The following is a 69967-nucleotide window of genomic DNA, read 5'->3' on the forward strand; positions in this document are numbered from 1 at the left end:
AGAGAGAAAATGAGACAGGCCTCTGAAGAAAAATGACTGCGATTTCCCAAAACTGGTGGAAGATACCAACCCACAGATTATAGAAATCCAGACTTCCAAGCAAGAAACAAAACAAAAAGAAGAAAAAATATCCCACTTAGACTTATGATAGCGAAATTGCAGAACAGCGAAAGATGGAGAGCTGAGGACGGAGAAATCCGCAGGGGCCAAGTGAAAACAACGTTTACACCTCGGACTTAACGATAAAAGCGAACTCGTACTTGCACAGTCGTTGGCACCTGCCAAACCCCTTACACATATTAGGTGATTTACTCCTCACAGCAAATGTATTAGGTAGATTGTATTACTGCTTTTATTTTACAGATGAGGGAGTTGAGATTTGGTTATTTGCCCAGAGGGGCACACTTTATCGATGTAGCGATAGGATTTTGAACAAAGTAGTTCTCGCTCCAGTTTTGTGCCCTTAACCACACACATACTTGTTTTTCCAAAGGGCAATGGGAAAATGGCAAGCCACTGAAAGGCTTTAAACTGGGGAGTGATAACATTTGTTTCTGGAAGATCCTGGCACCACTGTGGATAGTGGATTAAATGGGGCTAAAGGTGGAAAAGAAGCTGTTGGAATAATGTAGCCCCAAACAGGTTGGGCCTGAATGAACTAGTGAGGTGGCAGAAGGCGCAGGCACAAGCAAATGGATTCGCGAGCTCTTCCGGAGTCGAGTCCATAGGGCTTGACCTGGGATCGCGTTTTACTCTGGGTGCAGAGTGAGGAAAACCGGGTTTCTGACGCAGGCAATTCGGTGGATAGTGAAAGTCATTCACTGAAGTGGACTGAGGCGGGGCGCACAGGAGACTCGGAGGCCTGAGGACGAGCTAGGCTTTGGACACGGTGGATTTGTGGCGTCTGTAAAGCCGGCGGCCAGCCGAGGGGCAGGAAACGGCGGAAACGGCAGAAAGCAGAAGCCGCGTCTCTGGAGCTCTCCGAGAAGGACCTTCGAGAGCCCCAGCCTTAGCGAAGCTCCGCGCGGCGCTGCACGCGTCTCCGGAAGCCGCGCGCGCAGGCGCAGAGCGGGGGGCGCCCCCTGGCGGCGCAGGGACCGCCCCCAACCTCGCGCCGCCGCCGCCCGCCTCAGCCCAACATGGCGATGCACAACAAGGCGGCGCCGCCGCAGATCCCGGACACCCGGCGGGAGCTGGCGGAGCTCGTGAAGCGGAAGCAGGAGCTGGCGGTGAGGGGCTAGGACAGGGGTTGCACGGCATGGGGCTCCGCGCCCGCCCCGCCTCCAGGCCCCAAGCCCGGCCGCGCCAGGCCGTTTGTTACTCCGGGGGCGAGGCGCGGCGGGCCGGGTGCTCGGCGGCCTGAGGCCGGGTGCGCATTCTGCGGCCCACCGGCGGTTCAGCTTCCCGGCTGTGCGAATCCGGAGCCGGGAGAGAGCCAGGAGCGCGGGAGGGGGAGGGGCAGCGGCAGCCGCAGGAGGGGGCGTGGAGGGAGGACGGTGCCGGGGCTCGGGGAGAGGGCGCTAGGAAGGGCGAGCGTCCGTGAGCCGCGGGGGTGGGCGAGGCGGGCTAATGCGTGATCTTTGCGGGGCGGGGGGTGGAGAAGGAGGCTAGTGTGGGAGGGGGACCCAGTCACCCCGTCTGGACTTTGGAGGCTGGTGGGGAGCGTGCGTGTTCTTTTTGGTACTAGGAGTAGATCCGTTGAATGGAGATTTTTCATAGACAGGGTTGTGATGTGTTTGGGAACATCTAGACGGTGACAGGCGAGGGAGAAGAACACATTCCGGAGAATTCGGAATTGTGACAGGCACCCAAGGCCCAATGCACTCTGGTGGCTAAGCTCTTCCTGCCCCCGCGTCTCGGCTTGGGCGCCCGGGAGGCCCCTCTCACCTGAAGCTGCCCTTCCAGTTTCCATAGCAACTGGCAGCCCGGTGCCGGCGGCCTCTGTGAGCCTGCGGGGAGGGGAGCGAGTTGACGCTGAAAGGCCTGCTTACCCTTCCCTCTCCTAGTAGCGATACCTTTTGTGCGTGGGAGTGGACATCGCCCAAGTTCTGTGTTAGCCTGGGTTCTTGACTCCTGGTTTCCGTGAATCCTCTAAAGTATATGCAGAATTTCGCGTGTGTGTGTATTTTTCTGGAGACATGCTTTATACATTCAGGGGTCCATCACCCCCAAAGGTCTAGACTGTCTTAGTTCTAAACGGCCTGCTCCTACCCATATCATCCATCTCTCCACAGGGTGGTTTAGTGTGGGCAAGCTTGCGTTTACGAGTCTAATATCAGGATTTCATTTTGGTCAGACTTAAATGTTTGCATTTAAAAGGTATTATTCATGTCCTTGTTTTTCATCTCTCAGGAAACATTGGCAAACTTGGAGCGACAGATCTATGCTTTTGAGGGAAGCTACCTGGAAGACACTCAGATGTATGGCAATATTATTCGTGGCTGGGATCGGTATCTGACCAACCAAAAGTGAGTGTCGAAAGCCTGTAGTGTTCCTATTGTGCCTTAGGAACGTTTGTTTGTGGGACTGTATGCTCTTAGTGGCAACTTTGCTGGAGGCAGTAGTAAAGCAGTGGTGTGATCTGGACTTGAACTCTTGGACTCTGGCTCAGGCACTGCCTCACCGAATAATCTTAGACAAGGCTCACATCTGTAAAACAGTGAAAGTTGGGCCTATGACACAGGGTTGTGTGAGGCTTAAATACAGCATATGACAGTATCTTTATACAATAGCACTCTATTAAATTTTTTACACATTTTAATCAGTCATGAGTTCTACCCTCACAGTATTTTTCTTTTGTTTTTTTCTTTTTCTTCCTGAGTAGCTGGGATTACAGGCACATGCCACCATGCCTGGCTGATTTTTTTATTTTTGGTAGAGACGAGGTTTCTCCATGTTGGCCTGGCTGGTCTCGAACTCCTGACCTCAGGTGATCTGCTGCCTCGGCCTCCCAAAGTGCTGGGATTACAGATGTGAGCCACCACGCCTGGCCACTTTTCTTTTTTCTAAGAGACAGGGTTTCACGCTGTTGTCGAGGCTGGAGTGCAGTAGCACGATCTTAGCTCACTGCAGCCTCAAACTCCTCAGCCTCCCAATTAGCTGGGACTACAGGCACACGATACTGCACCTGACTAATTACAAACTTTTTTTCTGTAGAAGTGGGATCTCACTTTGTTGCTCAGGCAGGCCTGGAACTCCTGGTTTCAAGCAGTCCTCCTGCCTCAGCTTCTCAAAGTGTTGGAATTAAAGGGGTGAGCCACCACACCCAACTGACCCTCACAATTTTTGCCATACCTGTGTGCCAGCTATACCACTGCTTACTTAGTAATATTATTTTTTAAAAATTTCTAAACTTTTGGAAAATCTTCAAATTATAGGAAAATGGGAAGAATAGTATATGAACACTTGATACCCTCCTACTTATATTCACAAATTGTTAATGTGTTGTGACATTTGCTTTCTCTTACTCTCTATAATATATATTAATATAAGCACACATCTGTATTTACATTTCACGTTTTTAAACTGTGAAATAATTATAGATTCATAGGGAGTTGGCAGAATGGTCTCTTGTACCCTTCATCTGGTTTTCCCCAATGGTTGTGTTTTATGTAGCTGTAATACAGTATCAAAGCCAGAAAATTGACATTGGTACAATGTATATATATGGTTCGATGTCACTTTATCTTGTGTGTAGATTCATGTAACCACAATGAAGTTACTGAACTATTCCATTACCACAAAGATCTTCCTCATGCCACTCCTTTGTAGTTATATCTCCCAGTCCCCCTACCTTTTTTCCTACTTAACGGTTTGAAAGTTAGATGCAGATAGATGACACTTTGCACCTAAATGTGTCAGTAATTACCTCCTGAGTATAGGGCCATTTCTCCTACCTAACCAGTTATTATACCTAGAAAATCAATACTACATTAATAATATCTAATACATAGTCTTTATTAAAATTTCCTCAATTGTCCCCAAAAATTCTTTGCTAATTTGTTTCGATCCAGGATTCAGTAAGCATTCATGCGTGCATTTGGCTATTATGTCTTAAGATTGAGGAGAGTCACCCTTTTGGTGGTGGTTTTGGTGGTATTCATGACATTGCCTTGTAGAATGTTGCAGTTTCCTGAGATTTTCTGAGGGCAAAACTCCTGACTGATTAAAAGGATTCTGAAAGATCCTTTAAACATTTTTGCAAAAATGTTACATAGGCAATTGGTGTATCCTTTGTTATCTATCTCTAGGTTATCAGGAGGCACATAATGTCACATTGTCCTATTATTTGTTGCTGCTAAGTTTGATCATATGATTTATCTGCTATAAAAGTTCATTTTTTCCCATTGTGATTAACAAGTAATTTTGGATGTTATGCTTTGAGACATTATGAATACACTACTCCCTCTAAATTTGTATTCAGTTGTTTAGTATACACCGTTGATTCTTATCTGAATCCGTTAGTACACTGGAAGTTGTAAAATGGTGATTCTCTAATTTTATTATTCCCTTTATATTTATTACTGGCATTCTGAAAAAGAGTCTTCCTTTTTTGACTTCTGTTTCTTTCATTCTCCCACATTTGTCCCAACTGTGGTCAGAGGGAGCCTCCTCAGGCTGGCTTGTTTGTCGTTTCAACATGACCCTATTACTTTTGGAGCACTCCATTGCTTTCTGGCCTAAGAGATGTCCCATACTTACCTTGTGCATTTTTTGTCCCAGACCTGGTATCAGCCATTCCTCTAAGGAACCCTGGTTCTTTCTTTAAATTTGAGAATTAAGTTTATTTAAGAGACACTTCATATCACTAATCTGTTCTCGACTTTTTAAATAATAAGCATTAAAATAAATATATATTGGCTGGGCATGGTGGCTCACGCCTGTAATCCCAGCACTTTGGGAGGCCGAGGCGAGTGGATCACCTGAGGTTGGGAGTTCAAGACTAGCCTGACCAACATGGAGAAACTGTCTCTACTAAAAATACAAAATTAGCCGGGCGTGGTGGTGCATGCCTGTAATCCCAACTACTTGGGAGGCTGAGACAGGAGAATCGCTTGAACTAGGGAAGCAGAGGTTGCAGTGAGCCGAGCTCGCGCCATTGCAGTCCAGCCGGGGCAACAAGAGTGAAACTCTGTCTCAAAAAAATATATAAATAAATAAATAAGGTAAAATAGATACGTATTAAAATGAAAGTGTGGCCAGGCACAGTGGCTCACATCTGTAATCCCAGCACTTTGGAAGGCCAAGGTGAGTGTATCACCTGAGGTCTGGAGTTTGAGACCAGCCTGGCCAATATGGTGAAACCCTGTCTCTACTAAAAATACAAAAATTAGCTGGGCATGGTGGGGTGCGCCTGTAGTCCCAGCTACTTCAGAGGCTGAGGCAGGAGAATCACTTGAACGCAGAAGGTGGAGATTGCAGTGACCCTGGATCGCGCCACTGCACTCCAGTCTGGGAGACAGAGTGAGACTCTCAAAAAAAAAAAATGGCTAGGTGCAGTGGCTCACGCCTGTAATCCCTGCACTTTGGTAGGCTGAGGTGGGCAGATCATGAGGTCAGGAGTTCGAGACCAGCCTGGCCAACTTGGTGAAATCCCGTCTCTACTGAAGATACAAAAAAAGAATTAGCTGGATGTGATGGCACGTGCCTGTAATCCCAGGCTACTCTGGAGGCTGAGGCAGGAGAATCGCTTGAACCTGGGAGGCAGAGGTTGCGGCAAGCCGAGATTGCCCATTGTACTGCAGCCTGGGTGACAGGGTGAGACTGTCTCAAAAAAAAAAAAAAAAAAAAAATGTCTGGGCGCGGTGGCTCATGCCTGTAATCCCAGCATTTAAGGAGGCCGATGTGGGTAGATCACCTGAGGTCAGGAGTTTGAGACCAGCCTGGCCAACATGGCAAAACCCCGTCTCTACTAAAAATACAAAAATTTGCCAGGCATGGTGGCGGGCACCTGTAATCCTGGCTACTTGGGAGGCTGAGGCAGGAGAATCGCTTCAACCCGGGGGGCAGAGGTTGCAATGAGCTGAGATTCTGCCATTGCACTCCAGCGTGGGTGACAGAGCAAGACTCCATCTCAATAAATAAATAAATAAGTAAATAAATAAATACATAAATTTAAAAAAATGAACATGTGAAGCAACTAAATCTCATGTCCCACAGTGGGGCATGTACCATATATTGGAAAACGTTGCTTTCTATGTTCAGCATAAAGGTCGTTTGGGCCAGTCTGAGTGATATGGAAGCTTCCTGCATGGAACATGAGTCCTGGGGCATCCCCAGCTTGAGCCATAGACATAGCTTGGTGCTCATAATGAGTTTCTTCTGTGTGTTTTAGAAACTCCAATAGCAAAAATGATCGAAGGAACCGGAAGTTTAAGGAAGCTGAGCGGCTCTTCAGTAAATCCTCAGTTACTTCAGCAGCTGTAAGTAGTGGTGGTGGGGGAATCTTTCTTTGGCCTGTTGTTGGGGAATGTGTTTTTTCTTTCCTCTGGGAGTGCTCTTCTGAGGTCTGTGGTCACTTTTCTAGTAACTGGTGGCTTTTCTTTTAGGCAGTAAGTGCATTGGCAGGAGTTCAGGACCAGCTCATTGAAAAGAGTAAGTTTATGTTTTTATGTTTCTCATCAATTTATTTTTAAGCTACCATCACCCTTATACTTAATTCATCCAGTTGTGTATCTGAGGACTGCATTTCTTATGCTCTTCCCTTTTCCCTCTTCTTCCTAGCAGTTTTGAAACTTTTAAGGTATCCTTAATCATGTTTTTCTCCACTCCCCTACCCAGACAAGGTCTCACTATAGCCCAAGCTGGAGTACAGTGGCATGATCATAGTTCACTGCAGCCTCAAACTCCTAGGCTCAAACAGTCCTCGTGCCTCGGCCTCCCAAGTAGCTAGGACCACAGGCATCCGTCACCACACCTGGCTAATTTTTAAATTTTTTAAAGAGACAGAGTCTCACTATGTTGCCCAGGCTAGTCTATAATTTCTGGCATCAAATAATCCTCCCACTTCAGCCTCCCAAAGTGTTGGGAGTAGAGGTGTGAGCTACCATGTGTGAACAATCATATTTTTTCCTTTTGAGGAAGACATTAGTGTACTCTTCTTGCCTCTTCTGTCACATGAAGATTGGCTTTAGCATCTCAAAGAGACAAAGATGTATTTTCATTACTGATAAATCTTATAAATTCTTAGGGAATTAAAGTTAAAACAATAACTTTTATGGAAAATTTCAAATATATCTTATAAATCCCCATGTACCCAATTTAATAATTCTTAGAAAATGTTCGTCTTGGCCCAGTGCAGTGGCTCACACCTGTAATCCCAGCACTTTGGAATGGAGAGGTGGGAGGATCGCTTGAGCCCACAAGTTCAAGACCAGCCTAGTCAACAAAGCAAGACTCTGTCTCTACAAAAAATTAAAAAATTAGCCAGGCTTGGTGGCATATGCCTGTAGTCCCAGCTATTAGAGAGGCTGAGGTGAGAGGATCGCTTTAGCCCAGAAAGTTGAGGCTGCAGTGAGCCATGATCATGTCACTGCTCCAGCCTGGGTGACAAAGTGAGACCATGCCAAAAAAAAAAAAAAAGAAATGCTCATCCTGTAAATAGGATGTACCTGGATGTTCTTAAATATAAAATGGAAAATAGTGGTATTTACTCTGTAAACAAATTATATCTTACTTTTTTATACATAAGCCATACAGTCTAAGTTCCAGGGATGGGTTATAGATTTGTGCATTTATCTTTCTGAGTCAGACTCAGTGTAACCGTATTGGATGTTCTCTCTGTGTATTTCATCACCTTGAAATACGACCTCTTGGTATTACTATGTACTTCTTTCAGAAGGTATATCTTGTTGTATCTAGTTCTTTTGTTTGCATTGGTGCAATGATATGAGGAAAAGGGATTTTATTAGTTTGGGAATTAGAAGTATTTAATTATTATCTCTATGTACAGATTTCTAAATTTGTTTCTCTGCCCTTAACCTCTTTCCTGGCTTTACTCCTGTATTTCCTTTTTTTTTTTTTTTGAGATGGAGTCTCACTCTGTTGCCCAGGCTGGAGTGCAGTGGCACGATCTTGACTCACTGCAACCTCCGCTTCCTAGGGGCCTCCCAAAGTGCTGGGATTACAGGCATGAGCCACTGCACCCGGCCTGAATCCTGCATTTCCTTCTAGACATTTCCACTCACAATCACTCAGACATTTGATCTAAAACAGAATTGTTCTGTTTCCTTCAGAATTTGTCTTCACAGATTTTTTGTGATGGTACTTCACTTCTCCCTTATTCAGAACTCTGTAGACGTCTTCGACTCCTTTCTGCCAGCCTCATCAATTATACCAAGTCCTTTTGATTTTTCTTTTACTATGACTCTCCACTAAATCTTTTTTTTTTTAAATCTTACTTCTTTTTAATTAATGCCGCTCTAGAATGTAGAGCTAAACTGGTTAAGGAACACCCTGGACCTCACTCCTGTGAGTTGAAATGGAATGATATCTTAGTTTAGTTTTCTTTTTTTTTTTTTTGAGACAGAGTTTTGCTCTTGTCACCCAGGCTGGAGTGCAATGGCGTGATATCGGCTCACTGCCACCTCCGCCTCCCAAGTTCAAGCAATTCTCCTGCCTCAGCCTCCCAAGTAGCTGGGATTACAGGTGTGCATCGCCACGCCCAGCTAATTTTTGTATTATTGGTAGAGATGGTGTCTCACCATGTTGGCCAGGCTGATCTTGAACTCCTGACCTCAGGTGATCCATCTGCCTTTGCCTCCCAAAGTGCTGGGATTACAGGCGTGAGTCACCGGGCTTTTGCCTCCCAAAGTGCTGGGATTACAGGCGTGAGCCACCGGGCCTGGCCCTGACTTAGTTTTCACATGAGCCTGTAATCTTGCCCTGGCTTAGCTGATCATTCAGTATATGGCTGATGGCTGTTTACCTGTCTACCTGCAAGAATAAGCTACACCCAGGTACTTGTCAGGGAAAGACTCAAAAGTTACTGCTTTCAGAAGCTTGACTAAGACAAACACTTATGTATTAAAGATTTTTGGCTGAGTGCAATGTCTGGCTCATACTTTTGGGAAGCCAATAGTCCCAGCTACTCAGGAGGCTGAGATGGGAGGATTGCTTGAGCCCAGGAGTTCAAGGCTGTAGTGAGCCATGACACTCCAGCCTGAGTGACAGAGTGAGACCTTGTCAAAACAAAACAAAACAAAAACCTGAAAGGGCTGGCGAGATGGCTCACACTTACAATTCCAGCACTTTGGGAGGCCGAGGTGAGAGGATCTCTTGAGCCCAGGAGTTCAAGACCAGACTAGGGAACATAGTGGATCCTATCTCTACCAAAAACAAAACAAAACAAAATTAGCTGGATGTGGTGGCACACACCTGTAGTCCCAGTGATTCAGAAGGCTGAGGGAGAAGGATCACTTGAACCCAGGAGGTCAAGGCTGCAGTGATTGTGCCACTGCTCTGTACTCTAGCCTGGATGACAGTAAGACCCTATCTCAAAAAAATAAAAATTAAAAAAATTATAGTCCAATTTATATATTTGTTTTTGTTAGATTTGCTTTTGTGGTCATATCTGAGAAACCATTGCCTAACCCAGTGGCATCTCAGTTTTTTTTTTTGAGACGGAGTCTTGCTCTATTGCCCAGGCTGGAGTGCAGTGGCACCATCTCGGCTCACCACAACCTCCACCTCCTGGGTTCAAGCGATTCTCTTGCCTCAGCCTCTCGAATAGCTGGGACGACAGGCGCGCACCACCATGCCCAGCTAATTTTTGTATTTTTAGTAGAGAATGGGTTTCACTCTGTTAGCCAGGCTGGTCTTGAACTCCTGACCTCGTGATCCGCCCACCTCGGCCTCTCAAAGTGCTGGGATTACAGGCGTGAGCCACTGCGCGCGGCCTGGCATCTAAGATTTTTAGTTTTAGCTCTTACATTTATGTCTGTGATCCATTTTGAGTTAATTTTTGTGGATGGTGTGAGATGAGGGTACAGCTTCATTGCTTTGCATGTGAATATCTAGTTGTTCCAGCACCATTTGTTGAAAAGACTTTCTTTCTTCATTGAATTGTCTTGTCATCCTTGTTGAAATCAATTGACTGTAAATATAAGGATTCATCCTGGGACTCTGAATTCTAGTCCCTTGATTTATATGTTGATACCAGTACCACACAGTGTTGATTACTGTAGCTTTGTGTAGCATGTTATTTTTTTAGTGTGAAATCAGTTTTCTTGAACATCAGAAGGGCAGTATTGGCCAGTATACTTTTTGTATAATAGCTTCATAGCTCTAGGCAGGGAGTCCAATCTTTTGGTTTCTCTGGGCCACATTGGAAGAATTTTCTAGGGCCACACATAAAATATACTAACACTATAGCTGATGAGCTAAGAAGAAAAAATCACAACAAAATCTCACAGTGTTTTAAGAAAGTTTACAAATTTGTGTTGGGCCACATTCAAAGCCATCCTGGGCTGCATGCGGCCCATGGGCCTTGGGTGGGACATGCTTGCTCTAGAGTTTCCTTTTCTGTTGCTTTCCTAAAATGTGTTCAAAAATAGGGTTTCATGTTTTCTGAGATTTGGCTATTTCTCTCTTCTGCTTTTTTGGAACTGTCTCTTTCCTTTACTTGTTGTACCCATATGCTACTCAATTTAAATTCTCTTCCTAGCAGATTATAATATAAAGACCATAGAAAGAAGAAAACTGGGCCAGATGCGGTGGCTTACGCCTATAATCTCAGAACTTGGGGAGCCCAAGGTGGGCGGATCACCTGAGGTCAGGAGTTTGAGACTAGCCTGGCCAAAGTGGCAAAACCCCGTCTTTACTAAAAATACAAAAATGAGCTGGGCATGGTGGTGGGTACCTGTAATCCCAGCTACTCGGGAGGCTGAGGCAGGGGAACCGTTTGAACCGGGGAAGTGGATATGGCAGTGAGCCGAGATCGTGCCACTGCACTCTAGCCTGGGCACGACACAGTGAGACTCTGTCTCAACAAAAAAGAAAACTGGTCCCTTGGTTCTGCTACCACATGACCTTTTTTGACAAGTTTTAGAAATAGATAATGTGTGTGTGTATATATGTGTGTGTGTGTGTATATATATTTTTTATTTATTTATTTTTTTGAGACGGAGTCTTGCTCTTGTTGCCCAGGCTGGAGTGCAGTGGCGCCATCTTAGCTCACTGCAACCTCCACCTCCCGAGTTCAAGTGATTCTTCTGTCTCAGCCTCCCGAGTAGCTGGGATTACAGGTGCTCACCACCATGCCCGGCTAATTTTTTGTATTTTTAGTAGAGGCGGGGTTTCACCATGTTGGCCAGGCTGGTCTCCAACTCCTGATCTCAGATGATCCACCTGCGTCGGCTTTCCAGCGTGCTGGGATTACAGACATGAGCCACTGTGCTCGGCCAGATAATGTATATATTTAGGATCCTTCAACAGTTAAGTGAAAGTCTTCCCTCACTCATCCTTACCTATTAAGAGTTTAAAGAAATTCCTTTCAGGAAAAATAAGTATATATATAAAGGAAATACAAATATAACTGTATTAATCTGTTTTCACACTGCTATAAAGAAATATCTGAGACTGGGTAATTTATAAAGGAAAGATGTTTAATTGACTCACAGTTCTACATGGCTGGGGAGGCCTCAGGAAACTTACAGTCATGGAGGAAGGTGAAGGGGAAGCAAGCACCTTCTTCACGAGGCAGTAGGAGAGAGAACACGCGTGAAGGAAGAACTTCTAAATACTTTTAAAACCGTCAGTTCTTGTGAGAACTCCCTCACTATCACAGGAATAGCATGGGGAAAACCACCCCCATGATACAGTCACCTCCCACCAGCTGTCTCCCTCAACATGTGGGGATTACAATTCAAGTTGAGATTTAGGTAGGGACACAGAGCCAAACCATACCAATAACTATATTCTTTTTTTTTTTTTGAGATGGAGTCTCGCTCTGTCACCTAGAGCGACATTGCAGTGGCACAATCTCGGCTCATGCAATCTCCACTTCCGGGTTCAAGCAATTCTCCCTGCCTCAGCCTCCCGAATAGCTGGGATTACAGGCGCCTGCCGCCACACCTGGTTAATTTTTGTGTTAGTAGAGATGAGGTTTTGCCATGCTGACCAGGCTGGTCTTGAACTCCTGACCTCAGGTGATCCACCCACCTCAGCCTCCCAAAGTGCTGGGATTACAGGCATGAGCCACTGTGTGCAGCCTTTTTTTTTTTTTTTTTTTTTTTGAGAGTCTTGCTCTGTTGCTGAGGCTAGAGTGCATTGCAGTGGTAAGATCATAGCTCACTGCAGCCTCAAACTCATGGGCTGAAGTGATCCTCCCACCTCAGCCTCCTGAACAGCTGAGACTACAGGCATGTGCCACCATGTCTGGCTAATTTTTGTTTTTATAGAGATGAGGGTCTGGCTGTGTTATCCAAGCTGGTCTTGAACATTTGGCCTCAAGCCATCCTCCTGCCTCAGCCTCCCAGAGCACTGGGATTACAGGCATGAGATACTGTGCCTGATCTATAGTCTTAAAAATATATATGTTTATACAAGTTGTTATTGAGCTTGCTTTTATTTATTTAAGGTAATCTACAATGATGTTTTAAAATTGAGAATATGTGTCAGCTGAAGATTATTACTGCATTTTAAAAGTATTCTTAGCAGAATGCGTGGCTCATGCCTATAATCTCAGCAGTTTGGGAGGTTGAAGCAGGAGGACTGCTTGAGCCCAGGAGTTTGAGACCAGCCTGGACAACATAGTAAGACCTCATCTTTAAAAAAAAAATATCCAAGTGTGGTGGCATGTGCCGGTAGTTCCAGCTACTGGGGAGGCTGAGATGAGAGGATAATTTGAACCCAGGAGTTTGAGGCTGCCATGAGCTGTGATCACACCAGTTCACACCAGTGCACTCTAGCCTGGGTGACAGAGTGAGATCTTGTCTCAAAATAAAATGAAATAAAATAAAACTTACCAGGCTGGGTGCGGTGGCTCATGCCTGTAATCTCAGCACTTTGGAAGGCTGAGGCAGGTGGATCTCTTGAGCCTAGGAGTTCAAGACCAGCCTGGGCAACATGGCAAAACCACATCTCTACAAAAAATAGAAAAATTAGCAGGGCTTATGCTTATGGGCACCTGCAGTCCCAGCTACTTGGGAGGCTGAGGTGTAAGGATCATCTGAGCCCAGGAACTCAAGGCTGTTGTGAACAGAGATTCTGCCACTGCACTCCAGCCTAGGTGACAGAGTGAAACCTTGTCCAAAAAAACAAAAAAAAGACTTATCAGGTTCAAGTTCAACAGAGCTTAAAGGTTAAACAAACAAAAAAACAAGAAAAAACAAAATGGAAAACTTATCAGAGTAATTCAGGAATGGGCTGTCTTCTCCCTCTTTGGCCCCCCCGTTTTTTTTTGTACAGTCACTGTAGATTTTTTTTGTACATCACTGTAGATTACATTAAATAAAAGCAAGCTCAATAACAACTTGTATAAACATATATATTTTTAAGACTATAGATCAGGCACAGTATCTCATGCCTGTGATCCCATTGCTCTGGGAGGCTGAGGCAGGAGGATGGCTTGAGGCCAAGTGTTCAAGACCAGCTTGGACAACACAGCCAAACCCTCATCTCTATAAAAACAAAAACTGCCCTTAGAGCTGTTGTCTCTGGTTACATTGTTTCACATTACATGCTTTTTCAGGACCTCTGGTCACTTTGATCCTTTGTGTGTATCTTCTCTGTCAACATGTATCTTCTCTGTCAATTAGAGGATAGGGAATGGTTTTTTTCTACATGTTAGTGTTCATGTTGATGGACAGATTGCCTGAGGAGTAGATGATGCATTTGGAAACTTGTGTTTTATTTCCTTCAGGGGAGCCAGGAAGTGGGACGGAAAGTGACACTTCTCCAGACTTCCACAATCAGGAAAATGAGCCCAGCCAGGAGGACCCTGAGGATCTGGATGGATCTGTGCAGGGAGTGAAACCTCAGAAAGCTGCTTCCTCTACTTCCTCAGGGAGTCACCACAGCAGCCATAAAAAGCGAAAGAATAAAAACCGGCACAGGTCAGTGGCGGGGATCCCACCCCCCGCAGCTCCCATGACCATTGCTGTGAAGGGAATTGCGTAGAATAAAAACTCTTTAGGATTGCTGCAGACTCTTTCTGTTGCTGATGGCAAGAAAGTCCTTAGGTCCAAGTGGACGGGCTAATTTGCTCAAAGGGAGGAATTGGTGGGCATTAGAGTAACCCTCAAGGAAGACTCCAGGACATTCTTCTCACTGTTTCTAGTGTAGAATAGTTTTATTCCATAAAAACCTTGTTTCATATGGTGAATATGGAATACTTTCAGAAGAGGAAAAGGAGAAATAGAAATGGAATCTGTGTAATAGTATTTGAAAAATGCCACTAGTACTTATTGGGAAGCTGTAAAGTGGGATAAAGTCTTCTGCTGGTAATTCTGATCTTTGCCTACTCTTATTTCTTTGTGGATGGAGAGAACTGATTTGACATGCCTTTTTTTCTCTTTAAATACAAGTTTTTTTTATTGCTTGTGATTTTTCTGTTTCTGTATTTCTCAGCAATATGCTGACTTCAGATACTGGAGGACCAGTATAAAGCCTGTAAAATATGAGAGTGTCTTCATAGGTAACGTGTAACTTTGGTGCACCATGTTTTTTGCAGTACGTAATGAGATAGGAATGACGTCAGTGGACAGAGAGGCCAGGTGTCACCCAGAGAGGGTTTCAGCATTCACTCTGCCTGGGGTTTGTATGATCATGCTGGGGCTTGTTAACTCAGATAATTGGAAATTATGCAGCTTGACCTAAAGAGTATAATGTCCGGTTTCTAGAGTAAGGAGTTTTGCTGGCCTCAAGCCTTCCAGGAGAAATGGAGACCCTATACATACCTGTTTCCATGCCTCCTAGAAGTTCCGAAGCCAGGGTAAGATTCCTTGTTCTAGAAACTGTTCATTCATTCTACTTCTCCTGGAAGACTGCGTGCTGACCAGGTGAAAGGGGGCAATGCAAGGGGTGGGTGGCATTCCCTGTTCTCCAGTTTGCTTTTGGATTTGGTTTACACGTCTGTAGGGTATTCCTTCATGCACCCAAGGTGTTAAACTTGTTAGCTTCATGGATGTGACAGTGCCTGGGGATAATGTAGAATTAACTCTACCTGATTTGAACCTCCTTGATTGGCGTCAGCTGGTTCTTCCATTATTTTAAGAGTTTTTCTTGTTGATGGTAATGGTGTTTTCTAGACTGCAGAAATAGTATTTCCTTCAAATAATGACTGAGGACTGCTGCTTAACATTTTTCTGCAAACCAGAAGTCACCATCCTAATCGCATAACTGTAGTAAGAAATAGCAAAAATTGCGTGTCTATCTCTTTATATGTTTTTGAAAGGCTATAGGTTTATTTGACCAACTGTAGTAAGACTGGTGCTAGCTTATCACGAATAACAGAGAAATATATTCTTAAAAATTTTTTTAATTGTCAAGATAATTAAATGTCATGCTCTATATTGCTTTTATTAAATTTGCTCCATTGTCTTTTTTCTTTATTTTTTATTTTTTTGAGATGGAGTCTTGCTCTGTCACCCAGGCTGGAGTGCAGTGGCACGATCTCGGCCCCTGCAGCCTCTGCTTCCTGGGTTCAAACGATTCTCCTGCCTCAGCCTCCTGAGTAGCTGGGATTACAGGCGTGCACCACTGTGCCCAGCTAATTTTTGTATTTTTAGTAGAGACACGTTTCACTGTGTTGGTGTGAACTCCTGGCCTCAGATGATCCACCTGCCTCGGCCTCCCAAAGTGCTGGGATTACTGGCATGAGCCACTGTGCCTGGCCTAGTGTCATTTGAAAGTAGTGATTATTTTCTTATTTCATAGTGTCTAGAGTAGGGAGGAAACTCTTTGAAAGTTCCTGGGACTTTTTCCCATTACTGATTAATACTCTCTAGATAGCTGTTTATCTTCATTTCCACTAATGATGGAAATGAAGTTCTTCATTTCCACTAATGATGTTATTAGCTGATGACTGATAAAAAGGAGTTAAAGAGGAGCTAAATTTCATTTTCTTTTTGCAGGTTTCTAGCACATTCCCATAGGAACAATACTTCCTATCCTAGGAGCTATCTCCTTCCAGAAAAATAGTAGTAGTTGTAAAGATCTTCGATATTAGTTACTGCTTCACAAATAGTGTTTTCTGTTTGGAAAGCAGAATCCTGCTTTTTATTGCTGTCCTTTTGTCTTCCCTCTGATTTAATATCTGGCTGATCTCCCTTGGCCTTAGGCACTCATCTGCCCCAAGAAAGGAGAGTGAAGCTGATTTGCTTCCTTTCTAGGGAAGCAAAATTCAGTGTGCCTGAATGGCACATGAGTGGTCAGTTAAGGCTCTTGGACTCCTGCCATCTTTAGTCATGAATTGTGTCTGCTCCAAGTCCCTTACCACTGCTGACTGATATCTCGGTAGGGCTGGCAGATTGGGGTGGGGACAGAGCATGGTGTCTATGTACATTGTTAAGTTTGTACCCAGTATAGTACATGTTTATCCTCCAGTGTGCCATACCCCATATAGTGAGATGAGTCAGTAATAAATTATTTCAGCAAATGTTTGAGTACTTACTGTGTGCCAGACACTGTTTAGTGGTGAGCAAAGCAAAGTGGAAATAAATATGGCACTTAAGCAAAAGGAAATAACTTTTGAATTTGCCCTCTTCAGGAATATGAAATTTTTTTTTTTCCTTGAAACAAGGCCTTGCTGGATTGCCCAGGCTGGAGTGCAGTGGGGAGATCATGGGTCACTGCAGCTTTGACCTCCCGGGCTCAAGCAATCCTCCCACCTCAGCCTCCTAAGTAGCTCGGAGTACGGGCATGTGTCACCATGCCTAGCTAGTTTCTGTATTGTTTTGTAGAGATGGGGTTTTGCCATGTTGCACAGGCTGGTCTTGAACTCCTAGGCTTGATCCTCCTGCCTCGGCCTCCCAAAGTGCTGGGATTACAGGCATGAACCACATCACACCCCACCAGAATATAAAAATTTATCCAATAATTTTTAGCATCCATAAGTGATCACATTGTTCTGAATTCTTATATTTTACATGATACCTGAACAGTATGTCATTCCTGGTATCTTTAAAGAAAAAGTTGAAATAATACCATATAGTGGCCAGGTGCTGTGGCTCATACCTGTAATTCCAGCACTTTGGGAGGCTGAGGTGGAGGGATCACTTGAGGCTAGGAGTTCGAGACCAGCCTGGGGCAACGTGGCGAGACTCCTGTCTCTACAAAAAACACAGTAATTAACTGGGCGTGATGGCATGCCTGTAGTCTCAGCTACTTGGAAGGGTGAGGCTGGAGGATTGCTTGAGCCCAGGAGGTTGAAGCTTCAGTGAGCCACTGCACTTCATCCTGGGTGACAGAGGAAGACCCTGTCTCAATAATAATAATAATAATAATAATAATAAGTAACATATAGCTACTCTTATAAGTTTCTGTTACTATAAAAAATTATTTTAGATAGTCTGTAAAGTTTTGATTAACTAGATACAGTCTATTTTGATTTGTGAACAAAGTCAAGTCAGGCTGAAAGTGAAATATTTGATAGTTCCTAGTTTCATACACCTACTGTATACTCTCCCAAATGTCTAAAGTGACACTATTTTGTGAGAGATATTGACATTAAGCTTTCTTCCAGCTTTACTCTTGCAAACATTGTCTAGGAGGAAATGTAGCCATTTGCATATTGTTTTAGCACCTAAATATAGCCATTTGCTTATTGTTTTAGTCTGGAAGGTGTTGGAGCCAGTGAAGGAGCAGGTGTCATGCTCCAGGTTAATGTTTGCTTTGGAGGCCTGCCCAGACCATGGCCTGCTAGCAGTGATGGCACAAAACGGTCTCCTCCTCTGTACTGCTCCCTCCAGATCCCTGAGACTCAGGTGCTTGTGGATGGCAGCTTACCCTTGTTTTAATAAGGGTGCTGCAGACTGGGTGCAGTGGCTCATGCCTGTAATCCCAGCACTTTGGGAGGCCGAGGCAGATGGATCACCTGAGGTCAGGAGTTCGAGACCAGCTTGGCCAATATGGCGAAACCCTGTCTCTACTAAAAATACAAAAATTAGCTGGATGTGGTGGCAGGCGCCTGTAATCCCAGCTGCTAGGGAGGCTGAGACAGGAGAGTCGTTTGAACCCAGGAGGCAGAGGTTACAGTGAGCCGAGATTGCGCCATTGCACTCCAGCCTGGGTGACAAGAGCAAAACTCTGTCTCAAAAAAAAAAAAAAAAAAATACGGGTGGTGCAGACTTTTGTGTTTCTTAATTATAGCCCTGATGTAGACAGTTAATTGCCATCACCTACTTAGGTGGCAGAGCAATACTGTTCTTCATTTTCTAGAACAAGGTTCCACCACTGAAGTTTATTCATTCAACTTTGGGCTTTTAGGATGAATGCTGTAGAAAAGGAGCATGGTGTTCCCTGGACATGTTTAGAACATATAACTTGAGGGAGGCTGAGGCAGGAGAATGGCATGAACCCGGGAGGCAGAGCTTGCAGTGAGCTCGCCACCACTGCACTCCAGCCTGGGTGACAGAGCGAGACTCCGTCTCAAACAAACAAACAAAACCGTATAACTTCAGTAAAAATTTATAAAATGTTTTCCTTTTTTAAAGTTTAGACTGTGTTGTAGTTTTTTATTTTAGTGAAAGTATATTATGCTGAGTTGTTAGCACTGTCTTCAAAGTGCCTTTCATTATATAACTAAACCTTTCTTTCTCTGTTTCTTCTAATGCCCTAATTATATTTTTCAATACAGTTAAATATTTTAAAAGTTCTAACTCTGAATTTGGCAGCTAATAAAAGGGCTCCAGGTGTCTGTAGTTTTCTAATGAAATAACTTTTTCTTTCATAGTCTAGTCTTCTGATATGAAATCCATTGAAGGAAGGGAATCTTCTGACCACAAAATCTTTGGTGCTTTGATGTTTGATACTTTGTTGCTTAAGATTCTTAAAGCTGATTTTGTTTCTACAATTCTTGCTAGGGTGGCTAATCGACTAATTTATTCAATTAGTATATTAATTTCTATTGCTTTCTTCCTTTCAAATGCTGCCCCTCAGCCCGTCTGGCATGTTTGATTATGACTTTGAGTAAGTTTGATTTGAATTAGTATTTGTGCTGTGTTGTTTAGTGTGTAGACACCAGTATGCCTTTTTGAGACCTTTCTAACCCATAGTTTATCTGTTTAATTGTAGGTATGTATATTAGGTTAGGCTGGGAAGTTTTTTTTAAAAACAGAAAAACGTGATGGAGGTAACATTTTATTTAATAACTTAAGCAAAATTAAGTAAACTTCACTTTTATGCATTTTAATTTCTTTTAAAATAGATAACCTTTACTTTAACTCATATTTAAATTGATTTTCTGGCTTTGCTTCATAAGGAGAATAATAGCTTAAGATCTTGATATTTTGCTTTGGAAAGATTTAAAAATTGAAATTCATTTAATTTATTTTGTGTTTCATGTTCAGAAATACAAACTCCTAGTCTCTTTCCTGTTGTTAATCACCATGTGTCTCAGTAATTTTCGGTGATACAGTTACAGAACTAACACATTAACATAGAGCATGCCCTCTTAATTCAATCTCTTTAACATGTAGTTTTGGAATCGTTTTAAAATTATATGGCTTTTGTAGCTGCTGTATACATTTCTTTTTAGAGTCAGCTAAGTTTGCCTTAGGGCAAAAATGTGTGCTCATAATTTTTAATACTTGCTTGATAATATCTGGGTAAACAACTAAATATGACATAGTCTAATGAAGAATGTGGATTTTTCTTAACCAAATAGTCTTTGTTATAGCTTATGCCCTATACAGTAGCTGATTGTGGGACCCATTTTCTGTAAATTAAAATGGAAATATCTTTTATCTTTTCTGTCACAGGATTGATCTGAAGTTAAACAAAAAACCACGAGCTGTAAGTATCAGCCAGACCACTTCAGAGAGGCTGGCAATTTTGTACATTATTAGAAAAATGTATTCATCTTCAGAGCTTGAGTGTTCCTAACCTGGAGTCATAACTCTTGATTTAAAGTCTGGGGTGTCCATCTGGATATACTTCAACTTTTAGGTGTTTTTTTTCTTTTTTGAGAGACAGTTTTTTGCTCTTTTGCCTAGGCTAGAGTGCAGTATCATCACAGTCACAGTTCACTGTGGCCTTGACCTCTTGTGCTTGGCCTCCCGAGTAGCTGGGAATACAGGTACATGCCACCTTGCCTGGCTAATTTTTGTATTTTTTGTAGATATGGGGTTTCACCATGATGTCCAGTCTGGAACTCCTGGACTTAAGCAATCCTCCTACCCCAGCCTCCCAAAGTGTTGGGATTACAGGTGTGAGCCAAAGTGCCTGGCCTATGGTTTTTGTATTTTAAGGAGAGAAATAGGTCACATACTTTATTTATTTATTTATTTATTTATTTTTTTGAGACGGAGTCTTGGTCTGTTGCCCAGGCTGAAGTGCAGTGGTGCAATCTTGGCTCACTGCAACCTCCGCCTCCCAGGTTCAAGTGATTCTCCTGCTTCAGCCTCCTGAGTAGCTGGGATTACAGTGCATGCCACCATGCCCAGCTAGTTTTTGTATTTTAGTAGAGACGGGGTTTCACCATGTTGGTCATGCTGGTCTCAAACTCCTGACCTCATGATCCACCTGCCTCGGCCTCCCAAAGTGCTGGGATTACAGGCGTGAGCCACCGCACATGGCCGGTCACATACATTTTTAATGATGAAAAATTCCCTTTAATTAAATAATAAATTGTTAATACTAGCTCTTTTTTTTTTTGGACTGGTGAGTTCGGGCGCTCTAATAAGACCAAAATTGATGTTTCAATCCCTTTTTGGACTCAGAAGGCAGACCATTTTCAGATGTGAAATATTGTACATTATATTTGGAGTAGAATCTTTTTTTAAATTTTTTTTGTGTGTGTGTGACAGGGTCTGGCTCTGTCGCCCAGGCTAGTGTCACCCAGCCCACACCACCTCAGACTCCTGGGTAGCTGGGACCACAGGCATGAGCCACCACACCTGGCTAATTTTTGTATTTTTTGTAGAGTCATGGTCTTAATTTGTTACCCAGGCTGGTCTCGAGCTCCTGACCTCAAGTGATCTGCCCTCCTGGGCCTCCCAGAGTGCTGAGTGCTGGGATTACAGGCCTGAGCCACCACGCCTGGCCTGAAATACAATCTTTTTTTTTTTTTTTTTTGAGACAGAGTTTCACTCTTGTCACCCAGGCTGGAGTGCAATGGCACGATCTTGGCTCACTGCAACCTCCGCCTTCCAGGTTCAAGCAATTCTCCCACCTCAGCCTCCTGAGTAGCTGGAATTACAGGTGCCCACCACCACGCCTGGCCAATATTTTGTATTTTTAGTAGAGACGGGGTTTCACTATGCTGGCCAGGCTGGTCTCGAATTCCTGACCTCGTGATCCGCCTGCCTCGGCTTCCCAAAGTGCTGGGATTACAGGCGTGAGCCACTGTGCCTGGCCTGAAATATAATCTTTAGCTATAGAGCAATCCCCTAGCAGTGTTTATGAGATTTTTTTTTTTCCCTTAGGGTCAAACAGCTGTTCTGCCGTGAGTAAGTTGGGACTTTTGTTTTTCTCTCTTTAGGACTATTAGAAGACACGTTAGTGCAGAAGCTTCCAGGCTGTAGAGCCCTGCTTCCCTTCTCTGACCTCACAAAGATAAACATCCTTCACCTGAGTTCGTGGCCATCCACCTCTGCTCTCCCAGACCCAGTGCCTGTGACTTTGAGTAGTTTGTTCTAAATGTGGTGACAAACAAGTCATTTCTGTAAGACATTGGGTCTTACTTTATGTCATTTTTAGTAACAGAACTGCGGGAAGACCAAGACAATGTTGTAATCCCTGCAAGTTGCTAACTGTGCGTTTCTCCCTTCTTAGAATGAATGTCTCCCCCAAAACTGGCTGGCACCAGCTTCATCTGTGATACCCATCAAGAAATGTTCTCTGGTTTTGTTTTATGCTGAAAGTAGAACACAAGTCACATTTCAGATGGAGGCTGTAAATATCTGGCATTTTCTTATATTGTTTTATGTTTTCTTGTTTTTCTCTTGTTGTTTTTATCTTATTTTCTTTGGGGTTTTTTTGTAATGCCTTTGTACAGCTCATACTTTCCTGCTGACATATCTGATCATCTCTTTCATGCAGTTGCCAATAACCATAACTGAAAATAATCTGGTTTATCATAAGTAAAATGGGAAACTTGCCTCTGTTTTTTGCAAGGGGAGGTAAAGAGTGTTTAGTAATTACCTATCTTAAATCTTTCCGAGTTGGTAGTAGATTCATGTTCAAGGAACATGAAAAATGGAAAAACATAAGTTTAAATCAATTCTTTTTAAATAACTATTTTTATTCTTTTGTATAAATAAAATTTCACAGGCTTCAAATTCTCATGCTTTACTTTTAAACCCGAGATTGTTTTTTCACTTATTTATTCATATCATGCCTTATGGAAATTTCTTTTTCTGTATTTTCTCTCTTTGCTGGTATTCACCTGATTAAATATTGCTCTAAAAATCACCATGGCATATGGAAAGTCTCAAAATTGTACCAAAAGTGATAACTTATGTCATTCTTAAGTGGAGTGAAAGGATAGCATCAGTGAGAGCCGGTGTTGCCCACCAGGTCTCCCTTTCTTGGAGGGCTTGATGGGGCTGAGGAATTTGTTAGTAATTGTTACCTGCCTCTAGTGCTGTGGTGAATTTGCGACAGGGTCTGGCTGCACATTGGAATCACCTGAGAAGCTTTAAAATACTCATGCCTGGATCCCACCCCTAGGGGTACAGCCTAGTTATTGGGAATTTCTTTAAAAGAGTTCCTGGGATTCTGATAAGAAGCCAGGTTGAGAACCACTACATTAGAAGACTGAATGGTTTAATTTAAATCCTATGTTATGAATTGGTCTAAGGGATATGATTTGGGGTCTGACCTTTCCTTTGACTCTAGTTAGTCATAGTCCTTGACTTATGCCTATATCTTTGTAAGAAATAGTATGTTTCATTTGTGATAGTATTGGTAGGGCTGAATATGGATGGCATCTACTGTAAAACAAGTCTACCTTGTCAGATGTGCAAAAGCTTTCACTCTTGTTCTCAAATAAACTTTTGTGGGTTTTTTTTTTTTTTTTTTTTTGACTCTGGCTATTTAGATGTCTTTGGCTGTGTCTTCGGTAGCAGAACTGCAATGTCAGGATTTTTAAGGAAATAGTTTCTTATATTTAGATTATTACTTAAAAAAAAATCCTAGAAGCATGCTATATTTTTTGTCTGTTGGTCTCCTTTGCTGGGAGGGAGGAGTGGGATGCCTGCGGTTTCCTTCCTGTTGAGGAAAGCACACAGCAGACCTTAAAATATTTTTGACTCTTGGGCCGGGCGCGGTGGCTCACACCTGTAATCCCAGCACTTTGGGAGGCCGAGGTGGGCGGATCACGAGGTCAGGAGATCGAGACCATCCTGGTGAACACGGTGAAACGCCATCTCTACTAAAAATGCAAAAAATTAGCCAAGCATGGTGGTGGGCACCTGTAGTCCCAGCTACTTGGGAGGCTGAGGCAGGAGAATGGCGTGAACCCGGGAGGCGGAGCTTGCAGTGAGCCGAGATAATGCCACTGCACTCCAGCCTGGGCGACAGAGCGAGACTCCATCTCAAAAAAAAAAAAAAAATGTTTTTGACTCTTACAGTTTGAGATCGCTAGAGATGGAATAGTACTGCTCTATTGCGCCATTGCACTCCAGCAGCCTGGGCGACAGAGCGAGACTCCGTCAAAAAAAAAAAAAAAAGAATTGTACTGCTCTTAAAAAGATTATTTACGTATTTATGAAACTGCAATGGGATGTCTAGTTTCCTTCCCTCTGAGGAAAGCACACAGCAGACTTTAAAATATTTTTGACTCTCATAGTTTGACATTGCTGGAGATAGAATAGTACTGCTTTTAAAAATATTATTTATGTATTTATGTATTTTATTTATTCATATATTTATTTATTGACAGGATCTCGCTCTGTCACCCAGGCTGGAGTGCAGTGGCCTGATAAAGCTCAGTGCAGCTTCGAACTTCTGGGGTCAAGCCATCTTCCTGCTTCAGCCTTCCTAGTACCTGGGACTATAGGTGCATGCCACCATTCCCAGCTAATTTAAAACATTTTTATTTTGTAATGATGGGTTCTTGCTATGTTGCCCAGGCTGGTCTCAGACTCCTGGCCTCAAGCAGTCCTCCTGCCTTGGCCTCCCAGAGTGCTGGGATTATAGGTATCAAGCGATTCTCTTGCCTCAGCCTCCCCAGTAGCTGAGACTACAGGCATGCGCCACCATGCACATCTAAGTTTTGTATTTTTAGTGGAGATGGGGTTTTGCCATGATGGGTAGGCTGGTCTCGAACTCCTGACTTTAGGTAATCCACCCACCTCAGCCTCCCAAAGTGCTGGGATTACAGGCGTGAGCACTGGCACCTGGCAATATAGAGTATTCTTGACATCTTGACCTGTGCAGTAAATAAGATAATTAAAATGAGCGATAAATAGTCTAAGCTTGAAAGTTAAAGAGCCTAAGCTTGAAACACTCTGTGACTTAGTTTTTGCATTTATTCTGTCTTCTGTGCACCCCCAGCCTTACTCCAAATTAATGAGGCATTATTTTATTTATTTATTTTTTTAAGACAGAGTCTTGCTCTGTCGTCCAGGCTGGAGTGCAGTGGCACAGTCTTGGCTCACTGCTACTCCGCCTCCAGGGTTCAAGCAATTATTCCGCCTCAGCCTCTCGAGTAGCTGGGACTACAGGCGGGCGCTTCCACGCCCAGCTAATTTTTTTTATTTTTAATAGAGACGGGGTTTCACCATATTGGCCAGGCTGGTCTCGAACTCCTGACTTCGTAATCCACCTGCCTCAGCCTCCCAGAGTGCTGGGATTACAGGCATGAGCCACTGCACCCGGCCTAATGAGGCATTATTGCTTAAAAATTCACATCAAGCTGGGTATGGTGATATGCACCTTTAGTCCCAGCTGCTTCGGAGGCTTAGAGGCAGCAGGATCGCTTGAAGCCAGAAGTTCAAGGCTATAGTATGCTATGATCATTTCTGTGAATGGCCACTGCACTTTAGCCTGAGTAACGTAGCAAGACGTTGTCTCCAACAGAAAATTGACATCTGAAGCCCTGACTACAGGGGCACTATACTGGTTTATGTCAAGTGTGGGGAGAGAGCAGGATTGTGCTTCTTTGTACACATTTGCTTCTCCCAGGATAGTGTCATAGTGCCTAGGAAGGTGATGTGTGTGTCAGATACAATGATAGTGAAAAGAAGGGATTGGAATTTTCATACCTGTGTCAGTCTAAATGAGCATTACCTTGTCTGAATTGTCTAAGTGGTAAGCTTCATGATTTGAAACAGTTTTCACTTTGAAAAACTGCTTCTGTGGATTAAAAGTTGTCACCACTAAAGTGGGCTGTGGTGGAGTCGATGCTGATCCTCACTTAGGGCAGTAGCCTCCAAGGGGAAGAGGGCACACAGGATGGCTGGGTGGGGGTGGGAAGAAAAGATTAGGCTTTTGGTTTATATTCACTTTGAGGCTCAACCTTATTTAGTTTCTCACTTTGAATGTATTTTATATATATACATCAAATATACATCAATATTAGTTCATTAGTACATGTAGGTCATTAATTTATAAATAAAAGGTTGAACTACAAGAAACTGCTGATAATTGTTTTTGATCTGTAAAAATGGCAGTTATTATAGTTTAACAGCATACACATGTTGGAGGTGTATATGCTTCAAGTTTTTACCATTTGTGTACAGAAAATAAACTTTGGAGACCCCTAGCCCCCTCCTCAGCTCCCAACCCCGACCCTGATAACTTATTTCTGTATCCTGGGTGTGGGGATGGGAGGACTTTAAAATATTTAATTAATTTGAATACATGTGTCTTAGTCTGTTTGAGCTGCTGTAACAAAAATATTAACTAAATGGCTTATAAACAACAAACATTTCTTACAGTTCTGGAGACTAGGAAGTCCAAGATCAAGCCACCAGCAACATCCAGTATCTGGTGAAGGCGTGCTTTCTGGTTCACAGATGGTGCCTTCTAGCTGTGTCCTCACATGGTGGAAGGAGAACAAGCTCCCTTAGGCCTCTTTTTAAAAAATTTTTTGAGACGTGATCTCACTTTGTTGCCCAGACTAGGGTGCAGTGGTGCAGTCACAGGTCACTGCAGCCTCAACTTCCCGGGCTCAAGTGACCCTCTCACCTCAGCCTCCCAATTAGCTGGGACGACACGTATGTGCCCCCACACCTGGCTAGTTTTTTTTAATGTTTTGTAGGCAGGGTCTCGGTATGTTGCCAAGTCTGGTTTTGAACTCGGCTCAAGTAACCCTCCTTGCCTCGGCCTCCCAAAGTGCTGGGATTCTGGATGTGAGCCACCATGCCAGGCCTCAGGGCTCTTTTATTTATTTTTATTTTTTTAGAGACAGGGTCTCACTTTGTTGCCCAGTCTGGTCTCAAACTCCTGGGCTCAAGCCATCCTTCTGCCTCAGCCTCCCAAAGTGCTGGGATTGCAGGCGTGAGCCACCACACCTGACTCCTCAGGCCTCTTTTATAAGGACACTAATCCCATTTATGAGCATTCTGTCCTCATAATTTAAGCACCCCAAAGCCACTTCTCTTAATTCCATCACTTTGGGGGCTAGTATTTCAACCTATGAATTTTGGGGGGACATAAACATTCAGACTAGAAACAAGCAAATAGCATGTGCCCAAATGGCACCGAAGTATATTCAGGGTAAAGGAAGTGCTCCTGTCCCTCAACTATCAGTTCCCCTTCCAAGAGGCAACCCCAGAGTTCCATTATGTCCTTCCTGAGGACCTTTGTACGTGTATAAGCAGTATGCACACATGCATGTGTCTATTCACAGAAATGGTAGCGTACTGTGTACACTGTTCTCTCCTTTTTCATCTAGCAGTCTAGCACAGAAAACATTCCATGTGTACAACTGCCTTGTTATTTTTATTGGCTACTTTATATTCCATTGCCTGTTTATACCAAAGTACTTAATCAGTCCTCTGTTGATTGCATTAATATTGTTTCCCATCTTTTGCTGTTTCAGACAGTGTCAGATTAAATAGTCCTAGATGCATCATTTTGCAAGTAAGAGTACTTGTAGGGTAAATTCTCAGCAGTGAGGCCAGGCGTGCTGGCTCATGCCTGTAATCCCAGCACTTTGGGAGGCCAAGGCAGGAGGATGGCGGGAGGCCATGATGGGAGGATCGCTTGAGCCCAGGAGTTCAAGACTAGCCTGGGCAACAAAGTAAGACCCTGTTTTTACAAAAAATAAATTAGCCAGGTGTTGTGGTGTGGGAGAATCGCTTAAGCCCTGGCAGTCGAGGCAGCAGTCAGCTGTGATCATGCCATTGCACTCCAGTCTGGGTGACAGAGTGACTTTGTCTCCAAAAAAAGATTCCTTGAAAAAAACAACAAACATAAAAAAATAGCTGGGCATGTTGGCTCATGACTGTAAAATCCCAGCACCTTGGGAGGCTGTGGCGATTGGATTTGCTTTGAACCCAGGAGTTCAAGACCAGCCTGAGTAACTTGGTGAAACCCGATCTCTACAAAAATACCAAAAAACTACCCAGGAATAGTGGCACATGCCTGTAGTGCCAGCTACTCGGGAGGCTGAGGTGGGGGAATCACCTGAGCTTGGGAAGTCGAGGCTGCAGTGAGCTGTGATTGTGCCACTGCACTCCAGCCCCGAAGATGGAGTAAGGCCCTGTCTCGAAAAAAAAAGAATGTTTATATTTTTTTCTCCTTTCCTTTTTATTCCTTCAGTTCCTGAGAGTTTTTCTTGGGATATTTGTTACCTGGAACAGTTGAAACTTTCTAGAGCTTTAGACTTTGTAGAAGGCATGACAGTGACCTCTGGTGTTTCTTTCCAGGGCGGAGCTGCAAATGCCATTAAGAATTCCCTGTTTTTGCCTTAGCACTTTACTTCCCATGTTATTCTCCTTAAGTTACTGTTTTCAGATCCTGCTGGAAGATCTTTGTCTCTAGGCCCTTCATTTCCAGGCCAGAGCTGGTGGGCAGGCCCCTGCTCCATGGGTAGCAGTACCAGGAAGCGCCGGCAGGTGGCAGGCACGGCCCCACAAGCAGCCCGGGAGCAGCCAGAATTAGAGCCTTTGCACCATTCCCAGTGACTTGACCTCCCAGCAATGTGCCCAACTTAGTGTGGGGTGGGGCACCTGATCCTTTCCTCCCACCTCGTTTTGCTGACATTTCTTAAATGGATGAGCAGTTTAAGATCACCAGCAGCTGCCTTGAGAGGAGCTTAACAAGGCCACACCTCAGGATGACAGCCTGGGGCCTCTTCCCCTTCAGGAACTAGTGGGAAGGATTTACATGCCATGGCCTCGGATGGCTTGGGTTTCCTTAGTTGTAGGGCCCTACTTCCTGCCTCTTTCAGCCAAATCTCCCACACCCTTCCCATGAACTGGGAGGTCCCCAGAACAGGCCCTTGCCACCCTCTACTCCACCCACTCTGCTATGGTCCAAGAAAAAAAAGCCAGAAGTTTGAGAAGCCCTGGGACAAAAGTGCTAGGGTCCTTGGGCTGCCTTCTTTTGGGGAAGCATCTCTAGGGACCAGCTGAGGCTGATTGCACCACTTCCTTCCCTGCAGCTCCTAGATATGTGCCCCCCAAGTCCCGCTTTGTCTGCTGCTCACTCACTCTTGTCTTGGTAGAGTCCTGCCTAGCACCTTCCTCAGGGCTAGGGTCTTTCCCTTCTGTGTACAGAAGACAAATGCTGGCTTTTCCAGGAGGCATGGGGAAGGGAGGGCTGAGAACTTTGCTGGGGGAAGAGGAGGGAAGTGGCAGCTGCAGTGAGGAGTACTGGCCCCTTCCCAGACACCACCTGTCCCCCACTGCAGGAGACTACAACGAGGGGGGTGTGAGCAGCACTGGCGGGGAGGGGGGGATTGGAGAGCTGTTCCCCTGGACCTCTAAAGTTCTGCTCCTAGTTTAGGTCCCCAGGTCTTTAGGGACTCCTGAGTTTCCCCACTCTATAGAGAAGTGGGATGGGGACTGGGCTGGGACATCCAGAGCAGGGATCTTTCGTCCCATTGTGGGCTCGTTTGCTCTCAGCTAGGGAGGCTGGAGGTTTTCTGAGGACAGATTGGCCATAGTCACCCTGGCTTCGCTCCAAGAGGGGTTAACCCATGTGTGCGAGACAGAACTCGCAATAAAACTCAGGGTTCGCCCCCCACTGGTGATAGCCCAAGGGCAAGGTGGGGGGCCTGCGGGGGTGTGGGGGAAGGCAGGTGGGAGGCTGTCCTCTGTGAGCTCCCCAGGATCATTTCCCAATAGTGCCAGAATTTGCATACTTACTGGTTTCCCCATCAGCTTCTGGCTCCTGGAACCAGGAAAACAAGAGGAGGAAAGAGCAACTGGGGCAACTCCCCAGAGTTTGATCTCTTCCAGCATGCAGGAGTCACATTCCATCCCTGTCCCCCTCTCGGAGGGAAGCTGCCTCTGAAGAGGCAGGAAGCTGAGGCTCTGAGAGGGAAGTGGTTTGCCCAGGGCTGCATCGCTAGTGATGGGGGCTTGAATCCAGGGCTCCTCCCTCTCCTTCTTTCACAGGAACTGAGTTATTCTCTCAAATCTAGAAAGAGGCAAGGACCATTGTGTCCCTTTTACAGGTGGGGAGACTGAGGTCCTGTGAGCAAATACCACCTACCTAAGCTGCTTGAATGGGCAGTGGAGCAGGAGGTGATGGGGAGAACTTTGGAGTTAAAGCCCAGTTAGTGGGAAAGAAACAGAAACAGCTGGGGCACTGGGCCTGGTAGCCTTGGAGTCACTCTGCCTGGCAGACTGAGAAAGAGGCCTGGAGGGACATCTAAGCCTGCCTGGAAAGCACCGGATGCAAGCTCAGGCCAGCGGGGCATGGAACTGACCAGTCCTCCCTAGATCCCAGCCCCTCAGGCACCTGCCACATGGGCTCTGCCGCCCTTGCCAGTGCCTATCAGTGAACCAGCAGGGCCAGACTCGGCCTCCAGACACAGCACAGCCAGGCAGGATCTGCTGCCCACTGCCCATCCCTCCCCACACACAGCAGAAGCAGCAAATGGCTTAGGGTTCAGCTCTGGTCAAGAAGCAAGTAAGCAAGTAAGCAAGTATGAACTCCCAAGGCTATGGCCAGCTGGCAGCTGGGATGGGAAGAGGGGTGAGAACACTCCCTATTTCTTCCAGGCAGCCTCAAGGCTCCACTGTGGTGTGCAGAGACAGGGGGGGCTTGGCAGGTGGGGTTGCTGGGCATCTGCTGCTGACCAGGTGGGTAGGGTGGTCCTTTCAGCTGCCATGCTGGAGGGATTCCTTTTTTTTTTTTTTTTTGAGACAGGGTCTCACTTTGTCACCCAGGCTGGAGCACAATGGTGCAATCATGGCTTACTGCAGTCTCTACCTCCTGAGGTTCAGGTGATCCTCCCACCGTAGCCCAAGTAGCTGGGACTACAGGTGTATGCCATCACACCCAGCCAATTTTGTATTTTTTGTAGAGAGAGGCTTTCCCTATGTTGGCCAGGCTGGTCTCGAACTCCTGGGCTCAAGCAATCCGCCCACCTTGGCCTTCCAAGTGTTAGGATTACAGGCATGAGCCAGCATGCCTGGCCTGGAAGGATTCCTATGTGGATGTTGAAACCTAGGAGAGTTGTGAGGTGTGGGGCTGAGGGTACCTTCACCTCCCCCATCCCTGCAGGGCCCTGAGTTGCTGCAAACTAGTGTCCAGGCCCACCCCTCCTGTCCCCCCTGGTTTGGGGACCAGAACCAGGACTCAAGGCCCTGCCCCAGTCTGTCCTTCCTCTGTGGGACCTTGGGCAAGTCATTCAGCATTGCCAAGTGGCTGATAATGAACTGGACAGTCTGGTATTTTAGCTTCCTGTCCCACAAAAACAAACAGAAGCCCAAGTATATTGTAAATAAGATTTCTTTTTGCAGATAAAACTGAACTCCAAAGCCTTTTACACTTTTGCTGCCTAAGTGCCCCCTCCAGCCCCCTGCCTGCTCGTGCGTCCATGGGCACCTCTGAACAAGGCCCAGACCAAGGCCTCGGGAAAGATGCCCCATCCCCAAGGGGCTATGCATTCCTGGTGAATGTTAGAAATCTTCCTTCCAGAGAAGGGTCAGGGAGCTGGTGTGGAGGGGCTTCCTCCTGGGGTGAAGGAGGTCGGGGTACATACCTGCTGGCCTTTCCTCACCCAGAGGCCAGCCCAATGCCCTGAGCATAACAAAGACAGACAATCACCTCTTGAAAGGGCTCACAATGATTGTACTTTATTGATGTGTTACAGGAGGTAAGGACTTTCTGCTTAAAATATTTAAAATTTACATGTGCACACAAACATACACAGGTTCCCCCACCCGTGGGGAAGAGCGAGATGACTCTGAATAAAGGATGGAGGAGAAGAAGAGGGTGTAGACAGAGGGCTCTTGACCCCTACAGGGGCAGCAGGATAAGGAACAGAGTGGGGCAGAAGGTGGGTTATTAAGAAGCATCTTGCTTACTGACATGAAGCCACGTGCCCAGCGAGAGCACAGATGAGGCCTCATTGGCGTAGAGGAGGCCCTTGGAGGGCAGGCACACGGTGCCCAACTAGCCAGCCAAGGCCAACGTCCCAGGGGTAGGGCGGAAGTGGGGTGGCGTGCACAGGGCACCCAGCCCAGGCCTCTGCTGCCCCCACCTCCCTCCCCACCCTCTGAGAGAAAAGACGGTTTGGGCCTCAGCCACCGACTGACGCCGTTACCGGCAGCGTCTCCTTAAACTACAGAGATACAATGTGTATCAACAGGGTGATCGCTTCTGACCCACTGAGGCAGACAGCTAGAGGTGCTGCATGGGCCAGAACCAATCCTACAGTATCTTTGGTTTGTGGGTTTCCTTCCCGACTTGAATCCTCCCTCTGTCCAGCCTCCGGGGTGGGCCTCAGGGCTGGGAATGGGCTGCTCGATGGCCCAAGGCCCAGCCTGATGGCCCTTGGAGGCTGGGGGTGCTGCCCTTGCCAGCCGCAGGCAGCTTACTCACTGGGGTGCTGGGACTTGTAGGAGAGGATCTCGGCAGCCAGCTGCTGGGGGTCCAGGAGCTGCGGGAAGCGCCCCATCACAGCCTCCACCAGGTGCGGGGGAAACACACCACACAGCTTGGTATACACGCTGGCCTGCTCCTTGGCCAGGCTGCCTGCCCTGCCCCACGGGCTCCTGCCAGCCCCTGGGCTCTGCACTGGGGGCTCCTGAAGGACTGGTGTGGGTGGGGGCAGTGGGTACGGTTCAGACCAGTACTCTCGAGGTGGAAAGGCAGGGGGCGGGGGTGGGTAGTCGGCAGGGACACTGAAGTGGCCAGCACCCATGGCCCGGCCAAAGGCAGAGAAGGCCGCAGTGGCTGGGAGCTCAGATCCATAGGGACTGTAGCCCGTGTACGGGGCTCGGGGTGGGCCCGGCTCACCAGGGCCTCCTCCTCGAACCCCCCAAAGTTCTGACATCTGGCTCTCCAGGGAGCCAATGCCCGAGTCCAGGCAATCCTGGGAGATGTACGGGAGTGAGTCCAGGGTCTGCGGGAGCCAGTCTGTGGGCCCGAAGCTGCTGCCACTGCCCCCGCTAGGTGCGAGGCTCCTTCCTGATGGGGCATAGGTCTGTGTTAGACCCTCTTGGCGGGACCCTGGGGATGCCTGGGCCCCCAGCTTCTTCCCATCCAGGCTGCACTGCTCACTCTCTGTTAGCAGAGAGCTGGACTGGGATGAAGGTGAAGGCCGCCGGCCACTTTTGTCCTTGCTTGGGGCCCTGGGGGGTGAGAGGAGAGCATTGGCACGGAGCTCATCTGCCACAGAGCGCTGGGGGCAGCTTGGCCGCTCTGGGTGGAAGAATCGGCACTTGATCCCATAGGTGCATTTCCTCCCTGGAAGAGGAATCAAGAGGGACTCTAAGCAGGGGCACTTCAGAACCAGGGGTGGCACAGGAAACGGGGTTGGGTGGTCCAATGGTGGAGGTCCCCAAGAGGAAAACAGGGCACAGGCAGACAGGTGAGAGGAAGGGCAGGAGTGAGGAGGGCCGGGGAGGGCAGGCTGGGTTCCATACCATAGGGACACGGCTGCTTCCTGTGCTCCAAAGTGAGTGGCTTCTTACGCAGGAAGTTGTCCAGGCTGGGCCCGTGCCGGCCCAGTGGGTCATCAGGGGGCATAAACCTGCAGAGGGTGCAAAGAACTCTCTGGATGTGGGAGCCATGCAGGGACTTCTAATTGTTGAGAAGGGGCCAATGGCAAGCCTTGCTGGGAAGAACAGGAGAGTGACATCTAAAACTGGGGCCTGTCCAGGACCCCCCAAAACTGTTCTATGGGTGGGATCATACCAAGGGAGCAGAAAGGGATCCCCGGTCTAGAGGGCCACAGCCCATGGGCACCTTTAGGGGAACTCCCTCTCTGAGGTCGTCGGGGGATGGCAGCCCGCACCCACTGGCCCATGGCCTCTGCTCAAGAGATGCCATGTTGGTTTGTAGAGAGGCCACCTGGAACCATCAACCACATCCCCTCATAAGTGCTACGGCTCTATCTCCCAAATTAGCCACTCTCTCCACCCCACAGCCTGCCTGGTGCCGATCTGATTTCTCCTATGTGGTGAGCTATCTGTCTCACTCTCAAAGCTGCCTGGAGCCAAGACCGCAACCTCTCATGGCCACAGGGCCCCGCAGAGCCCAGCCCCCAGCTCCACCCTTGCCAAGGGCATCTCTGGCTTCCCCTGTGGACCCCAAGTCTGTCAGGGCCTCTGGGAGGGAACATACTTGTCATTGACGAAGGAGTACATGAGCAGCCGCTCCTCGATGAAGCGCTTCCACTCCTGCCGCTCGCCTTGGAGGTCGCGGTACGTGTCGTTGGAAACCACTATCCCATCAGACTCGTAGGCCAGCTTCACAATGAATCTGTCGTCATAGCACACCACCCGCTTGCCACCCACGCGTCGTGACGGTGTGAACACCAGGATCTTCTTCTTCTCCAGTTCCCGCAGGATGTGCTGGTCTGGGAGGTGACAGGGGTGCACACAGGTCAGGGCCCAGCGGGACCTACAGCCAGGCCTACAGGGCTCCCTAACCTGCTGGCAGCCACGTGCAGGAGTGGTTAACGCCAAGGTCATGGGGGCAAGAACTAACTCTGCTGAGGCCTCTTCCACGCCGCAGCCCCTCCCTTGGCCTGGCACAGTTTGCTGCCTGAAGACCAAGAACATCTGAGCACAGGTGGCAGGGCCTGCATGGCAGAGGCTCCAAGCACAGAGCTGGCCTTGTTCCTTTTCTCCCTCTGGACATTAGGCCTGTTCAAGCCAGATGTGGTCTTGGCTTTGGCTTTCATCCAGCCTGTTCTGAGGGGTCCGTGAATGAGCCGCAGCTTGCTCTGGGGTGGGAGAAGTATCTTGGCTCTGTCCCTTGCATTGCCAGGACAAGGTCGCTAAATCCCATGGTGGGGAAAGGTCAGGCCACTCACCATGCCCCACCTGGGGAACTGCTGGGACCACAGGGACACAGATGTGTGGTGCAAGTGGAAAGGGCCCCTCTTCCTGGAGCCTACAGTCCCAGACAGGCTGCCCCCAGATCTCAAGACTTCTAGAGAAACTGATTCAGTTTTTACCTCCAAAGGCTGGGGGCTCTTGCAAGAACAGTGGTAACAGCTAACATACACTGAGCATCTACCATGTGCCAGGTACTCTTCTCAGCACTTACCATGTGTTAACTTATATGACCTCATGAGGAAGGCAATGCTGTCAACACCCCCCACCGACACCGACCCCATGTTTCAGATGAGGAGCATGTGGCTCAGAGGAGGGCTAACAGAGGTCCCTGTCCAGGCCAGGGCACCAAGACGGGGCAGAGCCGGGATTCCAACTCTGGCTGTCTCGACTCAGAGCCCACAGGCTTAACCACTATGTGGCACTGCCCTTCTGCCACTGAGGATGTTGAAAGAGCGACCCGCCCACCAGTAGGATGAGGGAGGGGCTCCAGATCTGAGGCAGAAGACTGGACAAGGTGACCTCCAATGACCACCATTCAGAGCAGGTTGCTAAGGACAGAAAAAACTGAGAAAAGAAATGCTGGTCCCTGCTTGAGTTCTAGAAGTTGTATGTCACTCCCAGAGGGTCTCTCTTGGGGAGAACCAGGGCTGCTGGGGCAGTAAGACCATCCCACCTCCAGAGGCACCACTCACCTGTGATGGGCACATCGGGCCGAGGCTGCTCCTTCCTCCAGGATGGCACAAACACTGTGATGTCTGTGTGGCCCCGCTCCAGAAACCAGTTCACCGCCAGCAGGATGCCCCGGCAGGAGAAGACCTCCTTGTTCCCATGGCTGGGAGGGAGAGAAGGACAGGGTTAGCCCACACTGATGGCCAGCCTGCCACCCCCTAGGCCTGAGCAGGAGGAGGGAGGTGGTCACGCCCCACCCCTGCCCTGGCTTTGGTGGTGGTGGTGAGCAGTCCCTTCCCCTTTGGAGTCACCAGCCCCTTCCCCTTTCCCCAGGGCTCAGGCCCTGGCCCTCTGCAGGTGGGGCCCAAGGCCAAGGCCTCCATTCCCAGTGCCAGTTCCCACAGCTCCAGGATGGCCAGGCCCCGCTGGGACTTTCCCTGAGGCCCCATCTCCTGAAAGTGAGGAAGCGCCCAGGAAGCTGGCAGCACTGCTCCCCACGGTGGGGGAGGGCCAGGCCACTTGCAACACACCTGGGGGTGGGGGAAAGGTGCCGCGAGACTTCTGGTTCCTGCCCCACCCGGCGAGCTGCCGGGACCACAGGGACAGATGTACACATGCACACTGAGTCACCACCCCTCCCTCGCCTCTTGCAGCGTGGGTGGGGGCGGGGAAGCACCGGCTGGGCTGACCGAGGAGAAACCAGATTGTTCCGGATTAAAGTTCAGTCCTCACACACACCTCAGGGGCTGGGGCCTGAGAAGGGCAAAGGGGAAGGGGCTGGCGACTCCAGCCTTCAGCATGGGACAGAAAGCGCCGGAGTGGAGCAGGCTCCCCAGGAGCCTTTCAGTCTGAAAGTGAAAGGATACTGCTTTTCCTCCCAAGATGGCAATTCTCCCAAATGCCTCTTCACCCCAAGGCAGAAAGACCGTCAGGAAGATGCTAGGGGACTCTTAGCAAGGACAGCTGAGTAAGGCATGGGCCCTGCCTTGGTCTCAGACGAGGCCGCGCCCCACCCACAGGTGGCTGCACCCAGAAGGAAGCCTGGCAGGGCTCCTGGGCTGCCGCAGCTCTCCGTTCCTCTATCGGAAAATGGGCCCAGCAGTCTGCAGCTTCCTTAAGAGGGGTCAGTCAGTGGGACAGCTTTCCTGGTGGCTTCAGGCCAAAGATGGCCTGCAAAGTAGGGGTTCCAACTGGATTTCCTGAGGGATGTGGGACTGGGGCTTGGGGCTCCCAGGTAACACTAGGTGTCATGGAAGAGCTCCTAGGACCAGCAGCCCCACCTCTCACTGCCCCCTCAGTGAACAGCTTAGACTCTCATATTTGGCAAATAAAACAGAATAAATGTTACGCAAAAGAGGCAAGTCCAGGGCCAACCACATCCTGTGGGTGTCTTTAATGGGAGTGGGGGAGGTAAGGGGTGATAGCTGGAGCCCTAAGAGAAGCTAGGGAGGGAGGTGGGGCAGCTGGGGGCCATAGAGGCTGTTTGGGGGCAAGGCTGGGGCACCAGGGTCTGAAGGTCTCTAAATTGTAGGGGAGACAAAGTCCAGCCCAGGGCAGCACTCATCCTCCCTTGGTTCCCGTGCCACATCTGCCAGCCTGCTTATAATAAAAGTTCCCATTTGCTGAGAGCTGTGAACCAGGCCCTGTTCTAAGTGTCTAACACTGAATCATCAGCAAGCTTGTGAGGAGGGCACTATACCATCATCAACCCCTTCCCTGTTTTTCAGATGAAAACTGTGGTCCAGAGAAGGCAGCTTAGTCACCAGGGTCACACAGCAGTTAACGGTGGAACAGCGATGCAGGCCCAGGGCCTATGCTTATCACCACCCTGTATACGTCAATGCTCAGGCAGGTATGAAGGCAGGCACAGACCCTGATCACAGGGAATGAGCAGGGATTCGCAGGCACCGAGCTCCCACTGGCGGCCAGATATATGGCTTCATTCTTACAGGGCTTGCTACCGTGAAGGAAAGGAAGGTTACCTGGCTAGTGGTAAGAGACAGTCAGAACTCGAACCCAGGTCTGGGCCACTCGGTTGCCTTCCTGTCTCTAACAGAAGATCCAGAATTTACTCGGGAGAACAAAGCTCCCAAAATTGAGTTTGAACAAAGTGTGTAAGTGAGAGACAGGTGGCGAACAGGAGAAACAATGCCACTGGCAAACTCCTGCTCTTCCTTCAGAACCCTTGTGAGATGTCACTGCCTCTGAGAAGCCTTCCCTGACCTGCCACGATGGGTCAGGTCCCTGGTCTGTGTCTTCACAATGCCCAGTGCTTCCCCGATCACATCACCCCCCTTCCCTGGGCCTTCTGCCCTGCCTCTCAAAACCATGGCAGCTGGGTCACCCCAGGCCCGGCTCCTTGTCTCAGGTATGCAGTGTGCGCATGTATCCGCCCACCTGCCTCCCTCCGGGCACATGATCCTAGGCTAGTATCTTGGAGCATTGGGAACTAATGGGATGCCAGGGCTCTCAGGGCAGTGCACTGCCTGTAGGCACTGAAAATCTTGGCTGGGGACAAGTCGGTTCTCAGCAGCCCTAGCACCTGAATATTCCCTCAGCAGATGGAAAACTGATCAGTGGGCGCTATCAGAGCCCTCCTCCTGGTAGAGCACATGAGGCCTGGAGTGCCCCCCTACAGCTAGCTTTAGTCTCTTTCACTGCACTGGAGGAAGCGCTGCTGGCACAGGAAAACCAGACATCCCTGCCCCCACTCCAGTTCTCTTTGCCTGTAAGGTCAGGGTCCCCCAACCTGGCTAAGCAGACACTGATAGGATGTGTGTGTAGAAGACTCCAGCTAGGCTGCTCCTGCCCCAGGACAGAAGGCAGGGCTGGGCCAGCCTCCCCAGGTGAAAAGATATGCCTGGGCTGGGCCTGGCGAGTGGAAAAAAATTCCCTTAGAAGGAAACAGAGGTGAATTTCCCCATGATTTGCATATGATGGGGGCTAGCCCGCCTGCCCCTGGGGAGGGGGGGGTGGCCAGGCAGGAACCGAGTAGCAGCTGAGACAGGAAGTTTGAGGCTGGAATTCCCCTCCTGCCACTACCCCAGCTCAGAAACCCCCGAGGTGGGTGCATGGCTCTGCTTCTCAGGAGCAGGCTCCTCTAAGCACCCCTCATCACAGCCCCTCCTCCCATGTCCCTCCTCCTTCTGGATACAAACACATGCTGCACACGGCTGCTCCCAGGGCTCGGCCGCTCCTGGCCCATACCTCCAGAGGAAGGAGTCACACAGATCCAGCCTAGCTCCTAGCCCAGCCACATGAGGCTGGACACTGAGAGAGACCCCCTCTAATCTCGAAGCACGGGCTGTGACCTGCTGCCTCTTGGCATGGAAACTGGATTTTCTCAGCCTCCCACCCAGGCTCAGCCCAAGTCAGAGAGAGAGGAAGACTGGCCTGAAGGTGACAGAAGGAGGGAAAAGGGCTCAGCTGCATGCCTGCTGAGCTGGGCTAGGGCCAGCTGGACAGTGAACTTGTCCCACAGGGGCCACAAATCAGGGAGGGCAGAGGCTGATGTCATGCCAGCCTCGGGCAGCCCACCTAGGAGCTCCCTCAGGGCAGCCAGAAAATCATCCCTTCCCAACCCCGTGTCTGGGGTCTCCCCGTCCATGACAACAGGAACTTTTCCCTGTGAGCCATCCACCCAGCACTGACTCATCAGCCTGCCTTGGAGGGAACTGGGAAAAAAGTGGGGCCAGACGGTGGAGCCTGGATTGATGGGAGAAGTCTGGGTTTCCCAAGGTCAGCAGCAGCCCTGGCTTCCCTCTCTGCCCCTACCCCCCCAGCCCATTCCTGTGCTGGGGGATGGGGGTGGGAGTCACTGGGGGCTGAGTCCTGGCTCTGGCCGCGGGGAACCTCCAGAGACCGGTCCAGCCCAGGCTGCTTCAGCTGAGTCAGTAGGGATCCAAGTTGCAGCTTGCCTGAGGCCAGAGCATCATGTCACCTGCCCACAACCCATGTAAACCTGGACCCAGCCTTGAGGTCGCTCTTGGACAGTCGCTGGACCTGTTTTCGTGGGAGCCCAGGTCTGAGACAAGAAGGCCTCAGAAGCCCAGCCCCTGAAATAATAACAACAACAACTGCTACTACCACTACCTACTACCACTACCTACTACCACTACCTACTAGCACTAGTATGGTTCCTGAACGCTTGCTCCTCTCCAGGATCCGCACACTCCCTCCTCACAACACCCACCTGAGATCAGGTTCCGAGGACTGAGTGAGCAGCTGCCCACGGGCTGGTCCCCTTTACAGCCCTGCCTCACATTACAGGAGAGGAGTGGAGACACAGTGCTGGCCTCAGGGAGGGACCCACAGCGTAAGGTGAGCTCTGTGGACAGAGGGACCTGGGCTGGAACCCTGCCTCTGTCACTTACCAGTAGCGTGACCCTAGCCTCATAAAAGGCTTTCCCTCCCTCTAGAGCAATCCCTAAGAAGGAAGTCACTCCTTCCAGCCCACCAGAGCTGCACAGACAGTCATCCTTCCATGTGTCCTGGCCACAGGAGAGATGCGAACCTCATGTGTCCCGGCCACAGAAGTGACACTTACCTCATGGCCACGTTGCTCCCATCGATGACCACTGGTCTCAGGTCGCTGCCCTCCTTGTCCTCTTCTGAGAGTGGAGGCTCCAGGTTGGGAGCCTTAGGGGTGCCACCACCCCGCGGGACTAGAGGGAGCTGAGGGCAGGGGTCTGGTGAGGCCTGGCGCTCCCGCTCGGTGGCTGTCCCGTGTTTCACCAGCTCGCCCAGCACCGTGTTGGTGTCTGCCTGGATGCCCAGCTTCTGCAGGACGCTGTGGATCTCCGTGGATGAATAGCCCAGCTTCCGGAAAAAGTCCACCTTCATCTGCAATTCCACAGCCGAGGCCTCCTCAGCGGCTGGCTCTTGAGCCGGCCTGGGGGTGCCCTGACGGCTGTGGCTGTCCTCAAATTCCCACAGACTCATGGTGGGGCTGGCTTCCAGGACAGGTTTCTCTCCACAGGGGCCACTCATAGCTCAGACTCCTGGAAGGCACCGCGCCACAGCTCCTACTGAACAACCAACAGGGTTAGGGACGGTGAATAGCGCTCTCTCCCACCTTCCCTCCCATCACCACACCCAGCAGGATGAGGGATTGGTGGCACTACACACTACATCGTGTTATTAGTTCAGGTTGTCCTCTCAAAAGCTCTCCCAGCTAGGCATTCCCATTCCCATTCTATAAAGGGAGAAACTGAGGCACAGACATTAAAAACTTGCTCAAGGTCATCCAGCTGTTAGCTGGTGGCTCGAAGATCGGAACTTAGTCTGAACTAAGACTGGAACTGCCCCAGCTGGAAAGCCTCGAACCCCTACGCCAACCCAGGGGACCCAGAAGGCAGGGACGGGGCTCTCAGATGGAATCCTGGGGCTGGAAGTGCGTTGCGGGGCCCAAGGCTTCCCCACTGGGGCCATCACTTTCGCCCACCCGTCCGGCACTCAGAGCTCAGGCCCAGGCAGCGCAAGGCCCGTGGCCGGACTCCCGGAGCCGGGGAGGGCAAGTTTCCGGGGTGACCCGTGGGGAGAAAAGTTGCTGGAAAACTCTGGTTGGCTGCCGGGAGCTGGTAACGCCGAGGCTGTCCCGGCCCGAGACCCGCGCTCGCTCGGTCCCCGATCCCGATCCGGACCCTGGTGCTCTTCCCCGGCTCTCCCAACTTGGGCTAAGTTGGAGGGGTCCTGAGGCCCGGCGGGCCGGGGAACAGGACCCCGACCCTCCCCTCCCCTCCCCTCCCCTCGGCTCGGCTCGGACCCCGCCGGAGCGCTCCCTGCCGCCTCCCCGCCGAGGCCCGCGCCCTCCCCGCCGCGCCTCACCGCGCCGTGCGCCAGCAGCTGCTGGCGGCGTCTCCATGGGGCCGAATCCCGGGGGCAAGGAAGGCGGCGCCTTTATATGGGGCGGCGCGCGGGCAGGTGGTGGTGAGGCGCTGACGCGGAAGCGGGCAAGGGGCGGGGCCGTCGCGGGAGACCGCCCCGGGGGCGGAGCTTCCGCGCCCCTTCCTGCTCCGCCCCTCGCGTCGCGGCCCCGCCCCCGCGGCCGCCGCGCGCCGGACTGGGCCCACGGGGGTTCAGAGGCCTGGGGATGCCGTCTCAAGGCTGCGGCGGCGACGAGCTCCGAGCGGGACACTGAACGGCCCGTATGCGCAAGATAAGCACGGACTGAACCAGGTACACGCACCTGCCGGGGACGCACTGACCGAGGTGCGGACGGCGGTACCAGGACAGGTAAAGCCGCGAACACTCGGACCTAAGAACTTGACAGGTACACCCTGCCTGATGAAGCTACCTACGGCCAGGTGCGCATCGAGTGAATCAGGTACACGGAGGTTGGTCCACGCACCTTGGAGGGCAGGTCCATGGTTATAGACAGGTACATCCAGACAGGCACTTTTCAGATGGAGTCAGGCCCCCTCAAGACACACTGTGCTTGAAGCCGTCACACAAAGGTGGGCCACCCCCAGGGCCAGGTACACTTTTCCTGAAATCTGTACCTTACTAGGACCGAAAGGCAGGTTCAGTCAGCAGATGCACAATGACCGAGGCAGAAAACCAGGCAAAAGAGGGCCATTTACCCCAATCAACACATGAGTGTCCACACAAGAATACTGTCACCCACACCGCAGAACTCACTGAGCGCCCCCACTGGAGGAGCACCCTTGCTCCATGAAGATGCTTTTAGTTTCCCAAGTCAGACCTGATCCCTCGCATGAGCACAGCACTTTACAGTATCTACTCACGGGCTTACAGACAGAGGTCGTTATGCTGATGTTACCCTTGAGAAATTCTGCAAAGGCTAAACTGCCCCAGCTGGAAAGACTCAAACCAGGATGGAGAGCTCCTATTCCAGTGCTCCTAATATTTGCTATTTTGTGAACCACGGGTAACTGAGGGCAGAGGGGAGCCTGGCTTCCTATGTGTGTGTGTGAGAGAGAGAGAGAGAGAGAAAAAACACAGAGCCCACACGCTGGAGGACAGAGCCGCATGCCACCAGTGCTTACTATGTGCCAGTCCTTTGTTACATTCTCTCTACCTCATCATAGGCATGTAGCCTATAAGTGCTAGTGTTATAATAAATACTTGTTTATTGTGAAAGACACAACTGTACATGTACAGCTTAAAGAATAATTGTAATAATAAAAAAGCCATGTATCCATCACCTAACTTAAAAAATAGACCAGTGCCAGTAACTTGAGGCCCTCTGGGTGCTCCCATCACAGCCTCCTGCCCACATCCTGAAGAACTAGTTTCCTGAACTTTAATTGTGCTAGTCATTCTCTTGCTTTTTCTTGTAGTTTTGCCACCTCTGTATGCATCCCTAAGTGGGATATTGTATAGTTTTGCTATTTTTTACTTTGTGTAAACGGAATCATTCCATAATTATGTGACTTCCTTTTTCATACAGCATTATATTTTTAAAAATCCATTTTGATTGCCTGCATACCTGTAATTTATTTTACTACTGAATAGTGTCCCGTTTTATGAATATACCACTGGTTACTTATTCATTCACCTGTTGTTGGACGTTGTTTCTAGGATTTTTTTTCTATTACAAAGGCTGCTTTGGATATTCTTGTATGTATCTTAATGGAATTGTACAGTGGAGGAAATGGATGTTCAGAGATTCAGAAAGGTGAAGTCACTTGCTCAGGCTCTGGGGGCTGGTGAAGCTGGAACTCACATAGCTCTCTCCAAGGCAGTCCATCTCCCCATCCACACCTGCTTGTTTGGGAGGCCACCAAAGACCCCAGGGAGGCAGATGTGTGCATCTCTATCTGGACCCTGAGGCTGTTCCTCTGGGCTTGCTTGCTCCCACCTAGCGGTGTTCCTGCTTTGGGGTCATCTTTGAAGACCCCAAAGTGTCCCCTTCTCTGTGCCCCCCAGACACAGCAGCTCCAGGGGCTTGGCAACCCAAGGAGAGAGGAAACACAAGGCCCCCTGCTGCATGCCAGCTCACATCCCATGCTGGGCACCTCACATGCTTGCTGTCACTTCAGCTGAGTGCAGTGTCGGCCGCACCCCTAACCTCACAACAGCCCCTTTTACGATGAGAAGAGCTCAGTTATGTTAAGCATTTATTTGCTATAGCAACTACCTTTAAAATAGTAAAAACATTAAGTGATGTGTCCAGGTTAATCATGATAATGACAATACTAATCAATCACAGAGATAATGCCTCCCATTTATAGAGTGCTCACTGGGTGGCAGGCACCAGCCAGCGCCTTGCAGACACTTTCAGGCCTCTGCTCTGCTTCTTCCTTGGTTTGGAGTGCCCACCCAGCTGCTTCCTAGCCAGTTCCATTCATCTTTTGGATGATGTCACCTCCTCTGTGAGGCCGGCCAAGACTCCTTTGATGCTGGTTGTACCCTCCTAAGTGTCCCCACAACACCCTGCCTATGTCCCAACGTGTTAGATTGTCTTTGCCAGCCTGAGACCACCTCTGGAGCTGCAACAAGACCAGATTCTGCTTCTGCTCCCAGACCCTCTGCTGCCCAGCCCTGTGCCAGTAGGAGCCAGCAGGACTAGGCGATGAGTCATGCTGCTCCCTGCCCTCCCAGAGAGAGCCACAGTCTCGCTGTCTTCCGGCTCCTGCTACTTCCCAAGAAGCTGACTCTCTTCTACAGAACCCAGGGCTTCTTCGGGGAACCCCTGCTCCATTTACAGCTGGATTTTGCAAACTTTGGCCCTAATCCCCAGGAGTTCTCTGATGCCGAGCCCACACAAACCCCTCTGCCTCTCGTATGCCTGTCTTGGCAGCTGGGCTGGCTAATTTCCTTCCTGGAGCCTGCCTGGCCTCCCGCCATCTATCTGCCTGTGCCCAGCCAGCCTAGGTGGGTTCTGCAAAGCTTGTGGACTGGTCACTGCCTGAGGGTGGTGGGGGGTTGGGAGATGAGGTTGGAGAGGGAAAGGTCCCAGGAATGACCTTGGCTTTCAGTTGTTTCACTGGGCAGCTCAGCCTGGAGAGGACCTGGGAACTGGGCTACCTCTGTAGAAAGGCTGGGCAGGCTGCCCTCAAGCCTTAACGGAGTGGCTGCTGAGGTGATGTTTAAATTCAACAAGGCCTCCTAGAAGTGAAGAAAGGACCAGATCCCTCCCATGTTTGAGACTCCTGGTATATTTCTTTTTATTTTTTATTTTTGAGACGGAGTCTGGCTCTGTCGCCCAGGCTGGAGTGCAGTGGCGTGATCTCGGCTCACTGCAAGCTCCGCCTCCCGGATTCACGCCATTCTCCTGCCTCAGCCTCCCAAGTAGCTGGGACTACCAGTAGCTGGGACTACAGGCGCCTGCCAACAAGCCTGGATAATTTTTTTTGTATTTTTAGTAGAGACGGGGTTTCACCGTGTTAGCCAGGATGGTCTCGATCTCTTGACCTCGTGATCCGCCCGCCTCTGCCTCCCAAAGTGCTGGGATTACAGGCCAGAGCCACCGCTCCCAGCCAGACTCCTGGTATATTTCAAAAAGACATGTCACAGCAGGGCTACAAAAATCAATGTATATTTTAAACGGTAACTGAACAAATTAACTCTTTTTTTTTAAAATCATGCACTCAAATGCGGTGCAATATATTTGGACTGTTGACAAGATAATTGGAGAACTTGTATTAAAAATACATTATTTCCTTGGAGAGATGGCTGATTTTAGGGCTGGGACAGGGAAAAGATGAGCCGGGAGTGTGTTGTGGTGCCGGGGAGTTAGGAAGTGTTCAAAACACGAAAGGATGGGAGTGCATCAAAGGGATCCAGGAGCCAGAAGAGCTCCCTATGGCCAAAGCTGGAGCAACTGAGCAAGGGAATAAATAATAGGATAATATTGAATTATAACCCAAAATATAAAATAAATATTTATACTGATATAAATAATTTTTTTGTTTTCAGAGCCAGGGTCTTGCTCTGTCACCCAGGCTTGAGTGCAGTGCCGTGATCATAGCTCACTGTAACCTTGAACTTCTGGGCTTAAACGATCCTCCTGCTTCAGCCTCCTGAGTAGCTAGGACTACAGTTGTGCACCACCACGCGTGGCAACTTTTAAAAATTTTTTTGTAGAGATGGGGATCTCGCTATGTTGCCCAAGCTGGTCTTGAACTCCTGGCCTGAAACAGTCCTCCACTTTGGTCCTGCAAAGTGCTGGGATTACAGGCATGAGCCACCATACCCAGCCCTGATGTAAATAAATTGTTCAATCAATAACCTACTGGGGGAGAAGAGGCAAGTCTTCCTTACAGAAGAATTTCCAATAATGAATGCAGATTCTTTCTCCTCTAGGAGGTGGAGCTTAATTATTCCTTTCCCTTCCCTTTCCTGTACACTGGACTCAGGACTTGCTTCTAAATAATAGAGTAGGGAAAGAGAAGAATAGTAACTGTACAATGGAGAAACCTGCAGACACCACTTTAACCCAGGGCTCAAGGTTAACATCACCAGTGATAAGTCTAGTGGCTATCATGTAGCTAACCCTGCCCCCTCCACACCATGCCATATGACCAGAAGGATACTTCACCTCTGTGATACTCTTTCTAAAACTCCATAACCCTGGAGAAAAAGATCAGACAAACCCAAATTAAAGGACATTCTCCAAAATACCTGACTAGGACTCCTCAAAACTCTCAAGGTTGTAAGAAGCACAGAAATAATTAAAGCATTGTGAAAAAGAAAAAAATCAAAATCAAAAGCACAGAAAGACAGCAACAGCCATGGACCAGAGGACACTGGACATGCTGCCTAGATGCAGGATGCCACTCTAGGTCATGTCGTGGAGCAGAGAGAGCAGGAACAGAGAGGCTGGTGAAATCCAAATAAGGTCTGCAGTTATGTTACTAATGATGGACCAATGTGGGATTTTTGAGTTTTGAGAAATGTACCAGGGTGGTGTAAGATAACATTAGGGGAAACTGAAACTGGAGGTCGGGTATTCGGGAACTCTCTGTGCTATCTTCGCAACTCTTCTGTAAACCTAAAGTTAATTCCAAAATTCAGAAGTTAGGCTGAGACAGTCACATCACCTGAGGTCAGGAGACCAGCCTGACCAACATGGTGAAACCCCGTCTCTACTAAAAATACACAAATTAGCCGGGCATGGTGGTGGACACCAGTAATCCCAACTACTTGGGAGGCTGAGGCAGGAGAATCACTTGAACTGGGGAGGCAGGGATTGTAGTGAGCTGAGATCGCGCCACTGCACTCCAGCCTCGGCAACAGAGCGAGATTCCGTCTTAAGCAAAAAACAAACAAACAAAAAAAACCAAAAAACCCCAAATTCAGAAGTTTATTTGGTAACTGTATATGTATATATATATAGTTACCAAGAGAAATGTACCAGGGTGATGTAAGATAACGTTAGGGGAAACTGAAACTGGAGGTCAGGTATTCGGGAACTCTCTGTACTATCTTCGCAACTCTTCTGCAAACCTAAAGTTAATTCCAAAATTCAGAAGATATATATATATATATTTACCATATATATATATAATTTTATGGGCCTTACAGATGGGGTGTTTTGGTGATAGGCCAACCATCTCTGTTCAGTTCTATTGGTCTGCATCCTGTGACTGAGTACAATCCTATTTGGAGATAGCATCTGAAGTCTAAACTTGCAGCCTTTTTGGCTATGGAGCCCTGGCCAGCTCCTGTCTCTCTTCTCTCTCAACCAACCCCCATGCTGCTACCCCTCCTCCCTGTTTCTGAACCCTCAAATCGGACTGCTAGAGCTAGGAGGTCTCATAGAGATTGATTAGCCTAAATCCTTTGTTTCTTTCTTCTTTTTTTTTTTGAAATGGAGTCTCACTCTGTTGCCCAAGCTGGAATGCAGTGGCACGATCTCAGCTCACTACAAGCTCCGCCTCCCGGGTTCAAGCAATTCTCATGCCTCAGCTCCCCACGTAGCTGGGACTACAGGTGTGTGCCACCACACCTGGCTAATTTTTGTATTTTTTTAGTAGAGACGGGGTTTCACTATGTTGGCCAGGCTGGTCTCAAATTCCTGACCTCAAGTGATCCGCTGGCCTCCACCTCCCAAAGTGCTGGGATTATAAACATGAGCCACCACACCTGGCCTTGAATTTTGTTTCATAGATGAGGAGACTGGGAGAGAAAGAGGAAAGGGACTTGCCCCTGGCCATGTGCCAAGTTAATTTGGACAGAGCCAAGAATAGGACTAGCCAGGCTTTCTCTATCCCAGGATCTCGGGCCCCATTTGCCACAGAGATGTGGGTCAGACCCACACAGCTCTGAAGTACTGGTGATTCACTTGGGGACCTGATTAGGGTAATGCTAAATTCAAAGGAAAGGCTGAATCCCAAGTATTAGTTGGAAAGAATAGTTTGGAGTGGAAATTTCTGCTTTGATCTCACTGTGCGCACCCTTAACAGGTGAATCTCACCGGTTTTGAAGGTCCAGGAAGAGGCACGCCTGAAAGTGGATAAAAGGTTGAGTCTGTCTCTGCCCCCTACTTCTACCCCCAGAGCTGTTGGAGTAAAGGGGCCAGAGAAGATTCTGCAAAGCCCTGAGCATGTGAAGAGGGGTTGGGTCCCCACTTTTGGGGTTGAACACTCCATAATGTGCACTGGGGACACCACTCTGGTGATAAATTCAAAGCTGCTGGAGAACCCCCATAGCCTTTCCTGAAGCCTAGAGAGTAGGGGATGGGGCTGAGGTGGTCCTGCTGCTGAGGCTGCTATGTGGACATTCATGCCTTCTGGCCTAGGAGGGGGAAGTGCCTCCCTCGCTGTGTTTCCATAATGAACTGGGATGGTCTGTGCCACCATTGTCTCCTCACCTGACTGTGGCTCCTTGAGGACGGCCCCGAGTCTCACTGTCCTCTGCATTCCCAGCACAGGACCTGGGACGGATGTTGGTAAATGTTTGCTGAGTCAATGCACGCATGAGCTGAAGTGGTTCCAGTTATGTTTTGCTGCGTACATGTCTGTTGTACCCTCTTTGCCATGTCCAGCTCGTGGACCTCCCCTTGCATCTGAAAAAAGCAGTCACGGGGAAGTCGGCTGGAAGGGAGCTCAAGGCTCACCTGGGGTCTCCGGCTGAGCCATCTGTGAAGGTTCACATGGGAGTGGGGAACTAGAAGCTGAACATAGATGAACTTGCGACCAGGGCAGATCTAACCAGAGCCAGAAGCTTGCAGTGGCTGGGCTGACGTCAGCTCATGTGGTCAGTGTGGCCACCCACAGATGGGGTGGTCATAGTGAGCACCTCACAAGATATGGGGATCATTAATGCGCAGTTCACGTGGTGGTCATCTGTTCTGATGGCAGTTAGAGATACCACTGGCCAATAAACATGCCGTAGGAGACTTGCTGGTGCTGGTTGTCTCTCCTGCCCCCTTTGCTGGATTCCCCATTCCTAACGGTATCGGAAACTTCTCAGCCATGTAATCTGGTCAGAAAGGACCCTGTTCCAGTGGTGGGACCTAACTGCCTTAAGCAAATCAGAATATTTCTTTCTTTTTCTTTTCTTTTTTTTTTTGAGTTGGAGTCTCACTCTGTTGCCCAGGCTGGAGTGCAATGGCTCTATCTCGGCTTACTGCAACCTCCGCCTCCCGGGTTCAAGCAATTTTCCTGCCTCAGCCTCCTGAGTAGCTGGGATTACAGGCACCTGCCACCAGGCCCAGCTAATTTTTGTATTTTTAGTACAGATGGGGTTTCACCATATTGGCCAGGCTGGTCTCCTGGCCAGATTGCTCTCGAATTCCTGATCTCGTGATCCCACCTGCCTGAGCCTCCCAAAGTGCTGGGATTACAGGCGTGAGCCACTGTGCCTGGCCCGCAAATCAGAATATTTCTTAGTTTTTTTTTTTTTTTTTTTTTTTTTTTGAGATGGGATCTCACTCTGTCACCCAGGCTGGAGTGCAGTAGCATGATCTCGGCTCACTGCAGCCTCTGCCTCCCAGGCTCAAGTGATCCTCCCACCTCAGCCTCCTGAGTAGCTGGGATCACAGGTGCATGCCACCACAGCTGGACATTTTTTGTATTTTTAGTAGAGATGGGGTTTCCCCATATTGCCCAGGCTGGTCTTGAACTCCTGAGGTCAGACAATCCACCTGTCTCGGCCTCTCAAAGTGCCTGGGATTACAGGCATAAGCCGCTGCACCCAGCCCAATCAGAATATTTCATCCTTCAGGCTACAGTAATTGGTCAGAAAAAGGTATAGGTCCCAAATCAGGCCAACCAGAGTGAATGAGTCTCAATTCTGAGTCTTTTCTTTGAGCTAACTGGGAAACCAACTATTTCTTGCTAATTACAAAGGAGAAAAGCAAGTATTGCCAGGAACTTCTGGCAGCCACCTTGTGACACATCATAGGAGATAGAGCCAAGAGACTGAAAGAAAATAGGTTCTTGGTAACAGCTGCTGGATCAAGCCTTACCTAAAGCTACCCCTGGTTCTAGGCTTGTTGGTTATCTAAGCCCACAAGTTCTGTCACAACCAAAGATATCCCTTTTAATGGTAATAATAATTACTTAATTACTAAGTATATAATAATTACCTAAATACAGCTTAGGAGATAAGATCTTAGAAAATATGAGATCTGTTTGGCAATAATAAAACACTCATAGTGAAAAGGTCAGCAGAATTCTGAATCAGCTCAAGCTCAGCTACCTCACACATGACAAATATAAGACCTAGAGAGGTCATGAGACTTGTTCAAGGTTTTACAGCTGCTTAGCAGGGCCTCCTGACCCACAGTCTACTAATTCTTAATTGTTTTTCTTTTCTTTTTTTGAGACAGGGTCTCACTCTGTCACCCAGGCCGTAGTGCAGTGGCATGATCTTGGCTCACTGCAACCTCTGCCTCCCAGGTTCAAGCGATTCTCTTGCCTCAGCCTCCCGTGTAGCTGGGATTACAAGCGTGTGCCACCATGCCCAGCTAAATTTTATATTTTTTTGTAGAGATGGAGTTTCACCATGTTGTCCAGGCTGGTCTTGAACTCCTGGACTCAAGTGAGCCACCCGCCTCGGCCTCCCAAAGTGCTGGGATTACAGGCGTGAGCCACCATGCCTGGCCTCATTCTTAATGTTTAATGGTAATTAGAATGCTTGAATTTCTATGCATTCCCAGTGAAATCATCACTACATGTTTTCTCTCTTGTCTTGCCTATCTTTCCAAGAGGCAGAGAAGGAATGTTAATATTTGTCTTTATTTTGTAAACAGGGAGGTAGAAACGCAGAGAGGCTTAAGGATTTGCCAAAGATTACAGCAGGGTAGTGGTGAAGCTGGTCCTAGGAGCCACATGTGCTGAATGCCATTTAGGGTTCAGCCCCTCCACCCCACCCCTTATGCCAGCCACCTCTGCTTCCATGAGAGCAGGAGTAAAGATTAGGGGTAGGTTGGGGACCTTTCCTGGCCTTGCTTCTTAGTGGCCAAGTGATTAAAGTGGACATTGCCTTGTACAGGCCAAAGAAGTGATTATGGGCCTTGAGAGATAGGTCCTTCCCCCCAACCTTAGGAAAACCAAGGTTATGAGGCTCAGAGAAAATAGGATATTTCTATTGCCAGAGCCTCCAAAAGGGAGGCCAACCTAGAGAGATGGGAGGCTGTATGCATGGGATTCTGGCCTCACAATCCCTGCGACCCCAGCTCTGATACCTACTCTCTCCTGCCCCCAAAGCCTTCTATGGCTCCCTAACCTTTTCAGCAGCCACAGGGCTGATGTGTTTGGCTGCACAGGTGTTGCACTGAACAATTTTGGATTCTGATCTGTATGGCGCCTCTGGAGTTGTGCAGTTCACAGCTTGCACAACTGTACACGGCAGCCTAGGTTGCCTTTCTCAATGTTTGGACATTCAGATCATTTTCACAGTAATCAATGACCTTATAAACCCTTTTTAAAAATAAATTCATTTCATCATTTTTACAAGATATAGAAGATATGTTGAGAAAATTTATTTTATTTTAGATGAGTCTGATCCCAAGGATTGTATTAGAAAGTGTATATGTAAAAAGATGCATTATTTTTAAAGGCTACTTTTGACGATTTTCTACTTAATAAAGTGATGCCTACTGTTTAATAGAATTTATATCTGTCAGGGGAGTTTTAGGGAAAAAAGAATGAAATTTTACCAGGAAAAGCAAGGTTTACAGACAAATTAATTAAAAATAAGTTGTCAGGCTTGATTTGGGAGCTGAATGTTTACTGAAATTATTATTGTAGATTGAAATTTAACTACATGCTATGAATTACAAAAATAAATATACTTTCAGGCCGGGTGTGGTGGCTCACGCCTGTAATCCCAGCACTTTGGGAGCCTGAGGCAGGTGGATCACTTGAGGTCAGGAGTTTGAGACCAGCCTGGCCAACATGGTGAAACCCCATCTCTACTAAAAATACAAAAACTAGCTGGGCATGGTGGCACACGCCTGTAATCCCAGCTACTCGGGAGGCTGAGGAGAATCACTTGAACCTAGGAGGTGGGGGTTGCAGTGAGCTGAGATCGTGCCACTGCACTCTAACCTGGGTAACAGACAAGACTCTGTCTCAAAAAACAAACAAACAAAAACAAAAATAATATACTTTCAATACATGGTGGTTTAGAATGTTTGCATCTTATACTTCATTCTTGTGATTTAGTTATTTTAAAAACAAACTTTGTGCTTGGTTTCTAAATGAAGAGATAAGAGAGAAGATATCACCTCCTCAAACAACCCATTTCAGCTATGAATAGCTGTTATTTCCAAAAGATGAAAAGCTAAAATGACTACATTTTCTCTTAAAATGTTCATTTTTGAAATTCTAGATTTTTTTTTTTTTTTGGTTGGGTGCAGTGGCTCATGCCTGTAATCCCAGCACTTTGGGAGGCTGAAGTGTGCAGATCACCTGAGGTCGGGAGTTCAAGACCAGCCTGACCAACATAAAGAAACCCCGTCTCTACTAAAAATACAAAATTAGCCAGGTGTGGTGGCACATGCCTGTAATCCCAGCTACTTGGGAGGCTGAGGCAGGAGAATAGCTTGAACCTGGGAGGCGGAGGTTGCAGTGAGCTGAGATCGTGCCACTGCACTCCAGCCTGGGCAACAAGAGTGAAACTCCATCTCAAAAAAAAAAAAAAAAAAAAGAAGGTGTTTTTAAATTTTTTTTGAACAGGTGATCCATTAACAATGTAGAGGTTCAAAAGGTGCAGGGATATTTATGGTAGAAACAAGATCCCTTTTCCCTGGTCCTGGTCCTTAAAGTGGCTCTGCTATCTAGGAACAAGCAAAGTTAGCAGTTTCTTATGTCTCTTCTCAGATGGAATCTGTGCGTCCAGGAGCAAATGTTTGCACATATATATTCGGCTTTGTTTCTTTCTTTTTGTTATTTCTGAGGATATCTTGCTCCAGATTTTTTTCTCTCTTTTCCTTTTTTGTTCTTATTTCTGAGGTGTTGCTCTTTATTTTTATATAAACGAAGCTCTTTCTATAACCAGCTGCACCTTGCTTTTCTCACTTAAAAATAAACCTTTGAGATAATTCCAATCAGTACATGTTAAGCTGCCTCGTTACTGTTAACAGCTGACAAACATTCCATTGGAAGAATGTACCATAATTTATTTAGGCAGGTTTTGACTGATTAAACATTTTGTTTTATTCCACTCTTTTTTTTTTTTTTGAGATAGGGTCTTCTGTCGCCCAGGCTGGAGTGCAGTGGTGTGATCTTGGCTCACTGCAGCCTAACCTCCCAGGCTCAAGCCATTCTCCCACCTCAGCCTCACGAGTAGCTGGGACTACAGGCATGCACCACCATGCCCAGCTAATAATTTTTTTTTTTTTTAGATAGAGTCGTGCTCAGTTGCCCAGGCCAGAGTGCCATGGCACGATCTCGGCTCACTGCAACCTCCGCCTCCCTAGTTCAAGTGATTCTCCTGTCTCAGCCTCCTGAGTAGCTGGGATTACAGGTGCCCACCACCACACCCTGCTAATTTTTGTATTTTTAGTAAAGACAGGATTTCACCATATTGGCCAGGCTGGTCTTGAACTCCTGATCCCAAGTGATCCACCTGCCTCAGCCTTCCAAAGTGTTAGGATTACAGGCATGAGCCACCGCTCCCAGCCCCGGCTAATTTTTGTATTTTTTGTTGAGACAGGGTTTCGCCGTGTTGCCCAGGCTGGTCTCCAACTTTTGGGCTCAAGTGATCCTCCTGCCTTGGCCTCCCAAACTGCTAGGATTATAGGCATGAGCCACCACACCCAGCCTCTCGTTACTGTTAACAGCTGAAAAATATTCCACTGGAAGGATGTACTATAGTTTATTTAGGCAGTTTTTGGCTGATAAACATTTAGGTTTTTTCCAGTCTTTACTATCACAAACAATACTGCAACGTATGCCTCCGTCTGTGTATCACTTTGCAACTGTGTAAATACATAGCAGGGTAAATTCCTCTTGCTGAGTTAGAGTTTGTTGATTTGGTAGGGCTGCCATCACAAAGTACAAACTGGGTGGCTTAAGCAACAAATCTATTGTCTCAGTTCTGGAGGCTGGGAACCCAAGGTCAAGATGTCGGCAAAATTGGTTCCTTCCGAGGGCTGTAAGGAAGAACCTGTTCCGTGCTTCTCCCACGGCTTCTGGTGGTTTGCTGGCATTTGTTGGCGTTCTTTGGCTTGGAGAATCATCACCCCAATGTTTACCTTGATGTTCACATGGTGTTTTTCCTGTGTATATGTCTATGTCCAAATTTCCTGTTCTCACAAGGACTCGTCATATTGTATGACCTCATCTGAATGAATTACATCTGCAATGACCCTATTTCTAAATAAGGTCACATTCTGAGGTACTGGGGCTTAGGACCTGAACATATGAATTCTTGGGGATGCAATTCAGCCTATAACAAAGGATATATAACCATTTACTTTTAGAAAAATATTGCTAAATACCCTCTTCATAGAAATTGTACCATCAGCTGGGTGCAGTGGCTTACACCTGCAATCCTAGCACTTCAGGTGGCTAAGGTGTGCAGATTGCTTGAGCCCATGAGTTCAAAACCAGCCTGGGCAACATGGTGAAACCCTGTCTCTACGAAAAAAGAAAAAAAAAAAAAAGCTAGGTGTGGTGATGTACATCTGTAGTCCCAGCTACTTGGGAGGCCTAGGTGGAAGGATCGATTGAGCCCGGGAGGCGGAGGCTGTAGTGAACCATGATCACACCACTGCACTGCAGGCTGAATGACAGAGTGAGACCAAGAAGAAAGAAATTGTACTGTTACCTTCCCAACAGCCTTGCCAACACAGTGGGCCATCACACATTTTGATTTTTGCCAGGCTGGTAGGTGGAAAATGGTGTCTCATTGTATTCCAACGTGCATTCCATTTATAAGTGTGGATGAGAGTTCTCTTATATATTTAAGACCAATTTGCCTTGTTTTTGCATCCAGTTGTTTACATCATTTGCTTCTTTTTCTTTCTTTCTTTCTTTTTTCTTTTTCGAGACGGAGTCTCGCTCTGTTGCCTGGTCTGGAGTGCAATGGTGTGATCTTGGCTCACTGCAACCTCCACCTCCTGGGTTCAAGCAATTCTCCTGCCTCAGCCTCCTGAGTAGCTGGGATTACAGGTGCCCACCAACACTCCCAGCTAATTTTTTGTATTTTTAGTAGAGATGGGGTTTCCCTATGTTGGCCAGGCTGGTCTCGAACTCCTGACCTCGTGATCTGCCTCCCTCGGCCTCCCAAAGTGCTGGAATTACAGGCGTGAGCCACTGTGTTCGGCCTCATTTGCTTATTTTTCCATTAAATTATTGGTCTTTTATCCTTATTGATTTGTAGAAGCTCTTTAAATGTAAAAGAAATTAGCTGTCTGTGATATGTTTCAGATGTTTCTTTTCCTGTTAGTCAATTGTTATTTGACTTTGTAAAAGAATTTCTTTTTTCTTTTTCCTTTTTTTTTTCCTTTGGAGACAGGGTCTTGCTCTGTTGCCCAGGCTGGAGTGCAGTGGTGTGGTTCCAGCTCACTGCAGCCTCAATCTCCTGGGCTCAAGCGATCCTCCCACCTCAGCCTCCCAAGTAGCTGGGACTATAGGCACACACCACTAGGCTCAGCTAATTTTTGTATTTTTTGTAGAGATGGGGTTTCATCATGTTGTCCAGGCTGGTCTCAAACTCCTGGGCTCAAGCAGTCTGCCCACCTCGGCCTCCCAAAGTGCTGGGATTACAGGTGTAAACCACCATTCTCACCTTTTGTTTTTGTTTTAACCAGGAGAAAATGTTCAATTTTTTTGTATACAAACATCATTTTCTTTTATGGTTTTGGGCTTTTCTGTGATATTTAAGAAGGTCTTTTCTTGCCGGGCATGGTGGCTCACACCTGTAATCTCAACACTTTGGGAGGCCAAGGCGAGTGGATCACCTGAGGTTGGGAGTTCAAGACCAGCCTGACCAACATGGAGAAACCCCGTCTCTACTAAAAATACAAAATTAGCTCGGTGTGGTGGCACATGCCTCTAATCCCTGCTACTCAGGAGGCTGAGGCAGGAGAATCACTTGAACCCAGGAGGTGGAGGTTGTGGTGAGCCGAGATCACACCATTGCACTTTAGCCTGGGCAACAAACGCGAATCTCCATCTCAAAACAAACAAACAAACGAACAAAACAGAAGGTTTTCTCTATGATTATGATACACATTCTCTTATTTTGTTAAATGCACTTACAGTTTCATTTTTATGTGTAATTTTGACCCATTGAAATGTATTTTGGCCTAAAGTAAAAGGTAGGAACCCGGCTGGGCGCGGGGGCTCACGCCTGTAATCCCAGCACTTTGGGAGGCCGAGGCGGGTGGATCACGAGGTCAGGAGATTGAGACCATTCTGGCTAACATGGTGAAACCTCGTCTCTACTAAAAATACAAAAATTAGCCAGGCATGGTGGTGGGCACCTGTAGTCCCAGCTACTTGGGAGGTTGTGGCATGAGAATTGCTTGTGCCTGGGAGGCAGAGGTTGCAGTGAGCCGAGATCTGACCACTGCACCCCAGCCTGGGTGACAGAGTGAGACTCTGTCTTAAAAAAAAAAAAGGCTGGGCACGGTGGCTCTCACCTGCTGTAATCCCAGCACTTTGGGAAGCCGAGGCGGGTGGATCATGAGGTCAGGAGATCAAGACCATCCTGGCTAACATGGTGAAACGCCGTCTCTACTGAAAATACAGAAAAATTAGGGCATGGTGGTGGGTGCCTGTAGTCCCAGCTACTTGGGAGGCTGAGGCAGGAGAATGGCGTGAACCCAGGAGGCAGAGGCAGAGCTTGCAGTGAGCCGAGATCGTGCCACTGCACTCCAGCCTGGGCGACAGAGCAAGACTCTATCTCAAAAAAAAAAAAAAAAAAAAAAAAGACATGTATTCCATGGGAAAACTCTTTGAAAACTTTGGGCTTCATCTAAGGCAAGCTTGTCCAACAAACTTGGCCCAGGACAGCTTTGAATGCAGCCCAACACAAATTTGTAAATTTTCTTAAAACATTATGAGATTTGTGTGTGTGTGTGTGTGTGTGTGTGTGTGCCTGTGTTTAGCTCATCAGCTATCATTAGTGTTAGTGTATTTTATGTGTGGCCCAAGACAATCCAGTTCTCCCAGTGTGGCCCAGGGAAGCCAAAGGGTTGGACACCCCTGATCTAAGGGGTTGAGAGTCCTAACCACGCTACCTCCCAGCGCTGCCACCTTGAGTAACTTGCTTCACCTGTGTCACATTTCCCTTCAGTTATAAAATGGGGGCAATAACAGGGGAAGCTTTTGTAAGGCCTCAAGCTTCTGTAGTTTGGAGGGCTCTCTTACAAATTCCAAAAGGGAAACACTTCCCCTGCAGGGTCTGGGAAGGGCCCCTGCAAGTGAGAGGACATGAAGGTTTAAATGTCCTCAGCATCACTGAAAACCCACCTTTGATCATGGTATCTACTTAATAGGGCCCTGGGGAGTATGGAATGTGCCTTAAGTATCTGGCATCTGGTGTGAATGTGGTAAGTTCATTCCCAGACTACAAACTCAGGTGTGCAGGGAACATCACTCCCCCAAACCACATGCTTCTGCTTTTTTTTTTTTTTTTTTTTTTTGAGACAGAGTCTTGCTCTGTCATCAAGGCTGGAGCGTAGTGGCGCAGTCTCGGCTCACTGCAATCTCCACTTCCCGGGTTTATGTGATTCTCCTGCCACAGCCTCCCAAGTAGCTGGGATTACAGGCACCCACCACCATACCCAGCTGATTTTTGTATTTTTAGTAGAGACGGGGTTTCACCGTGTTGGCCAGGCTGGTCTCGAATGCCTGACCTCAGGTGATCCGCCCACCTCGGCCTCCCAAAGTGCTGGGATTACAGGCATGAGCCACTGTGCCCGACCCCATGCTTCCTTTTAATTAGGAACATCATTTCCTTTACATGCCACAACCTACCTGAAGTTTTGACGCCAAACCCTCACTTTCACTGAGCTGGCAAACACGCTCCTTTGAGTCACTCTTGAAGTTTTAAGTGCACCTTGCTCTGAAGCAGAGTCAAGGCCTGGGAGCGAGGGGAAGGATTTGTTGTCCCTTGGTTGTCTGTTCACCCGGATCATGGCTGAGGCATCTAATGTCCCTTTCTGAAGGTGGCCTCATATCTTCAGCCCTCCACTGCTTCTGAGCCATTCATGGGACTTGGGGATCTATGAGGGGCCCAAGGAGTGCCATGTAGCACTCCTGCTTGTGAGGACAGCTCTGTTGGTGGGTCTACCGGCTCTATTCTAGGTCACATCAGAGATCTTCCCCTGAGAATAACCCATGCTGGCTAAAGCATCGGATTGGGTGCAGTCAGAATTGAGGTAAAATCCTGCAAAACCTGTTTTCCTCATCTGCAGAATGGGGAAGATGCTAACAATACCTCCCTCATCGAATCGGTGTGAAGAATTCAATGTCTTGGTGTTTGTAAAGGGCTTAGGATAGTGTCTGACATGTAGTCCATGGGCTGTCTTGATGCAGGTCATCATCTCACCTTTGTTCATTATTGGATGGAGAAACCAGGGTCCCAGAGACACTGGCCAGCTGGGGCAAGATCACCACTCATTCCTATCAACAGCTGGGTTAAAGGTGCAGAAGACATGCTTATTCGATTTGCAGGTGACCCAAAACTAGATGCAGTGGCTGGTATTTTAAATGACCAAACAAGAGCCCAAAATCCCCTAAAGCAGATGAGATGATGGATTAACCCCTCTACGGATGGATGTAAAATTAAAAGGTTTTGCATGAAAGAGATTTTGGCTGAAGGTTCATTGCACATTGAGATGGTTGCCCCAAATGATTGTGATCTCCGGCTGAGTCCGTAGAGGTACAGGTTGACGATGAGGGAGGTGATAGCTGGAGGGTTGTGCTCAACTCTGGTTGTCGTACATTTGAGGAGACAGGGAGAGACCAGAGTCCAGTTTGTGGAGGGTAAAGGATAATGAGGAACTGGGGATACCGATCTTGCAGAAGAGAAGACTCAAAAGGGCAGAGGCAGGAACAGTGGTATAACCCTGCCTGGCTCCAAGGGCAGAACTGGCACCCATGGAGATAACAGGGGCCTGAGAACCAGCTCTGTGGCTATCAGAACTGTCCCACAGTGAATCAGAGTGCCTTCAGAGGTGGTGAGCTCCCCATCACCAATGGTATGCAAGCAGAGTGAGGAAAGGATTCCTGTTTCCAGCTCTCAGATGGTTTTATCAACAACAAAAAAACTAGACCCTACTGATAAAAATTTCTGTTGGCTATATATACACATATAGTCAACAAATATGTAATCCATATTTCCCCTATTTTAAGGTTTATTTTATTTTATTTTTGAGACAGGGTCTCACTCTGTCATGCAGGCTAAAGTGTAGTGCAGGATCTTGGCTCACAGCAGCCTCTACCTCCCGGTTCAAGCCATTCTCCCACCTCAGCCTCCTGAGTAGCTGGGACTACAGGGGACTGCCACTACACACCTGGCTACTTTTTGTATTTTTTGTAGAAACGAAGTTTCGCCATGTTGCCCAGGCTGGTCTGAAGCTCTTGGGCTCAAGCAATCCACCTGCCTCGGCCTCCCAAAGTGCTGGGATTACAGGTGTGAGTCACCACGCCCAGCATACTTTAAGAAAATGAATATTATAGAAATTGGGAGTAATTTACAATCAATGCGTAGGTTTACTGTATCCTTCCTTCCTGAAAAGTTGTTATTTGAATCAAAATGAAGTATATGATTGAGCAGGTTTTTCTGACAATCTGTTTTTCATCTTTCAATCTGTTTTTCACTTTTGTCATTAGAATGTATGTCTTGAATTTAAAAACGAAGTATCTAAATAAATAACAAATATTTTAAAAATCCAGCCTTCTTAGTGAAGCCGTACTCAATCTATTGAATACATCTTCTGCTGACATTCCACCTTGTCGCCGCCATCCTGGCCTCTGAAAGAGAATGGAGACCGGCTATTAAACCAGTTTTTAGCAAATTCGGAGCAGCAGGTTCTTGGCTGGGGGAAAAAAATTCCACTTATCAAGAGATGTTTGTTCCTTCACAGGATGAGAAACTACTTCTTCATAAAGAGAATTTGGAGGGAGCTTTTTGTTCTGAGGGGACAACATCTGGATTTGAATACATCCATGCTCAAAAGGAGATTTCTCATAATGGACCCAACTGAAAGCACTCAGAGTACAAGGACCGGTGAGCTTTCAAAAGGAGACACTTCGGGAGACTCACCAGGGGCCCTCGTATCCCCGGCAGCGCGAGTTTTGGAGGTCAGTGGAGGGCTCTCTCATCATGCATGTAACTTTCATACTCAAAGACTTATCTGCATCCTCCATCCCTCACCCCCCTGCAGAAACTTGGGGCTTGAATTCATTTAAAAACATTTGTGGTTTCAGAAGCCTCCTTTTTATTATGAAGCTGCCAAGGAGATCTTAGAATGAAAGGCATTTTTAGAGATGAGAAAGAAGGAAGCCAGGCCAAGGCCGGCCCGGCTGTCAGCCCTGGGTCTGTAAAGGTGACACGTGGGACACGGCCACCTGCAGACCCTGCAGGCGGCTGGGTGGAGACAACCACAGGGACCTGGGTTTGAATCCCTGGTCTGCCAGTCATTTCCACGGCGATCTTGGGGGAAGTTGTGTAACCTCTGCGCCCTGCGACGCCCTTTCCTGGAGCCTAGAGCTGGAACGAAGCCCCTTGAGCCCTGACATCAGAGGTGACGCTAGTCTTCGCAGGCAATGACTCGGCGGAATGTGATGCCACTCCCTAACCCGCGTCCGGGCTGGCAGCGTGTGTGCCGCCTCCCACCAGGTGGTCTGACTGCTTTGATGGATCTCCTAACTTCTCTGCACCCCAGAGCCCTCAGTGCTGGCCAGACCTTCACTCACTCCTGGGTGACAACCCCGTTCTCAGATAGCGGGTCCCACAGGCTGGCCTATGGCGCCCCCTGCTGGTGACTGCAGGGAGAAGGGTGCCCTAAGCCAAAGGAAGTCCTTCCTGGGGTCTAATCTCTACCTTTTGCTTGATGAGGCAGCTGAGGTGGCTCGCTTTCTCCTCCACCCCAGAAAATAAAGTCATATGGAGTCCAAGCAGTTATTTTTCTCTGCTAGGCCGAGCCATCATAAGCCCCAAATGGAGGGGCCCCCTGGAATGAGCCCTATGCAGGCTTTCTATGGACAAGGGCCCTTCAGGGAGTAGGGCTGTGGTGAGGATGGGGTGCATGTGTGTGGGCTCTTACCTGGGTGTGGGAAGATCAGAGGGACCCCACAGGTCAGCGTTTGCAGATGAAAAAATGAAGGTAGGGGCCGGGCGCGGTGGCTCACGCCTGTAATCCCAGCACTTTGGGAGGCCGAGGCGGGTGGATCACCAGGTCAGGAGATCGAGACCATCCTGGCTAACACGGTGAAACCCCTTCTCTACTAAAAATACAAAAAATTAGCCAGGCGTGGTGGCGGGCGCCTGTAGTCCCAGCTACTGGGGAGGCTGAGGCAGGAGAATGGCGTGAACCCGGGAGGCGGAGCTTGCAGTGAGCCGAGATCGCACCACCGCACTCCAGCCTGGGCCACTGAGCAAGACCCCGTCTCAAAAAAAAAAAAAAGAAGGTAGGAAGCTTCAGCCTGAAGTTAAAGTTTTGGGGCAGCCCCAACCCACTGCCCTCCTGGGACCGGTTTTATCAGCGTTTCCCTGTAATTGATGAAGGGCTTTCATTTAGCCATTTCTCTGAAGATTAGAGAAAGCAAGAGAGATGTGAGTTAAACACAAGGCGGGACTTCTCAATGATGGGGGATGTCAGACCTCGGAAAGGGGAGCAAAGGAACCTTCCCACTGAGGGCAGCCTCTAGTGAGGTAGAGTCTAGGCCAGGCGGGTGAGATGGCCCCCAACACTGTCCATCTGGAGGGGCCCAGGACTAGGTTGTAGTCTATGGGAGTCTCAGGATGGAGAGGCCTCTTGAGAGGCTCCTGGTGGCTGGGACTTTTGTGGATGGGATGGTGAGGACGGGCAGGGGGAGAGACTGAGGCCCAGAGGCATTGCCACCCCCATCATCCCCCGCCTGGTAAACTCATCTTCCTGACTCATTGGCTTGCCTCCTCTGCGGACACTGCCTGGTCCCTGTGCAAGGTCACGTTGCTTGCCCTCCACGAGCTCCCGTCCCGCTGCTGAGCTCATGTTTGGTGATGGCAGCCTCTGTGTCCATCCTTCCTGCCGGGCTGTGGGCTCCACACTGGCTGAGACCTGACTGTCTTGCTCCAGCCTGGCTCTAACTCCAGCACCTGGCACATCTAATCTTGCCTGGCATGTCCTGGTGCTCAGTGACTTCAACTGAGAAGAGGCCCAGGATCTTCCTTGGTCCAGCTAAGCCTGGCTTTAGAAAGGATTGGGGCAGACGTAGGGGAGGCAGGGCCCCAAGTCTTGATGGATGGGTGACCTGGGCACCCTGACTTTCTGCACAGGGCTGCCCCTTTCCCCCATTGAGACACCCTCTTAACTCAGCTGTGGGCTCTGACACCCCACTTCTGGCTGGCTCTGGCTTCCCACAGTGGAACCATCCCCTGCATGGCTGCCTTGCTTTGTCTGCCTGGGCTCTGACACCCATATCAGGCTGACCCCATAGGGGTGACAGCCCCTCACCCATTTGTACTCTGACACTCCTGGGCCAGTCTGCCTTCCCCAGTGGTCCCCCTCCTCACTCTGCTAGGAATCCTGCTGTGTTCATCCATGGTTCCCCCATTCCCTTGCTCTGCTGCACATAATAGTTTCAGGACTGAATTGTTGAGGAAGGAAAGGAGAGAGGAGGAGCAGAACTGTGTTTTTGAAAAAATTATTTTAACTGTGGACATCTTTGTGCAAGAAAAATTTTGGACAGAATAATAAATGGAGCTGCTCTGGTTGAAGAAAGAGTGAAAGAGAGATGGAGAAAGAGAAGAGACGGGGACAGGACAGACAGCAGAGAGGAGAGGGAGAGGAGAGAGAGGACAAGGGAAGGGAGAGCAGAGGGGAGGGGAGGGGAGAGGAGGAAGCCCTTTAATTCCCCTGGAGTCCTGCCCACTTGGTCCCGCTCCCTCAGAACTCTCATCTGTCATTAAGCCCTTGGGGTTCCTAGGTGTGCAGTTTGGGGACCACCGGACAAGAATTCTGCCTCAAATAAAATGAGTGCCACTTAGCAGCCACTAAGATGTCTTCTCTGAGTTTTTCTGAGAAGCAGCCCTGGAGGCAGCAGGCTCACCATCTACCCTGAGTAGCTTCTGAAGCCTGGCAGGGGTCATATGGAGCTTAAGGGTGGCAGCTGCCCCTGCCTGGAGGAGGCATCTCTGAGCAGGGCCAGGGGGCCCTGGACAGGCATTGGAGGTGTCCTTCCGGGCCTGGTGGAAGTGGGCTAGGGGCTGTGAGTGAGAAGACTTCTGTAGGCCGAGGCGCTGGGTAGACACCTCACCCCCAGCCATCTGTGGACCCTTTGTGACCCTTTATGTTCCATCTCTGTCCCCCCCGCAATCACCGGAGAAACAGGACCTGGGAATTCTGCCTTGGTGGCTGAAGCAGAAGTCACTGCCCTCCTAACGCCACTCATCGGACCACACAACACTTTCACCGCCAGTCCTTGTGCGATTTGATCTTTGCAAATCAGAGATAGTACTGTTAATAATTTCCCTGCAGGAAAGAGGAAGTGAAGGATATGAGGTTGCGTAAATTGCCGTCAGGATCAGAGGTAAGGCCTGGAATCCCGACAGACTCCCACTCCCAGCACCTTCCGGGCACCCGCCGCCTCTTCCAGGCCTTTCCCCTCCCTGCCGCTTTCTAATGCTAATTGAGGGAATGAGTTTCCTTGGCCTGAGAGTGGGCTAGGGCTGGGGCTGTGACCCAGGGCTTAGGCAATCCCAAGGGTCTGGAAAGGAAAACAGGTCAGGAGTAGGGGCCCTTTCCCAACACCATGGGCCAGCTCCCAGGCCCCATCTTGGGCGTGGGGGATTTGGAGTAGGATGACCATATAATTAGTCATCCAGATTAGGATACGTTTGGGAATGAAAGGGAGTGTCATTAAAAGTTACCCTAGGGCTGCTGGGCGTGGTGGCTCACACCTGTAATCCCAGCCCTTTGGGAGGCTGAGGCGGGTGGATCCAGAGGTCAGGAGTTCGAGACCAGCCTGGCCAACATAGTGAAACCCCATCTCTACTAAAAATACAAAAATTAGGCTGGTGGCTCATGCCTGTAATCCCTGCACTTTGGGAGGCGGAGGCGGGTGGATCACCTGAGGTCAGGAGTTTGAGACCAGCCTGGCCAACATGATGAAACCCCATCGCTACCAAAAAATTAGACTGATGTGGTGGCGGGTGCCTGTAATCCCAGCTACTCCGGAGGCTGAGGCAGGAGAATTGCTTAAACCCAGGAGGCGGAGGTTGCAGTGAGCCAAGATGGTGCCACTGCACTCCAGCCTGGGTGACAAGAAAAAAAAAAATTAGCTGGCATGGTGGTGTGCACCTGTAGTCCCAGCTACTCAGGAGGCTGAGGCAGGAGAATTGCTTGAATCAGGGAGGCAGAGATTGTGGTGAGCCAAGATCATGCCACTGCACTCCAGCCTGGGCAACAGAGCGAGATTCTGTCTCAAAAAAAAAAAAAAAGTTACCCTAGGGCAATAGCTGAGAACCCCCACGAGGTCATCCTGTGATGGAACCCCTGCCCTGCCCTTCCCCTCCGCAGCTTCAGACCCCCACACCCTCTCCTGCTGTTGTGTCTCCAGCTGATGCTGAAAGTAAAAGCAGCCACTCATTGGCCGGTTACCTGCCCAGCACTCCACAGAGCTTGTTTTTTGTGACCTTCATGACAGCTGTGAGTCCCATTTTATTGATAGAGACACTGAGGCCCAGAAGAAACTGGCCCAAGAACACACAGGTGGTGAGTGGTGGAGCTGGGATTTGAACCCAGGGAGGCTGGCTTTCCTTGGAAGGATTATACGAACATTTTAATTGGTTTGGCCCACAAGAATTGAATTGCCAAGGAATGAGTCTTCCCAAGCCTTTCATCAGACCTTCCGCAGTCTCTCTTAGCTGTCTTCAGCTCAGGGACATCATTAAAAGGAACTTTGCAGCCTGGGCAACAAGGTGAGACCCTTTCTCTACTAAAAAAAATTTAAAAAATTATCCAGGCGTGGTGGCGTGAGTCTGTGGTCCCAGCTACTACTTTGGAGGCTGAGGTGGGAGGATCACCTGAGTCTGGGAGGCAGAGGTTGAAGTGAGCCGGGATCGTGCCACTGCACTCCAGCCTAGGCGACAGAGAAAGAACCTGTCTCTACAAAAATATTTAAAAATTACCTGGGCGTGTTGGCATGTGCCTATAGTCTCAGCTACTCAGGAGGCTGAGGTGGGAGAATCACGTGAGCCCAGGAGTTTGAGGCTGTAGTGAGCCATGACACTCCAGCCTGAGTGACAGAGGGAGACTCCGTCAAAACGAAACAAAACACAAAACAAAAACCCAAAAAGGCCGGTGAGGTGGCTCACACCTGTAATCCCAGCACTTTGGGAGGCTGAGGCGGGAGGATTGCTTGAGCCTGGGAGTTCTAGACCAGCCTGGGCAACATAATGAGACCTTGTCTCTACAAAAAAACAAAAAACATTAGCTGGGCGTAGTGGCATATGCCCGTGATCCCAGCTACTCGGGGAGGGGTGCTGAGGTGGGAGAATCCCTTGAGGCCAGGAGGTCGAGGTTGCAGTCAGCTCTGATTGTGCCACTGCACTCCAGCCTGGGTGACAGAGCTAAACCCTGCCTCCTAAAAAAAGGAAGTGAGTGGCGGGTATGGGGGAGGGGGATGTGTGGGCAAGGGAGGGAGGGAGGTGCACTCAGCAGGGGCAATGTGTAAGGAGTATGCAATGGAAGGGAGGCAGCCAGATGTCACTAGTAAAAGTTAACATTTATTGTGGACCTACTGCATACCGGGCTCTATTTAGTGTTTTCAAGGTACTATTCTATTTAATCCTCACACCAACCCTATAAGCTGGGTTGTTTTACAGATCATCACTATGATGAGCAAAACAGGCCACTTGCCCACCATGACAGAGCTGGTAAGTGGCAGAGCCAGGACCATCCAGATGGCTCAGCTTCCAAGCCAGCAAGCCTCATCGCCATGCAGTTTGTCCCCAGGGAAGAAGGATGCTTCTGGTCCCAGGGTCCAGGATGCTCTACCCTCCTTCCTTTAGGATATCCAGGGGGCCAGTCTTTAGTGAGAGGAGAGTGCATGGTCCAGCTTTCCGGGGGCACCCAGAGTGTCCCCTTCCACTCCCAGCTTCCCGCTTCTGCTCCACCGTCTCCCTGCGGGAGACTCCAGGAAGGCAGAGATGGAGCTGTGGTCCGCACTGCCTTCTGTGGCAGCTCATTTTCATTCATTTTCTTTAAATGCTTCTCGCTCTCTGTTTTTAAATCTAATTTTTCAGCTTCTTTTTTATCTTCAGTCTGGTTGCTTTAATGAAATGAAAATGTGTCTGTTTCCCTGTGCTGAAGCTGCCCGGGGAATTTCAATATAAAACAAACAAGTTGGCTTTTAAAATTAAAATTTTATGGGTGGCATTTCCTCATTTAATGGGTGGCACAAAAGACTGGAGTAAAACCAATTAACATGGGGTTGAGACTCGGTGTTCAGAAAAATTAAACAACAGGAGCGCGGTGAGCTGGGAGCCAGGAGCAGTTCGAGCAGAGGCTGGGGAGGTGCGCGGGTGAGGCAGTTGTGGAGGCTCCCCCCACTCCCTGGCAGCTGTGTGCACCCAGGTCGGGCACTAGCACATGCAGGGATGCCAGCCTCAGCTCCCCACCCAGCTCTACCCCCAGGACCCATGCCCAGGGGTTGGTGTGCACATCTACCTTGCACATTCAGACGGCAGGCGATAGTGGGGGCTGAGAACGTGGAGGGGTCGGGGAGGCTGCCTTGGAGCCCTGGGGTCCTGGACACTGGAGTCTGGAGAAGCATTAGGAAGTAGCTAAGGCCTCTGCCAGGGCCAGAATTCATTCGGATAGTTATCCTCTGACGCAATCTGAGTCCTACTCATGAGGGCCTCATCTTCATCACGGCGATGCCCCAGGGCCCAGACCGCACCAAGAGTGTGGCAAGTGCTGCATAGATGCTGGATGCCTGGACGAATGACTTCATTCCGGCAAACAATACTAATGGAACTCCTGCTCTGCTGTGACTCCCTCAGGGTGGGTGTCACCCGGCATAGGGTGTGTTTGGGCTAGAAATGGTGAAGATGCCACAGGAGATCTGAGGAGCAGGGGCATGCCTGGGTGGCGCTGCAGGGAGAGAATGGCTCTGTGGAACTGGCAAGGGCAGAGTGAACAGGGCTGGAGGAAGAGGCAGTCCGGGCAAGGGTGGGGTGGGGAGGGAGCTGAGAAATTGAGGTGGCTGAATCTGGCCTGGAAGGAAGTAAGTCTAAGAAGATGAGTCTGGAGAGACCACTCGGGGCTGGCTTGTGAAGAGTGGCAGGTTGCTTTGACTTCATCTCAGGGCAACAGGGACTCGCTGCAGGCTCAGAGCAGGGTGATGTGATTCCAGGTGGCTTTGAGGACACTGACTCTGGAGGCTGGTGGGAGGGAAAGGAGAGTCCTGCCAGGTGTGCTGGCGTCCCTGCAGGCTGAGCTAAGGACTTCAGGCTGGTTGGTTAAGGTGAACTGTGGCTGCTAGGGGTGGGGAGGGAAGGCAGGGGTGATGGTGGGGCCTTTCTCTGAGTTGGGGAGCCTGGAGGAGGAGCAGGTTGGGAAAGCAGAGGGGTTCAGTTGTGGCAACATTAGCAGCCCCCCAATATAGACCCAACTGTGCTAAGGATATAGGAAGGAGATTTCAGACTGGCAGTGACAACTAGATCCCATAAATATAGGGAGGGATATGGTGCCACAGCCCCCTAGGACTCCCCCCAGCCCCAGGAGCGTCCCAGGAATACAGGCCTTCCAGCTTCGGGGCAAAGGGCTCAGGCCACCTCTTTTGTTCCCTACATCTCTTTCCTTCCCACATTGGCCCTTTCTGTCCCCCACTGGGGCAGCGTTCTCCCCACCCTTTCTGTCCTCTGACCTTTCATTCTATGGGAAGGACCACTCTGGTTACAGGAACCCCCAGAGTGGCAAAAAGATGGGGGAGGCCAAGGGCATCACCTGCCCAATGTTAGGAGATTGAGCTGGTTGCCATGGCCACCGCCAGCATCCTTAGTCCTCCCCAGTCAGGCCTTCAGACCTGAAAATACACTCCCAGAGTCCTGCAGACTGTGGGCCCCGGGTTGACCTCCAGCAGGGGCGTGGCCAGTGGGTGCCAGTACTAATGGAACTCCTGCTCTGCTGCGACTCCCTCGGTGTGTGTGTCACTCAGGAGGGTGTCTTTGAGGGAACATCTCTGGTCAGAGAAAGAAGGGCTTCCTAATTCAGGTCTGTGCTGATCCATTCCTGTCAAAGTCTATCTGAGGCATGTCAGACAACCCAGGTGACGGTCTCTCTGAGAGCAATCTGAGAACCTGTCTGAGTTCCTCTCTTTGAGGCCTGTTTGAAGGCCTACAGACTGTCTGGGTTGGCCCAAGGGCCAGTAGCATAAAACTAATATGGATGGCTGAAGGCCAAGGCTGGCACTGACCCTTCTCCCTTCGTACAACAAAGAGGGAATCTGGCCAAGCTTGAAGTAGGTTCTTGTGGCCAGGGGGCTGGTGGAGTATCCGGTGTTTTTCCTTTGATGATGGATTTTGTTTATTCCAGACCACAAAAAGGTTGGCCAAAGCCCCCCTTCTGCCCCGACCATTTATCTGTACATCTGGCTGGCTGACCTTGACATCTGGCAAAGGCAAAACACTTCTTGAAGACCTCACTGCCTGCCCACACCTCCCTGGGGAAAGAGACACAGTTGTGCCCTGTCTGAAATGGGCTTTTAAGTACGAATAGGGAATTCACCTGGCGAACAAGGCCAGGAAGAACAGTATTGACTGAGTGATACCAGTGAAGACACAGAAATTCGAAACAGTTCTCTCTGGGCCAAGAGAACAACTACATCGGTTTTTCTGGAGTCCAGAACTTGCAAGAGCTAGACATCCGAGTATCACATGAAATCACGTAAGAGAAAGGGTCTTACAAACTAGCATACTGCACAAAACGAGGGCTCACTGTTACCGCCCATCTCTCCTGCTTTTTATGGGAACCAAATGAGTCGAGATGTGTGAAGTTGCGTTGTAAGCTGGAAGAGTGTTTATGAAAATGTTAATTAATACATTTAGAGAGTAGGTAGATTAAGTGTGAGAATGTGGAGATAGAACAGACAATTAAAATATCTGCTAATTTTTCTCTTGAATTCACATTTTAGGAAATGTTTATAAACTGAGAATTCTAATTACTTTTCTCCTTCACACCTCTTTTCAGATGAATACATTGTAAGAGAATTATAGTATCTGTTAAAAATATTGCCAATCCCAGTGTATCAGTTGGGACTCCTTATAGAGAAAGGAACAGGAGATCCACTGCAACTTGGCTTAACCAGTAAAAGGAATGTGTGGTCCGTGTGATTTGGAAGTCTGGAGGTGTAGTAGTCTGTTTTCACACTGCTGTAAAGATACTACCTGAGACTGGGTAATTTATAAACAAAAGAGGTTTAATTGACTTACAGTTCTGCATGGCTGGGGAGGCCTCAGGAAACTTACAATCATGGCGGAAGGTGAAGGAGAAGCAAGTACCCTTTTCACAAGATGGCAGGAGAGGGAAGGAGAGAGAGAGAGAAGGAGAGGGGGAAGAGGGGAGGGAGAGAGAGAGGGAGAGAGACAGGGAGGGAGAGAGAAGGAGGGAGAGAGGAAGGGAGGGAGAGAGGGAGGGAGAGAGGAAGGGAGGGAGAGAGGGAGGGAGAGAGGAAGGGAGGGAGAGAGGGAGGGAGAGAGGAAGGGAGGGAGAGAGGGAGGAAGAGAGGAAGGGAGGGAGAGAGGGAGGGAGAGAGGAAGGGAGGGAGAGAGGGAGGGAGAGAGGAAGGGAGGGAGAGAGGGAGGGAGAGAGGGAGGGAGAGAGGGAGGGAGAGAGGAAGGGAGGGAGAGAGGGAGGGAGAGAGGGAGGGAGAGAGGAAGGGAGGGAGAGAGGGAGGGAGAGAGGGAAGGAGGGAGAGAGAAGGAGAGAGGGAAGGAGAGAGGGAGAGAGACAGGGAGAAAGAGATGGAAAGAGGGAGAGAGAGAAGGACAGAGGGAGAGAGAGAGAGGGACAGAAGGAGGGAAGGGAGAGAGAGAGAGGGAGAGAGGGAGAGAGAGAGAGAGGGAGACAGGGAGGAAGAGAGGAAGAGAAGGGAGGGAGGGAAAGGGAGAGAGAGAGGGACAGAGGGAGAGAGGGAGAGAGA

At 48.7% G+C, this 69967-nt stretch overlaps 2 protein-coding genes across 11 annotated transcripts; one reads left to right on the plus strand and one right to left on the minus strand.

The window, feature by feature from the left end:
- The first annotated feature begins 337 nt into the window (after nt 1–337).
- On the plus strand, nt 338–23167 carry MEAF6 (MYST/Esa1 associated factor 6). 5 transcript variants are annotated; one of them, XR_010126568.1, is made up of 9 exons: nt 1071–1229; nt 2353–2468; nt 6335–6422; nt 6549–6594; nt 13862–14054; nt 19099–19128; nt 19234–19291; nt 19920–19953; nt 21641–23167. XR_010126568.1 is itself a non-coding variant. In XM_054495101.2 (8 exons), exons 1-8 carry the CDS (start codon nt 1140–1142, stop codon nt 21647–21649), a joined length of 606 nt encoding a protein of 201 aa, XP_054351076.1. In that variant the 5' UTR covers nt 1071–1139; the 3' UTR covers nt 21650–23167. The 5 variants fall into 5 exon arrangements, 3 of the variants coding, with proteins under 3 accessions (XP_054351096.1, XP_054351076.1, XP_054351085.1); XR_008503655.2 differs by lacking the exon at nt 19099–19128; XM_054495101.2 differs by lacking the exon at nt 19234–19291.
- Nucleotides 23168–31335: 8168 nt separating this feature from the next.
- On the minus strand, nt 31336–42300 carry ZC3H12A (zinc finger CCCH-type containing 12A). 6 transcript variants are annotated; one of them, XM_054495665.2, is made up of 7 exons: nt 41990–42300; nt 41593–41747; nt 39790–40267; nt 35267–35406; nt 33856–34090; nt 33156–33262; nt 31336–32976 (listed from the first exon to the last, which is right to left on the minus strand). In XM_054495665.2, exons 3-7 carry the CDS (start codon nt 40230–40232, stop codon nt 32102–32104), a joined length of 1800 nt encoding a protein of 599 aa, XP_054351640.1. In that variant the 5' UTR covers nt 40233–40267; nt 41593–41747; nt 41990–42300; the 3' UTR covers nt 31336–32101. The 6 variants fall into 6 exon arrangements, with proteins under 6 accessions (XP_054351640.1, XP_054351632.1, XP_063513567.1 ...); XM_054495657.2 differs by having other exon boundaries at nt 39790–40270; XM_063657497.1 differs by having other exon boundaries at nt 41593–42300.
- Between the last annotated feature and the right edge of the window lie 27667 nt (nt 42301–69967).

Source organism: Pongo pygmaeus, chromosome 1 (assembly GCF_028885625.2).
Source record: "Pongo pygmaeus isolate AG05252 chromosome 1, NHGRI_mPonPyg2-v2.0_pri, whole genome shotgun sequence".
NCBI classification, from domain to species: domain Eukaryota; kingdom Metazoa; phylum Chordata; class Mammalia; order Primates; family Hominidae; genus Pongo; species Pongo pygmaeus.

Coding starts and splice junctions, on each gene's coding strand:
- MEAF6 (XM_054495101.2), top strand. CDS start 1,140: ATGGCGATGCACAACAAGGCGGCGCCGCCGCAGATCCCGGACACCCGG. Junction 1,230..2,352: donor AGCGGAAGCAGGAGCTGGCG/GTGAGGGGCTAG, acceptor TTCATCTCTCAG/GAAACATTGGCAAACTTGGA. Junction 14,055..19,098: donor AAGAATAAAAACCGGCACAG/GTCAGTGGCGGG, acceptor GCTGCCCCTCAG/CCCGTCTGGCATGTTTGATT.
- ZC3H12A (XM_054495665.2), bottom strand. CDS start 40,232: ATGAGTGGCCCCTGTGGAGAGAAACCTGTCCTGGAAGCCAGCCCCACC. Junction 34,091..35,266: donor GCCCGATGTGCCCATCACAG/GTGAGTGGTGCC, acceptor GTCACCTCCCAG/ACCAGCACATCCTGCGGGAA. Junction 33,263..33,855: donor TACTCCTTCGTCAATGACAA/GTATGTTCCCTC, acceptor CACCCTCTGCAG/GTTTATGCCCCCTGATGACC.